This window comes from Macrotis lagotis, chromosome 1 (assembly GCF_037893015.1).
Source record: "Macrotis lagotis isolate mMagLag1 chromosome 1, bilby.v1.9.chrom.fasta, whole genome shotgun sequence".
NCBI lineage: Eukaryota > Metazoa > Chordata > Mammalia > Peramelemorphia > Peramelidae > Macrotis > Macrotis lagotis.
In genome coordinates, this window is record NC_133658.1 from 62839431 (window position 1) to 62900378 (window position 60948).

Genomic DNA, 60948 nt, shown 5'->3' on the forward strand with positions numbered 1-60948 from the left:
CCTTCCATAATGTTTTTAACAGGTTGTCTTCAACTAATGCAGAAGTCATTGACTATTTACCTCAAGGTGAAGTCATTCTGTCCCTAGTTGAAGTTCCAAGTAAAGAAGAGATTTTGAATGCCCTTAGATTCCTTTCATGTGACAAACACCGGGTGCTGATTCTATTTATTCCAGCTAAGATTTACAAGGTGGGGATCCATACAAAAGCTGACTGAAATTTTCTAGGTTATATGGCAAGAAGAAATTATCTCCCCCAAATTCAAATTGCCTCCACAGTCCAGATCTATAAATGCAAAGGGAATAGGTTGCCCTTTGACGGTCACAGGGGTGTTTCTCTTTTAGTCACTGCTTGTAAGATTCTTGCCAGAGTCCTTCTCAATAGGCTGGAAGATGATCATTTACCTAAGAGATGGCTGACAACTCCAGGAAAATTCCAGGAACAGAACAGACATCTGTATACAACATACTGTTACCCTAAGAAGTGAGTTGGAGACTAAACTATGAAATTTGGGAGTGGAGTTTATTTACCTGGGGGTTGCTAGAGGTAAAAACCCAAATCTAAGAATCCCGAGAATAGAATGAGCATGGTTTTAATAATATTTTGAGGGCTGGGGGTATTGTGAGTCAGTAGGGTACAGAAGCTGAAATAGCAGTTAGATATATTTCCTCATCAAACTATTGCACACATGAAAGGAGATAAATAAAAGATGGAAGGGGGTCAGAGTCTTGTGGTACAGGACAGTCATGTACTAGGGAGACTTAGGTTGGGTGGAGTTTACCATCTCACAGCTCCAGCTGCACCTGTGGAGGAGGGAGGCAGTTTTAGGAGGGAGCAGGAATATTGCAGAAACAACAAAAGGATTAGGTTAACAAGAGCATTAGGTAAGTCCCAGATAAAATTTATGGTATATCTTGTGACTCTTAGGGTCTACTGTTTTAGGCCCTGTCAGGATGTTCCCAGACTTAGGGGTGGTAGCCAAACTGTATTTCTGGGGAGTTTCTTGGGACCCAGAAAAGTGTCAAGGACCGCCTTTACACAGTATTAATATTATACTTCAATATGTAGATCTGACCATTGTCTTTGTGAGGGCTTATGGAAAATTAAGTCAAAATTTGGTTGCCTGAAGAAGTTCATTAGAGTTGTATGTCAGTTCTATGATGGGGTGCTTGCCTGGGTTGTGGATAGATGATGCTCTCAAGATTTCCCAGTCACTAATGGAGTAAACCAAGGTTGTATCCTTGCTCCCATGCTTTTTAGCCTGATGTTTTCAGTCAAGATATCAAATGCCTTCACTGAGAATGAAGGTCAGTCACTGCATTGATGGTAAATTCTTCAACTTGGAAAGGCTACAAGCCAAGACCAAAGTGGAGGGAGTGTTGGTGCATGATGTGCATCAATGCAGCCTCTGAAGCTGAGATGCAACAAAGTATCTGCTGCTTGTGTTCATTTTGACCTAACAATGAACACCAAGAAAACACAGGTGTTCCATAAGTTAGCCACATCATCCATGTGTGAAACCATTGATATAGCAAATGGAAATGTTTTGAATATTGTGGACAAGTTCATTACCTTGGCAGTGTCCTTTCCAGGGAGGTAGATATTGATAATGAGGCTGACACATGCATTGCCAGAGCTAGCTCAGTATTTAGGAGACTCTGATAGAAAGTGTGGGAGAGAAGAGGTATTAGATTGACTGCCAAACTCAAGGTCAACAGAGCCATTGAACTGAACTCATTGTTGTAGACCTGTGAAACCTGGATAGTCTACCAGCACCATGTCAGGAAATGGAATTGCTTCTATTTTAAATAGTCTAAGGAAGATTTTGAAGATCACTTGGCAGAAGATATCAGACAATGAGGTCTTTTCTCAAGCTAAAGTGCCAAGCATACATTACTACAGGGCGTACAATTATAATGGGCTGACCACATTGTTAGAATGTCAAACTTATGATTGCCAAAAAGACCATTTTATGGAGAAGTACAGAGGGCAAGTAATCACAAGGGGACTCAAACACCCTGAAGATCTGTCTTAAGAACTTTAGAACTGATTATATAGCATGGGAGACACTGGCACAGACTGCCTCTGTGTCCTCAGAGTACTGTGTTCTATGAGCAAGGCAAAACTGAAGCAGCTCAAAGGAAATATGGGATACATAAGTTTAGAGTAAGCACCCCAGGTGTTCAAATGGACTACTTATGCCCAACCAGTGGTAGAGCATTCCAAGCTCATATTGGACTGATCAGCAAAAGTTAGACACAGTGTATTTTGTCTTTAGCATAGTGATGTCCTTTTGGTTATCTTTGATAACAAAGGACAAGAAGCAATCAGCCAACTAACCCTGAGAAATGGTCTTGGGCTTCTGGTCCTCTTTTATTTGTCCTTTCCCATTCTAGGCACAGGTGGTAGAGTTGCTGGACCTGGAAGCTTGAGCCATGGGAGCCTGGAAATCAGGATCCCAGGCTGGATCTTGCTGTCAGGGCAGAAAGCACACCTTGGTAAGTAAGAGTGCTGAGACAAAAGTCCATAGAGGCTCTGGTCTTGGAACTGGTAGGATATATCTTACATGGAGTGAAGCTGAGAACCAAATTCTCATTCTCAGAGACCAAGGTGATGTAGGGGGAATTATGCTCTTCCTTGTTTGGAGAAAAAATGTTTTTATGTCAATTCTTGTTGTATCTTTGAAGCACATATTTATTTGTAAAAGCTAATCTGGGGGCGGCTAGGTGGCATAGTGGATAAAGCACCGGCCTTAGTGTCAGGAGTACCTGGGTTCAAATCCGGCCTCAGACACTTAATAATTACCTAGCTGTGTGGCTTTGGGCAAGCCACTTAACCCCATTTGCCTTGCAAAAAAAAAAACAAACCTAAAAAAAAAAAGGCTAATCTGACTGTTAAGAAGTGAAAGGAACTGGGATGTTGAAGGACTCCTTAAATTAAGAGAATAGAGTAGTTGGGGATTTCAGTTCAGTTAGGATTTAAATCTGTTTACATCTTCTTTCTAGAACACATTAGACATTAGGCACTCTGCCTTTTGTGTAGAAAAGCACAATGCTAATCTCCTGATCTTTCCTCAGAAATAATATGAAACAGGGGTAGCTAGGTAGCGCAGTGGATAAAGCACTGGCCCTGGAATCAGGAGTACCTGAGTTCAAATCTGGCTTCAGACACTTAATAATTACTTAGCTGTGTGGCCTTGGGCAAGCCACTTAACTCCATTGCCTTGCAAAAAACTAAAAAATAAATAATATGAAACAAATCTCTTAATATAAATCCAATTCACAAAACCCAGAAAGAGAAACTAGGAGAAGATCTACCTCAAGGTTTGTCCTCTGGGATTGTGGGTGAGCTGGGCTCAGAGGGCTGACTCTGCCAGGAGCACAGGACAAATTAGCCTGATCATCAGGGCGGCCTAGATCCTGAAAGCCTAAAAATGGGGCAAGCTTGATAGGGAGCAGAGGCATTGGTTGTGTCACTGAAGGTCTGGAGCTTGCCAGCAGAGCTGGAGGGAGAGTTCCAGTGCTTCATTTCAGCTGAAGTCTCTTCCCAGAACAAACACAATTACAGCCCACCTCTGCCCCAGGCTTGTGAGACCTGCCTCAGCTGTGAATAGGGAGAGCAATTACCTTGCCCTAGGGCAAAATCCACCACTGATCAAAGATAAAAATACCCACTCCAAGTTAAGGGAGAGGGCCTCAAATTAAGGTCACAGACACTCCAAGAAAAAGCAACCAACACAAGCCTTCTGGCCAGCCTACTTGGAGTTACTAAACTCAGTGAGTAAAACCTCTAGGGATCTCAACACCAAACCTCTGTGAACCAGCCCCTTGCCAACATATGGTCTTGGTAAAATGAAGAAAGGCCAGAAGAAAGAGGGTTACCTAGGACCTTTGAGGAGAATATGATCTGGTCTCTAGTACACAAAGACTTCCTTGAAGAAATCGGGAAGGAGTTTAAAAATCAATTGGAAGATTTGGGAGAGACAACACCTTGCAGCAAGAAAACAAATCATTGGAAAAAACAATTGAACAAATGCAAAAAAGAAAATAATCCTCTCAAAACCTCAATTGGTCAAATGGAAAATTCTTTCAAAAATAGAATTGACCAATTGGAAAAGGAGTTGCAAAAGGTAAATGAAGAAAATTCTTCTCTAAAAAAAAAAAGAATGGAGTCTGTGGAAACTAATGACTTCATGAGACAGCAGGAGCCTGTTAAACAAAACCAAAAAATTAAAAAAAATAGAAGGAAATGTAAAAATATCCCATCAGCAAAACTACTGACCTTGAGAATACATCAAGAGGGACAACTTGAGATTATAGGTCTTCCTGAAAACACTGAAGAGAAAAAAAAGCCTGGACTTAATATTATAGAATTTAGTGATGGAAAACTTCCCTGATATCATGGAACCAGAGGGCAAAATTGTTATTGAAAGAATACATCGATCCCCTCCAGAATCCTAAAATGAAAACACCAAGGAATGTTGTTGCCAAATTCTAGAACTATCAGATAAAAGAGAAAAGCTTGCAAGCAGCCAGAAAGAAACAATTTAGATACCAAGGAGGCACAGTAAGGATTACACAGGACCAGGCTGCATCAACATTAAGGGATTGAAGGGCCTGGAATGAGATATTCCAAAGAGCAAGGGAGCTTAGAATACAACCAAGAATCTACTACCCAGCAAAGCTGAGCCTTCTCTTCCAGGGGAAAAGATAGACATTTGATGAAATGGGAGACTTCCAACATATCCAGATGAAAAGACCAGAACTTAATAGAAAATTTAGACATCAAACAGGAGGCTCAAGAGACACATGAAAAGGTTAAAAAAAAGGGGGGTAAAGGAAAAAAAAAACCTGTCTACTATCCAATAAGATGAAACTGGCTATATACCCACCTGAGAGAAAAAGTCTCATAACTCTTGAGAATTGTAACTCTATTAGAGAGAATATACTTAGCCAGAAGTGATGGACACTCATGACTTTTCTGTGACTCAGAATGATTTAAAAATAACACTTCTTTAAAAAGGGGGATAATAAGGAGATGTGAAGAGGGAGGAGACTGAATGGGGTAAATCTCATTACATTAAGAGGTACAAAAGACCTATTGTAATATAGGGGAAGAAAGGAGAAGCTGAGAACCACCTGAATCTTCCTCTCAACAGACTTGGCTTAAAATTAACTTACACAAACACTTAGTTAAGTTAAGAAATATCTTACTTTTCAAGTATTAAAAGGGGGAAAGGGGAGGGAGGAGATGGGGATGGGGAGAAAAAGGGGAACTAACATAAGGAAGGGAGGGAAGAAGGGGAAAAGGGAAAGGGGAAAGAAAGGGGAGGGGGTAGACATAGGAGGGCAAACACACTGAAGGTGGTAGTATTCAGAAGCAAAATATTGGGGGATATGGATAAAGAGAAAAAAGGGGGAAATACAAACAAACAGAGGGAAGATAGCAGGGAGGGCAATAAAGAGTTAGTAATTATAACTTTGAATGTGAATGTGATGAACTCTCCCTTAAAGTGTAAGTGAATAGAAAGATATGATTTCCTCTCTTATCACATTCAACTTAGATCAATGTATACCATGGAAGCATTGTAAAGACTAGCAGTCTGTCTTCTGTGTGGGGTGGGGGAGGGAAGGAAAATTGGGGGAAAAATTGGAAAATTCAAAATAAATAAAATCTTAAAAAAAAAGAAGGTGAGGCTTTAATGATATTGGAGCATTGGGAGAGGGGTGAAGTATAACATACTTGACTTTCAGGCAATGGGGCCATTATCAACCTTTTATTTTATAATTTTCTGAAATTGCCCATCAAAGTATTTTTATCCTCTTTTTGGGCTGGCTGTAAGGGAGAGAATATTCATTCTGTGGAAGAGGAATGGACACATTAGCTTCCTGAGATGCCATTCTGGAGGATAAAGGAGGAAAAAACATTTGGAAAGGAGGTTTTAGGTTTAGCTGAGCCTACTATTATCCCCCTGTAGAGGTTAGTCTAGATCAGGACAAGTGTTTCCCTGATTCCAAAGGTGCCTCATGTGTGCTGGAGCCACAACAGTGACTTAAGGATAAAGGCATGAGATATTGTCCCTGGGAATGATGGAAAAATATCTGGGGGTGGGGAAAATAGATGGTATCCTAGCATGAGTTAGACTAGGTAACACTAGCATATTGATTCTCTATTGAGCCTGCTCTTTTCCAAGGCAAATACATGACTTAACTGTGTCCCTGTTTCTTCCCCTGTAAAAACAAGATGCTTGAGCCCATGGATGTCTGATGCCCAGGGGAAGCCTCTCTCTGTTCTAGAGAGACCAGAAATCTCAGATTAGACAAATACTAGAGGAATGATCAAAGGTTAAGAGAGGTTTGGGAGTTTGATCCAAGGCCAGATCAGAACTAGGCTGTTCACAAAGGTGGAGGATTGTTTCTTATGCAAGCTCTGTAGTTCTTAATTTCTTTGAGAACCAGGAGGAAGGGTAAGAGGGTAAAGTGTCTCCTTCCCTCCCTTTCCAGTCCTTTATTGACCAGAGCATAAGGGTGGAACTAGAGGCCACAGTAAACACAGGCAGAAGGTAACAGGGTTGCAGACAGATTCTAGAAAGGTCTTCTGGAAATCCAGGTGCCTTCAATGGGGGGTCCTAAAACCTTCCAGTGTTCTGGAGACTGGGGCCAACTGGGGACTGGGGCTGGAGTTGGTTAGACAATTTCTGCAAATGCCAGAGCCTCCCCAGATGTTGTTTGCCACCTGTAGGAATCCCTCTGCTGCCCAGGTGAGAGGTTTGTCCCCCTTTTTGCCTCCCTGAGCCCTTTACCTCATCTCTGAGTGTATCCAAAGAGAAGTGCCTTCAACCCAGCCCTAGAGACCCAGGATTGAGATCTGCTACCCTATGGGAGCTGGGGGTGTCAAAAGAGAATTTGGAACATTGAGTTTCTGTGGGATGTCTCCAAGGGAACCTGGGCTTCTCCCCAGACCAGGGATTCCAGATCTGGCTGTCAACTGATGCTTTAGTTGCTCCTGAGTCTCTTGGTACAAATTTTGGCAAAGAGGCAGTCTCTCTCAGCATCCAGTGGGGTGGGGGAGAGATGGTGGGATGTCTGCTATTTAAGGATCTAGTCGGGGAGGGGGGTCTCTGGGACCTTAAACTTAAATTCAACTCCTGAGTACGATCCTGGGAGGGAGCAAGGAGGGGACTCTTTGCTGTCCTCCATTCCCCCATGGGGACAGGAGCTTACCATTACCTGTCTTCCCTCTTTTGCTGCCATAGGACCTTCGAGAGCTGGCAGCTCAGCATTCCAGTCTCCAGATCCTGTGCTTGGGTGAGCCTCCCAACAGAATCTGTTCTCTATCTCCTTGCTTCCCACTCAACCCCTCTTTTCCCAATTGTGGGACCCTACTTCAGTCCCCCTTGGGACTTCCTGGGGTCTTACTTGTTGGCACAGTTTTCGGTCTTATGTTGTCCAGGAGGAAGAGGAAGGAGAACCTTTGGAAGAGGCTAGTAGAATAGGAGGAGTTTAGGGCTGAGCAAAATAAGATTCAGCATAGTGACCTGCTGAAGGTCACACAGCTAGGAAATATAAGAGACCAGTTCTAACTCAGGTCCTCTTTTGTAAAATCTGACTTGTAGCTCATTGCCATCTTACTAGCAGAAGAAGTAAAATTAACAGCATGATGTTCTCTGGGCTTGTCTACTGCACTTAGGCAGTCAATCTCAGGGAATTTATACCCTCTCTGCACCTCTCCACCTTGCTTAGTTAGGATTTAAATCTGTTTACAACTCCTCCTTTCTAGAACACATTAGACATTAGGCACTCTGCCTTTTGGAAAAGGAGCTATTGGCACTTGATAAGTTGGCTAAGCCATGAGACTTACCAGAGTGGCATAGAACTGGGCCTCCTGCCTCTCAATACCTCCCCTGCCAGGTTGACAAGGGATCTACAATTTAGTCATGAAGGATTTGTTTCTTTGGATTTGGAGGACATTGCAATTTAGGTGGTGTCATCTCAATCTCCTGGGAGGCAGAGATATGTGAAGCTCTTATCAGGTGCCATAATTTTTAAAATGCCTCCTTGATCTTTTTCCTCATGGTGAAGGAATGTACCCTTCGAAGTTCTTGTATTGTCACTGTCCATGGTGCTAGGGATTTAGCCTACTCATTCATGTCCTAAGCAGTTGATACATGGAATGTGGTTTGGAGGCACTTTGACTAGAAAGGGAAAGATAATGATAGGGGTCATTCTAATGGTTTCTCTTAAGAATTATGGAATTGATTGTCCAGCATGGTAGACCTTGGCACACGATCTCCTAGTGAGACATGCCTTCATCAGAGAGGGTGCTGTGCTCTATAATCCAGGCAGAAGTGAAGCAGTTCAAAGAAAATGTGAGATGAGAAAGTTTAGAGTGCTCATCCCAGGTGTTGACATGGACTATTTGTACCAGATTTGTGGTAGAGCATTCTGGGCTAGAATTGGTTTGATTAGTCACAGTCAAACACTGTAATTTTTCTCAAAAATAGTGATGTCATTTTGGTCTTCAATAGCAAAGGTCAAGAACCAATCAACTAAGAGGGGAAAGATAAGACATTGACAAAGAATTTACCAACTTCCTCCCTTGGTGGATTCACTCAGGTCTACTGCCCTGTAAACTTCCCCTTCATCTTTTCCTCTTCTTCCTTCCCCAGTGCAGCTGAGAGCATTCTCGTCCTTATCCTCTTTAAATTATCTGCTCTCTTTAATCCGAGTAACCATCATATCCTGCCATATATACTCTCCTGATTCTCCTCATCCCTGTCTGACTCATCTTTCTCAGACTCTGCTAGCTCACCACAAACTTCTTGCCCTTTAATTATGATTATTCCTCAAGGCTCTGTCCTGTGCTCTCTTCTCCTCTGTACTTTCTAGATCACCTCATCAGCATCTTTTGGTTGAATTACAGTTTTTAATTGTCTTTTGTTCTCAAAGAGAATTGAGATGACAACATTATGTCTGGGTCAAGGCATAGTATGTCAAAGTGCACTGATCAGAACAGTACAAGGTTGGAATACTCGACCACAATTTGGGCAGATACTCCACATGAACATTTGGAGTGGAGATATCTCTACATTTATCTATTATGAAGATAACTCATAAATCTGTATAAATCCAGCAACAATCTCTCTTCTGAGATTCAGCCTTTCCTCACTAGTTGCCTATTGGACATTTCAAATTGGGTATCTTGGTAACATATCAGACTCAGTATATCCAAAACAATTCATTCTCTTTCCCCAAATCCACCCTTCTTTCACCCTTTCTCATTTCTATTGAAGGTATCACCATACTTCTATTCTTCCAGGTCCATAAATAACCTCAACAATATCTCAGACTCTTTATTTTCCTTTAATATATATATATATATATATATATATATATATATATATATATATATATATATATATTAGTTGTCAAATCTTGATATTGCTATACCCATACCATTTTTCACATCCAATCCTTGCTCTTCATTCACAAAGGTATCTTATAAATTTAGATTCTCATCATCTCATACCTGGATTATCATAACCTCCAAATTGATCTGTCTATTCACTCCAGTCTTTTCTCCATATTTCTGCCAAAATAATTTCTCTTAAGTGGAGATCTGACCATGTCATTGCCATGCTCAATAAACTGTTCTGGCACCCTATTACCTTTCCTGGCACCCTATTACCTTTGGAAGAAATCACAAATGCCTCTGTTTAGTTTCTAAAGTTCCTTTAAATTTTGCCTATCTTTCTAGGCTCATTTTTGTATCACTCTATCCTTTGTTCTTTGATCCAGCCCAACTGACTTTTTCCCTGTTGGTCATGATTCTAGTTCAGCTCTCATTTCCATATGTTCTCTGGCAATGCTTCCTGTCTGGACCTAATACCTCTTCACCTTCAGCAAACAGAATCATTCTCTACCTTTGTGACTTAGTCAGCTCAAGTACCATAATTTTACAAGGATGGGGAAACTTTTTTCTTCTCAGGGTCAAAACTTAAAATTAGCCTGCTCTATTTTGTCAAAGATTTAATTAATTCACCCCAAAGAGCTTCTATATTTATTGAATTTTGAGAACCACCTGTGGTTGCACCACACCAAATAAAGTCTGTGGGCCAGACATTTTCCACCCAAGTCCTACTGGAAGCCTTTTCTGAATCCTAGCTGGTAGTGACTTCCCTTTTTATTTGACTACTTTATTATGAATACAAGACATCCTCAATTTCTTCTCTTTATATATTTTTTCTCTATATAGAGTCACATACATGTGCATATCTAGATTTGTATATGTGAATATATCCACACAGATACATATATACATACATATTGTGTGTTTTCATATATGCACATATAATCATCTATTTTTATTTCTATCAGTCTATCTACACATACACAAACACACACAATGCAAACATATGTCTATCAGGGGCGGCTAGGTGGTGTAGTGGATAGAGCACCGGCCCTGGAGTCAGGAGTACCTGGGTTCAAATCCGACCTCAGACACTTAGTAATTACCTAGCCATGTGGCCTTGGGCAAGCCACTTAAGCCCATTGCCTTGAAAAATCTAAAAAAAAAAACCCCATATGTCTATCAGGGGCAGCAAGATGGTACAGTGGGCAGAGCACTGGGCTTGGAGTCAGGAGGATCTGAGTTCAAATCTAACCTCAGATACTTACTAGTGGTGACCCTGGGCAAGTCACTTAACCCTGTTTATTTCAGTTTCCTCATCTATAAAATGAGCTGGTGAAAAACCACTGGCAAACCACTCCAAATCACTTTTTTTTTAAAGTTTTTTGCAAGGCAAATGGGGTTAAGTGGCTTGGCCAAGGCCACACAGCTAGGTAATTATTAAATGTCTGAGACCAGATTTGAACCCAGGTACTCCTGACTCCAGGGCTGGTGCTCTCTCCACTGCGCCACCTAGCAGCCCCACCAAACCACTTTTCTTTGTCAAGAAAACCTCAAATAGGGCAACTAGGTGGCATGGTCAATAGAGCTCCGTCACTGGGGTCAGGAGGATCTGAGTTCAAATGCAGCCTCAATCACTTAATACTTAGCTTTGTGATCTTGGGCAAGTCACTTAACCTTGCAAAAATAAAAGAAAAAAAAGAATATCCCAAAGGGGACTCAGACATAACTAACAACAACACATCTGGTTATCTTTTCCATCATGATATTAATTTTTGATAATAGGGATTGTTTCTTTGTTTTTCGTTCCCCAGTACCTAGTATAGAGCTACTACATAGTATAGTATATGAATACCTTTGTGCTTCAATGAATATTTTATTCTGATAGATGGGGAGAGTACTGCTTCTATCCAAGAAGCCTTTGTGTCTGTCAAGAACCAACTGGAGGAGGCAGCTAGGTGGCACAGTGGATAGAGCACCAGCCCTGGAGTCAGGAGTAGCTGAGTTCAAATCTGGCCTCAGACACTTAATAATTACCTAGCTGTGTGGCCTTGGGCAAGCCACTTAACCCCACTGCCTTGCAAAAGGAAAAAAAACTAAAAAAAAACCCCAAGTGGAGGGTTTGGGACTGAACTTACTCATCAACATTGCTGGAAGGGCCTTTAACACTTCAATTTTTTCTGAGTCAGAAGAAAACATGCACCTGTTGTTCCAGATTCATGTTGTCGGAAGCCTAAAGATGAGCCAGGTGAGGCTCTTCTCACTGGGACCCCCAAAGAGTTCCCATCTGGACATGAGTGACCACCTCCATCCACAGTCATGGAGCTGAGGATTTTTGTTATTAGCCTTCTCTTACACTCCCTGCCTCCCTCTCAAGATGTTTCTAAATCTGGCTTCTTCCCACATTTTCGTATTCGTAGGTCTTCCTCTGCACTTAAAGACAGTCATCTTCATGTATTTAAAGGGTTGTCAGAAGGAGAGAGGAATGAGTCTTGTTCTACTTGACTCCAGGGTGAATAATGTTTAGAAATTACATGGAGGCAGATTTTAGCTTATTAGAAGAAAAAGTCTCTAAGAATTAGATCTTGGGAAAAGTTTAGCCCTCAGTTTCCTCACTCACTTTAATTTAAATGGTGCGTGACAGCAGTATCAGATGTTTAGATACCATAGGGCATCTAGGTGGTATAAGAGTGCCCAATATAGTGTCAGGAAGAGGCTAATTTCTAAGTTTTGGCCCTGGGCAAGAAAAGGGCAGAAAAAAGGGTTCCCATCCCTGATGCAGAATATCATACTTGAGCTAAGTTACAAAGGTAGAGAGTGAGTCTTTTAGCTGAAGGTGAAGAGGTATTGGGTCCCAGATAGGATAGAAATGGAACTAGAATCATGACCGACAGAGGAAAAAGTCAGTTGGGCTGGATCAAAGAACAAAGGAAGGAGGATGATACAAAATAAGTCCAGAAAGATAGACTGGGGGCCAAATTGAAAAGGGCTTTAGAAACTATACTGTGTTTGTCCTCAGACACAAGCTAGCTGGGTGGCCCTGGGCAAGTCATTTCACCCTATTTGCCTTAATTTTCTCATCTGTTAAATGAACTGGAGAAGAAAGTGGCAAACCACTCCAGTATCTGGGCCAAGAAAAACCCCAAAAGGTGGGGTCACAAAGAGTTGAACACCCCTGAAAATAGGTACATCAACAAATAGTTGTGACAAGAATGACACCAAATGGTTGTGAAGTCCCCCCCCCCCCCCATCTATCTGGTCTACATAGAAAAACAAGATAAAGATTAATCATTAGTGAACTAATCAGCAAGGCAGAATTACCCACTAGATGGGGATCTTCTCCAGGTATCAGCCAAGTACCTTGATCAGAGGGTATTCTGTATTCTATCTTCATTCAAAGCCATGATAGTCCTTCAACTCTCACAATTTTTTAACTTTTAAACTATTCTTTCTATACTTCTACCCAAAACCCTAGTCTACAGAGCATACTGCTGTTTTCTCCACTTGATATTCACCTAGGGATATGGAAAACATTGAAAATTGTTATGGAATATTAAAATTATGACATCTCAATTTGCTTCTTCCTTACTCTACATTTGGGAAATTTAATGCTTTTGGTTGATGAAGCAGACAATGGACATTTTGTGATCATATAATTTATTTATTTTTTCCATTTTGAATGTTGTTTTATTTTTTCAACTACATGAAAAATTAGTTTTTAGCATTCATCTTTTTTGTAGATTTTGAGTTTCACATTTTTCTACCTTCCCGCCTTCACTCCCCCGGCCCCATGATAGTAAGTAATTGAGATAGGTTATCCTTGTACAATAAGATCATATGCTTTGTTAAGCTAAAGTAAAGTGATTGACTATAAAGAAATTGCTTTGCTGATTGCCTCCTACTGTTTCATTATTAGACTACCATCTCTTTTCTGGAAGAAGAGGAAGAAGTAATTAGGTAGTAAATATCCATAATAATATTGCATCACATTGATATAACTTGTTCAACCATTCTTCAATTAATGAATACTTGCTCTAATTTCCAATTCTTTGTCACCACAAAAAGAGATGCTATAAATATCTTTTTGAACATATGGGTCTTTTTCCTTTCTTTGATCTTTTTGGGATATGAACCTAGTTGTAGTAAGGATGTTTGTCTTTCATTCTGGAAGAAGACCATGACATCAGGGAGGTAATGCCATAACAAGCATATAAATTGGATTTGAGTGGGGGCTACTGCACCAAGTCACCAACCTCACTTTTTTCCTCCAGAAAAAGTGGATCCAGTGGCCAGATATGAATCAGTTTTGGATGTGAGTCAATCAGGATTAAGTTGCCCAAGATCACACAGCTAGTAAGTGGCAAGTGTCTGAACTTGGATTCGAACTCCCATCTTCCTGACTCTTAGACCAGGGCTTTATCCACTGTATTGCCAAGCTGCCCCTACCTGGTAGTAGTATCACTGGATCAAAGAAAATCCATAGTTTAATAGTTTGGGGGGCATAGTTTCAAACTATTTTCCAGAATGTTTAGACCAGTTTGCTGCTCCAACAAGTATTACTATACTCATTTTTCCCATAGCCCCTTCAATTAGTCATTCTTCTTTTTTTCAGCTTTACCAACCCTGGTGGGTGTGAGGTGAACCTTAGTATCTTTTTTGTTTGAATTTCTCAATTTATTAGTAATTTTTAAGAATTTATTAGTAATTTGAGGCATTTTCCCCCATACAACTATTGGTACTTTGGATTTCTGCTTCTGAATACTGCCTATTCATATTTCTTTATCAGTTAGGGAATTGTTTTGATAATCATAAATCTGAACTAATTCTCTCTATAATTCTATCTTAGAAATGAGACCTTCATATTTAAAAAAAAAGCCATTCCCCTGACAAATGGTCAAAGGATATGTAAAAGGCAATTTACAGATGAGGAGATCAAAGCAATCTATAGTCATATGAAAAATTGCTCTAAATCATTACTTATTAGAGAAATGCGAATTAAAGTTTCTCTGAGATACCACCTCACACCTCTCAGACTGGCCAATATGACCAGAAAGGATAATGATTATTGTTGGAAGGGTTGTGGGAAATGTGGGACACTAATACATTGTTGGTGGAGCTGTGAACTCATCCAGCCTTTCTGGAGAGAAATTTGGAACTATGCCCAAAGGACAACAAAAATATGCATACCCATTGATCCAGCAATACCACTACTGAGTCTATACCATGAAGAGATGATGAAAAAGGGTTAAAACATCACTTGTACAAAAATATTCATAGCAGCCCTGTTATGGTGGCAAAGAATTGGAAATCAAGTAAATGGCCTTCAATTGGGGAATGGCTTAGCAAACTGGTATATGTATGTCATGAAACACTATTGTTCTATTAGAAATCAGGAGTACTGGAATTCAGGGAAGTCTGGAGGGATTTGCATGAACTGATGCTGAGTGAGATGAGCAGAACCAGAAAAACACTGTACACCCTAACAACAACATAGGGGCGATAATCAACCTTGATGGACTTGCTCATTCCATCAGTGCAACAATCAGGGACAATTTGGAGCTCTCTGCTATGGAGAATATCATCTGTATCCAGAGAAAGAACTGTGGAGTTTTAACAAAGACTAAGGACTATTACCTTTAATTTAGAAAAAAAAAACCTGATATCTTATTGTCTGATCTTGCTATCTCTTATACTTTATTTTTCTTCCTTAAGGATATGATTTCTTTCTCATCACATTTAATTTGGATCAATATATACCATGGAAACGATGTAAAGACTGACAAAATTGCCTTCTGTTGGGGGTGGGAGGAGGGAAGTAAGATTAGGGGAAAAATTGTAAAACTCAAAATAAATAAAATCTTTAATTTAAAAAAAAAGAAATGAGATCTTTATCAGGGAAATTTACTGCAGAAATGTCTTACTCTTCACTTTTCTTTCTTTCCTTATAAGGCCCTATTTGAGATCCATTCTCCATGATTAGAGATGATTTAGTTTAAGGTGATCTCTCCTTTAATATTTTCTTCTTCCTTATTTCTCTCTCTGCTTTCCTCTTTCCCCTTCTATTTGTCTGTTGAATGATATGTGTTTCTAAATATTGTGTCTCCTCTAGGGCCATTCACAATGCTATGCACACTCTGAATTTCACAAAAAAGATGTTGAATTGAAGTGCAAAGAAAACTGAGACCATGCAGGACCACTATACTTTTAGATTCTGATGATAATGTCTCTACTCTCATGTCTTTCTCCTTCTGCCAGAGATTTCTGCACTTGTTGAAGAAGTCTGCCTAAACAGGTCCTCAGGATGGTCTCAGTCGTAACCAGGCTGCTATTATCAACATGTCTAGTGCTGCAGGCTCCATAACAGAACTTTTGGGCTGGGAACATGGTCACATTTTGTCCTATCGCTGCAGTAAGGTATGGAAGTTGTGTCCTGGGTAGAAGGAAGGAAGGAGGAGTGAAGTGGGTGGTGATAAGGACCCTGGTCCTATAGGGCTTCATTAGTAGGGTTGAGCTGTGACCTCTTCTCCCTTTGCCACACTCCCTTCCACCAGGCTGCCCTGAACATGCTCACCCAGTGTCAAGGTCTGGTCCTTAAGGAAGAAGGCATTCTCTGTATTGCTATTCATCCTGGCTGGGTTCTGGGAGATATGGACAAATCCTCAGGCTATATGGTAAGTATACCTCCTGCTGGCAACTCCCTTGGGCCCAAGCTTGGGACAAAAAAATAGGACCTCTTAGTTTACTTGTGTGGGGAGGGTAAGGAAAATGGTGAGGTAGTTCCTTGGGAGGAAGACACAGGGAGTCCCTTAGGATAGACCTGATCTCTATGATTTGGAAGAGGAAAATAAAAGTAAGTTACATTAGGATCTGCATGGATATTTCTACTGTTTATTTTCAGTATTTGAGGTGATGACCTCTATCAGGTCAAAGGGGGTGTTGATTCACTGGTTTCCTACAACCTTCCAATTGTCCCTCAACCTCTGGGAAGTTAGCCCCTTCCTTTTTTTTTTTTTTTTTTTAAGATTTTTGCAAGGCAAATGGGGTTAAGTGGCTTGCACAAGGCCACACAGCTGGGTAATTATTAAGTGTCTGAGACTGGATTTGAACCCAGGTACTCCTGACTCCAGAGCCGGTGCTTTATCCACTGTGCCACCTAACCACCCCTAAAGTTATCCCCTTCTTTCTGAATCACTTATTTCCTGTTCCATCCTCATTGCATTCAGATGCTAGCCTAGTAGGTTCGCTCGCCTCCTGATTCCTTTTTAAGCTGCTGTGTCTTCCACAGTCTACTTTGAAGAAAGAAGAATCAGTTTGAGGCATACTGAATGTCTTTTCTTCCCTTTCAGAGGGTTTCTACATTTGGGAGGGAAAGACGTTGCCTTGGTGAAGTTACAGCAAGCTGGGAGGCAGAGATAGAGATCTAACTTTGGTTATCTTTCTTGGATGTCCATCAGCAGCTGTGGATTCACTATCTCATCTTCATTCATCACTTCCGTGAGCTCTAGTTTCCAATAAACTTGTTCAACTGTCTCACTAAAGTTTTCTTCTTCTTTCTAATTATAACTCCATGTGGTGTTGACAGTCTAGACTTAAGAAAGTGATGGGAGATATGAAAAATGCAGATTAAACTTAAAAGTGCTATGTGTACATCCCCCCCCCCCAAAAACCAGTGTTACATATTTACTAGCACACCCTTTATTGTAGCCCAAAGCTACAAAAAGAAACTATCTTGGATATCTTGAGGGAAAGCTTCCTGGTGGGGAAGGGATGAGTAATCATGGTCATTCTGACTCTTCTCTGGTGGTTTTTTTTTTGGCAAGGCAATGGGTTTAAGTGACTTGCCCAAGGTCACACAGCTAGGTAATTATTGTGTCTGAGGCTGGAGTTGAATTCAGGTCCTCCTGACTCCAGGGCCAGTGCTTTATCCACTGCACAACTTAGCTGCCCTTTCTCTTATGACTTCTGACTTTCAGAGGTCTTTAGGGTCCCCAATATAGAACCTAGAAGAACTTCAATCAATTAATTAGAATTTATTAAGTGCCCATTATATGACAGACACTGTACTAAGTACCACGGAAATGGTTGCTGTTCTTCCTACTCAAAGAGGACCAAAATGACTTCATTATGTTAGAGTCAAGTTATGGTGAGTCTGATTATGGCTAATCAGACCAATATGATCTTGGAATTTTCTACCACAGACTGGGCATAAATTGTCCAGTGAACACCTGGGATGAATTCTCTAAACCTGTGTATCTTGAGTTTCCTTTTGAGTTGCTTTTATTGTAATTTGCTCATAGAGTACAGCACACTCTCTGATGAGGATGGTCCTATGCCACTGTCTACCATATTGTACAGTCAATTCCAAAGTTCTTAAGAGAGACCTTTAGAGTGTCTTTGTATTTCTGTGAGTGCTTGCCCAGGTTGAGTTTCCCATAAAATAGTCATTTAGGCAAACATACATTTGGCATTTGAAAAATGTGGCCAACACATTGGAGTTGCACTCTCTATAGCAGAGTTTGAATGCTTGGTAGTTTAGTTTGAGAAATGACCTCAGTGTCTGGTATCTTCTGCCAACTGATCTTTAGCATCTTCCTAAGATGATTTAAATAGTGGTGATTCAGTTTCCTGGCATGGTCCTGGTTTCACAGGAATGCAACAATGAGGTCAGCACAATGGCTCTGTAGACCCTCAGTTTGGTAGTCAGTTTAATACCTCTTCTTTCCCACACTTTCCCTCAGAGCCTCGCCAATACTGAACTAGCTTTAGCTATGTATGTGTCCACCTCATTATCAATATATACTTTCCTGGAAAGTACCATTGATTACAACTTTGCTGAAGTTTTGAGTACTGTGGACAAACTCACTTACCTTGGCAGTGTCCTTTCCCAGGAGGCACATATTGACAGTTAGGTTGATACACATATTCCAAGAGCTAGCTGAGTATTTGGGAGGCTCTGAAAGAAAGTATGGAAGAGAAGAGGTATTAGACTGTCTACCAAACTGAAGGTCTACAGAGCCATTGTGCTGACTTCATTGTTACCAGTGCCATGTCAGGAAACTGAATCGCTTCCATTTAAATTGTCTTAAGAAGATTCTGAAGATCGCCTGGCAGGAGAAGATACCAGACACTGAGGTGCTTTCTCAGGCTAAACTGCCAAGCATTCCAACATTACCACAGAGAGTGCAACTGCGAAGGGCTGGACACATTATTATGCCAGATGCATGCTTGTCAAAAAAGACTGTTTTATGGAGAACCCACACAGGGCAAGCACTCACAAAGGGGGTCAGAAGAAGTGGTACTGAGAGACCCTGAAGGTCTCTTTGAAGAATTTTGGTATTGATTATGCAGCATAGGAGACATTGGCATAGGGCCTCCCAGCATGGCATGTCCTCATCAGTGTGGGTGCTGGGCTCTATAATACAGGTTGAATTGAAGCAACTCAAAGAAAATGTGACATACATAAGTTTAGAATTCCACCCCAGGTGTTCACATGACTATTTGTGTCCAATCTATGGTAGAGCACTCTGAGCTTATATAGGTCTGATCAGTCAGATACACTGGAATTTGTCTCAAATATAGTAATGTCACTTTGGTCTTCTTAGATAAAGCAGGACAAGAACCATTTGCTGTAAACAATGGTTCTACATATGAATGCTGTGGTACTGTCTGATGGAGCACCTGTGTTTTCTTGGTGTTAATTGTTAGGTCAAAATCAGTATAAGCAGCAGAGAATTGATCCATACTTCGTTGCCTCTCAGCTTCAGAGATTGCAATGAGGGCACAATCATCTGCAAACAGAAAATCACTCACCAATACTCCCTATATTTTGGTCTTGGCTTGTAGTCTTTCAAGTTGAAGAATTTACCATCAGTGTGGTAAAATGTGCTGACCTTGAGTTTGTCATCATTGAAGTTATTTGATATTATGACTGAAAAATGCTAAAAAACATGGGAGCAAGTACATAGTTTTGTTTTACTCCATTGTTGACTGGGAAAGTGTGAACACATCATCAACTATCTAGAACCTGGGCAAAGAAATTGTCATGAATTGACAGACAATACTGAAAAACTTCTCTATGCAATCAAATTTTGAATTTTCTATCTACTCTCTCCACTGACAGTATTAAAGTTTGGGGTCAGATCTATATACAGGCTTCTATTCTGCTCCCGGCATTTCTCCTGGAGTTGTTGGGCAGCACAATATGGACCATTCCTTGGGCATTTCTGAAACTAGTGTCTCTCAGGTGGATGTTCTTCATAGCTTTTAAACTTATTAAGGAATACTATGGCAAGGATCTTTCCAGCAATGATTAAGACAAAAACATTTCTGTGATTGTCACAGAATAATCTATTCCTTTTACCTTTATAGAGATGAACAATGTAGGCTTCCTTGAATTCCTATGGGATAACTTTTTCATGCCATATAACCTGGAAAATTTCAGTCAGTTTTTTTTTAGGTTTTTGCAAGGCAAATGGGGTTAAGTGGCTTGCCCAAGGCCACACAGCTAAGCAATTATTAAGTGTCTGAGGCCAGATTTGAACTCAGGTACTCCTGACTCTCAGGCCGGTGCTCTATCCATTGTGCAACCTAGCCTCCCCTTCAGTCAGTTTTTGCATGAACAATGGACCCTACTCCTTGTAAATATTAACTGAAATAGAACCAGTATGTTTCTTTGCCACATGAAAGGAACCTAATGGCATTCAAAACTCTTCTTCCGTTTGAACATCAGTTAGGGAAGGATTGATTTCAACCTGATGGAAGCAGTCAGTGACTTCAATGTTAATTGATGATGGTCTGTTGAGAATAGTATGGAAGTGTTAAACCCATCCCTAGGATCAGGTCCCTATCACTAATCAATATGGCTCTTTACACTAATTAGTTGAGATGCACCATATATCTTTGATCCATAAATAGTCTTTAGCATCCTAAAAGCCCTTTGGATTGTTACTATGATCATAAAACTGAATTTCATCTACCTTCTTTCTGAGTCGAGTCCTGTATCTCCCTAAGTTTCACTTGTATTTTATTTTTGACGTAATTAAATATTGCCTTCTTAGTGGATGAACTCAGAAATGAATGAACTATCCTGTTGGTAAACTCTGTGGAGTTCTAGTTTTTCCACTTTTCCACTTATATTTCTTTTTTTTTCTTTTGCAAGGCAAATGGGGTTAAGTGGCTGCCCAAGGCCACACAGCTAGGCAATTATTAAGTGTCTGAGCTCAGATTTGAACCCAGGTACTCCTGACTCCAGGGCCGGTGCTCTATCCACTGCGCCACCTAGCTGCCCCCCACTTATATTTCTACATCATTTTCATTAAACCAGGTTTGATGTTTGTAAGTGTTCTGACCCAGATGAGCAAATGTAGTGCTGTACACCAAATCTCTAAAAGCAGCCCACTCCTTTCCCTTCAAGTTGGTAACGAACTGTTTCCATTCAGAGAATTGCTCTAATATCTTTATATCAGTTTTGGTGATTACTTTACCTTGAGGTTGCTGCTTTAGTTGAATTTGACTATTTAGCTAGGAGAGGACAAGTTTATGATTCATCCAGCACTCTGTACACACATTGCCTTTGTCATTCTCAGATGTCTGTCTCTTCTCATTACAATCACACAGTCTTTTAAATGCCAGTGTTTAGGGTGGCTAGGTGGCCCAATGGATAGAGCACCGGCCCTGGAGTCAGGAGTACCTGGGTTCAAATCCGACCTCAGACACTTAATAATCGCCTAGCTGTGTGGCCTTGGGCAAGCCACTTAACCCCATTTGCCTTGCAAAAACCTAAAAATAATTAAATGCCAGTGTTTACTATGAGGGTATTTCTATGAAGTTTTATTGTGTTTATGACGAGCACTTGAGACATACAGGTCTTCATTAATAGGTGGCTATTACTGTTGCCACTTTTAGCTCCATTCCTCTCAAGGACTCCTTGCCATGTCTGGTAATCTGAGCCTACTCTAGGATTAAAGTCACCCTGAATTATAAACTTGTTCGGCATTGGCACATTGTTGATAAGCATCTCCAGGTTTGTAATAAATGATTAAGTTTCATTTCTCTATCAAAAAAAAGTCTTACATCTCAGGTAGGACATCTATCTGAGTCCCATTGTGGTTTCAGAAAGGATCAAGGAAGGGTTGATGTGGTGCTGCCCCACAACTCCAGGAGAAATGCCAGGAGCAGAATAGAGGCCTGTATATAACATTTGTAAATCTGACCAAGGCCTTTAATACTGTTGGTGAAGAGGGCTGATGGAAAATTATGTTATGAGAAACTGAGGAAAATATGTCTTACCAATAAATGAATCTAGTGGTTGGAGTAAACTATAAAGTGGATTGATGTGTAACAGAATAAGGGAAGGTCATTAAAAAAGAGTTGCATTTACAAGATAAAGAGTAAACTAATTTCACTGAGGGGAGGGGTGGGAAGGGAAGATGGAAGGAAATTTTGTAACTTAAAAATATACATACACATATGGATGAATGTTAAAAAAAACAAAATAAATGAACTTTTTGGGAAAAAAGTAAACTAATTTACAACTAGCTGTAAGCAAAAGGAAACTCTCTCTACAGATAAGGAGTCAGGTAAACTTACAAAAAAAATGCAGGAAACCATAAAAATGTAATAAGGATTTTTAGGAGAATAAGTAAACCGACAGAAACCAAATATAAATTTTTCTTTATTTTTGTTTTATGACTTTACAACCCCAAATGAAGGTTTAGCTGGTTAGATTGTAGGAAAGGGGGAGGAAGTTGATTTGGTAAAAGATGAGTGACCCTTGTTGGGGTGAGGGGAGGATTAGGTGTTTTGGATAGAGTGATAACCTCTGTATTATCCAGCCAATGAGGAAAGGGGAGGAACTTGCATTTGGAATATGGGTTGAAAAATGAAGTCTGCATGCTCCAAAGTTGTGCTTATTTTTTGATAGTCACTCACTCTTGCAAGAATGTAAACAAACTTCCTGACTTTACCAGAGAATCTGTGGTCTCCTATGTAGGAAATTTTTGTTGTGTTTTCTAACAGTTGGGGAATGTGTCTGAGACTGGATTTGAACCCAGGTACTCCTGGCTCCAAGGCCAGTGCTTTATCCACTATGCCACCTAGCTGTCCTACCAAACAGTTTTGATGACTGATGCTTTATAATATAATTTTAGATCAGGTAGGGCTAAGCCCCCTTCTTTTGCATACAGTATATTTTCCATTGCATCTACTCATGCAAATTTTTTTATTGAGAGCATCCTGTTCATCATTGCCCATAAAAATCATATATCACAATTTGCTCAGCCATTCCCCAACTTCTGGGCATCCCTTCAATCTCCATTATTGATTATATTAATAAACTCATTTGAAAACTGTTCATATCTCTTGATCACTTATCAATTGGGGAATGACCCTTATTTTTTTTTATATAAATTTGACTCAGTTCTCTATGTTTAAGAAATGAAGTCTTTATCAGAGAAACTTGTTTCAATATTTTCCCCACATTTACTATTGCTAACTGTATTCATCTTCATTCCTAATCGCCCTGTATTCCTCTCATTTATTCTATTCTCTCTCTCCTCTCACCCTGTCTCTCTTAAAAATGTTTTGCATCGGGGTGGCTAGGTGGTGCAGTAAAGCACCGGCCCTGGAGTCAGGAGTACCTGAGTTCAAATCCAGCCTCAGACACTTAATAATTACCTAGCTGTGTGGCCTTGGGCAAGTCACTTAACCCCATTGCCTTGCAAAAAACTAAAAAAAAAGATAGATTTCTAAACTCAATTGAGTGTGTATGTTATTCCCTCTCTGAGTCAATTCCGATGAGAGTAAGATTCACTTACACTCCCTTACCTTCCCCTTCTTTTACTCCACTGCAAAAGTTTTTTCTTGCCTCTTTTAGTTGAAATAACTTACTCTATTCTACCTCTCATTTCCTTTTCTCCCAGTACAATCCTTTCTTGCCCATTAACTCTAATTAATTTATTATCCTTTCAAAATCAGCTCGCTCTTGTGCCTTGTCCATATATGCTCCTTCTAACTACCCTAATAAATGAGAAAGTTCATATGAGTCATCAGTATCTTCTTCCTTTGCAGGGACTATAAGCATTTCAACATCATTGAATCCTTTATAATTTGCCTTTCCTGTTTATCTTTTTTATGCTTCACTTGAGTCTTGTATTTGAAGATCAAATTTTCTATTCAGCTCTAGTCATTTCATCAGGAAAGTTTGAAAGTCCCTATTTCAATGAATGTCCATCTTTTCCCCTGAAAGAGTATGTTCAGTTTTCTTGGGTAGTTGATTCTTGGTTGTAATACAAGCTCTTTTGCCTTTAAGAATATTATGTTCCAAGCTCTATGATCCCTTAAGGTAGAAGCTGTTGTCTTAGAAAGATTCTGAAGATTACCTGGCAGGAGAAGATACCAGACACTGAGATCTTTTCTTTCTAACATTACTATAGAGAGTGCAACTACAAAGAACTGGACACATTACTAGAATGCCAAATGTTCACTTTCCAAAAAAACTATTTTATGGACAGGACATAAGTGCTCACAAGGGGCCCAGAGGAAATGATACTGAGATACCCTGAAGGCCTCATTGAAGAACTTTAGAATTGATTGTATAGCATGAGAGACACTGACATGGGACCACCCAGCATGGCAAGCTTTCATCAATGAGGGTACTGTACTCTATGAGGAAGGCAGAACTGAAGCAGCTCAAAGGAAAGGAGACATTCATAAGTTTAGAGTACCTACACCATGTATTCACATAGACTATTTGTACCTGACTTGTGGAAGAGCATTCTGAGCTCATATTGGTCTGATCAGCCACAGTTGGACACATTTTAATTTGTCTCAAACATAGTGATGTCATTGTGATCTTCTTCGATAATGAAGGACAAGAACCAACCAACCAATAAGTTCTTTGCCTTCCAGAATATCATATTCCAATCCCCATGATCCCTTAATGTAGAAACTACTAAATCTTGCATTATACTGACTGTAGCTCCATGATATTTGACTTGTTTCTTTCTGGTTGCTTGCAATAGTTTCTCTTTGACTTGGGAGTTCTGAATTTGACCACAGTATTTCTGGTAGTTTTCATTTTGATATCTCTTTCAGAGGGTGATCAGCAGATTCTTTCCATTTCTATTTTAACCTCTGCTTCTAGAGAATCAGGGCAATTTTCCTGAATAAATTCTTGGAAAATGACATCTAGGATCTTTTTTTAATCATGACTTTCAGGTGGTTGAATAATTTTAAAATGATCTTTTCTGGGTCTGTTTTCCAGATCAGTTGTTTTTCCTATGAGATATTTCACATTTTCTTCTAGTTTTTCATTTTTTTTTGGTTTTGATTTCTTTTGTTTCTTGATTTCTCACAAAGTTATCAGCTTCCCTTAGTGTCATTCAATATTTCAAGGAATTACTTTCTTCAGAGAGCTTTTGTATCTCACTTTTCATTTGAACAATTTTGCTTTTAAGGCATTCTTCTCATTAGCCTTTTGGGCCACCTTTTCCATTTGGTCTAGTCTGGCTTTGAAGATATTATTTTTTTCATTTTTTTTGTATTTCCTTAACTATGCTGCTGACTCAATTTTCATGATTTTCCCAAATCACTCTCATTTCTCTTCCCAATTTTTCCTTTACCTCCCTTACTTGATTTTCAAAATCTTTTTTGTACTCTTCCATGAGACCAATTCATATTTTTCTTGGAGTCTTTGGATGCAGAAACTTTGATTTTATTATCCTCTTCTGAGTGTGTTTTTTGATCCTCCATATGATTAAAGTAATTGTCTATGGTAAGATTTTTTTCTTCTGTTGTTTGCTCATTTTCCTAGGCAATGACTTGATTTTAGCCCTTTGTTAAAGTAGAGGATATACTGTCTCAAACTTTTAAAGGCTTTTGCAACTGTTTTTAGAGATATCTTGGTATTGAAAAATACCAAGTTTTCAATTCCTCCAAGGTCTTATGAGAGGATAAGCATTCTTTTGGCCTTTGCTCTGGTTTGTAGTGATCCCAGTCACTTCTTTCTGTCCTGGGTCCCTGCTCTATTAAGGAAATAAATTCTGCTGACCTACTCCTTTTCCTGAATCTGGGGCCCAGACTATAACCCAAATCTGAGTATTGGCAAAGCAACAGAGTCCTGCCTCAGGGATAGCAAGGAGACCTCTGCAATATCTCCCAACCCATCCATGGATTGAGTGCTCTGGCAGTGGCTCCTGAGACCTGGGGTAGGGTTTGTTCTGCTGTGGACTGTGCTGGACTGTGCTCCTCTCTCACCCCTGGTATGGCAGAGTTTTCCTGCTGAGTTTCCTAGATGTCCTTGATAATCCCTGGGTTGAGATGTCTGGAAGCCAACACTGTTTCCATGGACCCAGGCATTCTGTGTTCTGTTCCTGGATGGTTGGAGCCAGTTCCCTTCAATTTGATCCTGGCTATGCTGCAGGTCCTTTCTATTTTTTTTTTTGCAAGGCAATGGGGTCACATAGCTAGGTAATTTTTAATTGTCTGAGTCTGGATTTGAACTCAAGCTCTCCTGACTCAGGTCCTCCTGACTCCAGGGCTGGTGCTCTATCCACTGTGCTACATAGCTGCCTTTAGAGGTCCTTTCCAACCCTGGTGTAACAGACCTTCCCATGTATCTTCCAAGTTGTCTTGGATGGAAAATTGTTTCACTCAGTCTTTTTATGGGTTCTATTACTCTAGAATTTAGTTAGATGCATTATTTAAAGGTATTTGGAATGGTTTGGGAGAGAGCTCATGTGAATCCCTGCCCTTACTCTTCCATCTTGGCTCTGCCTTCATGAATCAAACTTTAAAGAAACATCTGTCTAAATTAATGTTAGAGACTATGTGTTTACCCACTGCATTATTAAGAATTAGAACTACCCTGAGAAAAGATTTAGTGTTATCTCCTTCTGAAATGTTATTTATTTTTCCTTACTTAGGAGGGACTGGGGACATTGCAATCATGGAAACAGACAGTTTTTTTTTGAAGGAAAAATGTGCTGGTTTTGACCTCTTCTTTACCCAGTATTAGGAGGTAGACATTATTAGGCCAGACTTCACTATTAGAGTTCACTATACACAAGATACATTCAGGAGACTGGATCCTGGTCAAATCATGGGAAGACATTAAACTACAGCTCAAGTGGGAAAGATCCTACCAGGTGCTTCTAGTCCCCGAGACTGCAGTCTTTACTGCAGAGAAAGGTTGGACTCATTATAACTATAATTTAGGGACCTGTAAGAAACCCAGACAAGACAGATTTGACACCTACAAGAGGGATTTGGGAAGTAAAATCCACCTCGGATCCTCCGAAGTTCATCTTCATCAGACAAATAATGTGAAATAACTAATGGATTTGGGTGATGTATTTTCTTTTGTATACAGTTTATTATAATAGTACTGAACACCTTCTTTAGATTTAGTGAAAGAATATTTTGAAACTATTTCCCTTCTGGAAAAGCACCAAGAGAACAATGTATACATTAACAGCTACATTATGAGTTGATAATCTATGATGGCTACAACTCCTTTCAAGCAGTTCAGAGAGCTAGGACAATCCTGAGAGACCTGTTATAGACAATACCATCCACATCCAGATGAAAACAAAACCCCAAATGAAACAAAAAATTACAGAATCTGAATGAATAAATACTATGTTCACTTAAAAAAAAACCTTTCTTATGTTTTTCCTTCATATCCTTAGTCATAATTCCTCATATACAAAATGACTAGTATATAAATGAATATACTTGTATAATGTTCACTAGACTATTTGCCACTGAGGGGAAGGAGGGGGAAAGGAGGCTGGAAGAAAAGTGACTCTTCAGAGTCATCAGAATCCAATGGCAAAACAAAATCAGTCATAGAAAAAGTCTCATGGATAGAGGAGAGGATCATAAAATAATCCATGACATCTTTATATGTGTAATCTGATTAGTTGACCACCAAAAGTTTATGACTCTTGGCAGAACCAGAAAAACACTATGTGCCTTAACAGCAACATGGGGACAATGATCAACTTTGATGGATTTGCTCATTCCATTATTGCAACAATCAGGGACAGTTTTGGGCTGTCTGCAATGGAGAATACACCTTCCGTATCCAGAGAAAGAACTGTGGAGTTTGAACAAAGACCAAGGACTATTACCTTTAATTTAGGGAAAAAACCTGATATCTTATTGTTTGATCTGGCTATCTCTTTTACTTTATGTTTCTTCCTTAAGAATATGATTTCTCTCTCATTACATTCAATTTGGATCAATGTATACCATGGAAACAATGTAAAGACTGGCAAATTGCCTTCTGTGGGGGGTTGGGGGAGGGAAGTAAGATCAGGGGAAAAATTGTAAAATTCAAAATAAATAAAACCTTTATAAAAAAATTTTATGACTCTTGGTGTGTTTGCTATAAATATTCTTTCCTCATTTTGCTTTGGGTAGTCATCTGTAATGATACCTGATATCTATAGGTTTCTGCATAAATCTTAGAGAATAAACTTCATGTATTACATTAGAACTTCTATTATTTTCTTGTAACCCAAAATAATTAAGTTTTGACAATTGTGATCTTCAGCAGGATTATTGCTGTGCTCTTTCAGAGAGAACTGAGATCCTTACCTTAAAATAGGCAGAAGCCTTTCTAATTCTGGTTTCTCAGGGTCTAGGCCTCAAAGTTTTTCATAGCCCAGTTAGGAGATGGGAAAAGACAGTTCATGCCTGGTTTTTTTTTTTGATCCTGCTTCCTGATTGAGAGCTGGGTTTTCTCACTATAGAACTTATGAAGACCATTCAATATATCTATACCTGGACAATGACCTCTTACCCAATCATCATTACATATTCCTGGGATTCAGTTTCCTTGGATTTTTTGATCCTTAAGGATCTTTATTGTCCCATCTCTCTCTCTTTTTTTGGAGTGCTCTGTCTCTTCTACCCTTTGAAAATATCTTTTATTGAAGGTGCCCCCACTTTCTTTCCTCTCACTCTCTTATTAACTCCTTACAATTTGGTCCATTATTTAACATTCCACCAAAACTGTTTTCCAAAGTCACTAATGATCCTTTGGTTGCCAAATTCAACAATCTTGTTTTTGTTGTTGAGTTGTATACAACTCTTTATGATCCCATTTGGGATTTTCTTGACAAAGATGATAAAGTGGTTTGCTATTTCCTTCTCCAACTCATTTGACAGATGAAAACTAAGGTAAATTGAGTGAAGTGATTTGCCCAAGATCATACAGGAAGGTGGTATCTAAGGTGAAATTTAAACTCAGGTCCTTCTGACTCCAAAGTTGGTGTTCTGTCCACTGCCTCAAGGCCTCATCTCAGTATTCAAAAAGTGTGTATTAGATATTTGAGGTATAGATACCCTCAGGGAGTTTTAAGTCATTATAAATCTCTATTGTAAAATTTATATTCTTTTTTTTTTTTTGCAAGGCAAATGGGGTTAAGTGGCTTGCCCAAGGCCACACAACTAGGTAATTATTAAGTGTTTGAGCCCAGATTTGAACCCAGGTACTCCTGACTCCAGTGACGGTGCTTTATCCACTGTGCCACCTAGCCGCCCCTGTGAAATTTATATTCTTGAGAAGAAATCTTTATTTCTTTCTAAACACCCTAGACCTCCTTGTGTTTACAACTTTAATATACTCTTTATTACTCCTACAAGAAATGACACTATCAAATATCTCATTAGTGACTTCTGTGATAGTGTTTGTGAAAGGATTATTTAAAATTTATCATTTTTCATTCAAAAAACCTACAGGATGAGAGTTTTATAAATTGATGTATGATAAAAACTTAATGAATTATCCTAGTGTTTATTAATAGGGAACTACATTTAGGTAAATAACATTTTAGATACTTTAACTTTGAATCATAATTAAACAGTTTAGAACTGAAAGGAAGCTGAGCTAAGCCAAATTACTTGGAAGTAAATGTTGGACTACGTTTCAAATGCCCTCAACAAAATAGATCTCTCAAGGACTTCTTGATTTATCATTCACTGGCATGGGAAGATATGATTAAATAAATATAAATTTAATCCAACCTTCTAAAAAGTAATGAATGATTTCCTTTGGCACTGAATGTATCATAGAAAAAAATGTTTTGCCAGATAGCCACAGCTAAGTGTTGACCTTGATGCAGGGAGTTATGGACATGGGAGATATGATTGGAAACAAATTTTGTAATCTTTTACAATTCTGTCAGTGCTGTGAAGACACTTCCTTTTGGAATTCAATCTAACCTTGGCCATGTTTTCATTGAGGGTCAAGCTTATGCAGGCATGACAATCATCTTCCACAGAAAATGGCTGTGTTGGATATAAAGGTTACCCACTTTGGAACAAGAAATACTAGTATGTGGTTTGCCTATTAGAGAATACCTGGAGCCAGATGCTGGACCACTCCCCAAGCACCACCCTTGTTCAGTCCACTACAGAAACATATTTAAGTGCAGAAGCCTAAAAGAGAAGTTTCTTCTCTCTTCTTTCTGCTAGGAGGATGGGATTTCTTTCTTTTTCTGTCTAAGCTAGAGCCACATGCTCCTAGCCCAGGCCCACTGGAGAACCATGGACCTCTCTTCTATGTGACTGGACTGGTTTGAGTCTAAGCCAACTCTTATGGTTGTTTCTCCTTTCCCTCTTACACTCAGCTAAGCCAGGTCCCCTGGCTGCCTCCCTTTTCACTCTCTCACCTTCAAGTACTTCACCTAATGCTTTGTTTTTCAACCTGTCTTCAAGCAGCTAACTGTCTCTCCAGGAGACAAGTTTTAATCTGTAAACTTGGAAAATTTGTAAAATAAATCCTGAGCGATTTCAACTCCAGGGCCAGATGTGAATTCATTCACTTTCACTAGCTTTCAAATCTTTATTGGTGACACCCATGTCACCAGCAACAACCTAACTACTGTTAAGTACCTCATAAAGTCACCTTACTGATAGTTAGATTATGGAGAGACAATTTTGAATATACTGAGATGTTGCCAAGTTGTCCCCAAATAATCATATAATGTCACTTTTCCCAGTCTTACTGGAACACCATGGAGCCTTGATGATATGGGAGAGAAACCATATCCATAAGGCCAAAGACTCCCACAGAATCCAGACATTACCAGAAGTCCTCTTTCCTATCTATCAGGCCAATTAGTGAATCAGTTCTGGAAAAGGCAATGAGAAGGATGTCTTTGTATAACACTCTCCTACTAAAATAAACATAATGTGCAAGTCATGTCATCTTGTATATTTATTTACATATAATTTATTTCCAATTAAATGTTAAGATAATTTTCAGCATTCATTTTTCATAAAATATTTGAGTTTCATCATGCTAAACATATTGACATACTAATTAAGTTGTGAAAGAGGAACCAGGGAAAAGCCGTGAAAAAAAATTTAAAAAAGTGAAAATAGAATGCTTTGATCTGCATTCAGACTCCATAGTTTTTTTCCCCTGAATGTGAATGGGTTTTTTTCATCCCAAATCTTTTGGAAATGTCTTTGATCACTATGTTGCTGAGAAGAGCTATGTGTATCATAGTTGATTATCATACAATGATCTGGTACTGTGTACAATTTTCTCCTAGTTTTGCTCACTTTACTCAGTTTCAGTTCATCTAAGTCTTTCCATTGCATTCATATACCACAATTTTTCAGCCATGAACATCCCATTAAAGTTCAATTCTTTGCTGCCAAAAAAAGAGCTGCTAAAACTATTTTGTATGGGTAGATCTTTACCAGCCCTTCTCTTCTCCTTAACCAATAGACAAGAATGCATTTTAAACACCCTCCTTGTCCTCAGGTCTTATTCACCCATAGTAATGACGTCATCCAGTAAGCCTTGGTGGATGGTATCTTTTTCCCTTCTTAGACCCTATTATCCAGAGGGATGATCTTGGGTTTCTGGTCTTCTTTTATTTGTCCTTTTTCATTCTATGCACAGGTGGTAGAATTGCTGGACCTGGAAGCTTGAGCCATGGAGATCTGGGAGTCAGGCTGGATGTTGCTGTCAGAGTAGAAAGTAGGCCCTTGGAAGGGAGAGTGCTGAGACAAAATCCTTGGGGACTTTGGCCTTGGAACTGGCAAGACTATTTTATATAGGAATGGAGTGAAGTTGAAAGTCTAATTCCCCTACCCAGAGATAAAGGTGATGTAAGGAAATTATGCTCCCCCCTCCCTTGAAAAAGAATATTTTTACATTTGTTCTTGTTATACCTTTTTAGTACATATTCCTTTTAAAAGCTAATTTGATTGTCAAGAGGTTAAAGATAACTGGGGTGTGCAGTATTCCCTAAAATTAGGGAAACAGAGCTGGAGATGTGAGCCAATGACAGAGCCTAGACAACCCAACCCTTTAATGATACTGGGGCACTAGGAGAGGGGTGAAGTATAACATACCTGACTCTCAGGCAATGGGGGACAGAATACATGTTGTCAGTCTTTTATTTTTATAATTTTCTGAAATTCCCTAGGAAAGTATTTTCACTCCCCTATTTAGGTTGGCCATAGAGAGAGAACTTTCTTACTGGAAAAGAGGAATGGGCATAACATTAACTTCCTGAGATGCCAGACTGGAGGATAAGGGAGGAAAAAATATTTGGAAAAGAGGTTTTAGGTTCAGTTGAGGCTACTATTATCCCCCTGCAGAGTTTAGTTCAGATTAGAAAAGTGTCTCCCTGATTCTAACATGCCTCATGTGTTACTTGCACTTTAATGCTGGAACCTTGGAAGTGAGAAAATTTAATAAGCACATCAAACTTACATTCCTAATAAAAAGTTTGATTTCTTTCTGTTGTAAGAAATGATCTGTTATCTCCCTATATGTTAATTATAAACTCAGGAAGACATGATTAGGAAGCCAGAAAACTTAACTGGCCTCATTTTAAATCCAGAAAGAGATAATAATTAATTCTTATTTAGACCAGATAACACTGTATAAATAATCATGCAATTTAATATGGTGCAACTCAATTGGATGTGAAGCAATCAGGGTTAAGTTCCTTACCCAAAGTCACATAGCTAATTAGTGTCAAAGTCTGAGGTCAGACTGAACTCAGATCCTCCTGACTCCAGGACTGGTGCTCTATCCTGTACACTTAGTACACCCTGACTGCCTCTTATTCAGGGCCATCTTCAGTCTTCTTGATTCATATCTGGCCACTGGATCCAGATGACTTCAGAGGAGAAAGTGAGGCTGCTGACTTTGTCCAGTATCCCCCTATCTCAAATCCAATTCATGTACTTGCCATGGCATCATCTCCCTGATGTCATGGCCTTCTTTGAGAACAAAGGACAAACTTCATCATTATCATCATTATGTAACCTAACAGACAAATCTTTTTTTTTTTAGATTTTTTTCAAGGCAATGGGGTTAAGTGGTTTGCCCAAGGCCACACAGCTAGGTAATTATTAAGTGTCTGAGGCCGGATTTGAACCCAGGTACTCCTGACTCCAAGGCTGGTGCTCTATTCTCTGTACCACCTAGCCGCCCCTTAACAGACAGATCTTGAAGAATGTCAATGATTTCCCTTATATTTTGTTTATGGATAAATATTCCCCTCCCTCCCCCATCCCCCAGTTAGGGTGGTTATCTTGTATAGATGGCTTTCACCTATAGGGTTTCTGAGTAAATCTTAGAGAATAAATTTCATGTATAACTTGTATTTTCTATCATTTTATTAACCCTAAATTTTAAGGTTTATAACAGTGACTTGAGGATAAAGTATGAACTCTTGTCCCTGGGGATGATGAAAAGTATTCGTAGCAAGTGATCTAGACTAGGTGATTCAACCATGCTGACCTTGGTTGCAATACTTTCTCTTTCCCAAGGCAAATACATGACTTAACTGTGCTCTGCTTCTTGCCTTGTAAAAACAAGATGCTTGAATCCCTAGAAGCCTGATGTCCAGTAAAAATTTCTCTGTTTTATCAGGTTTAGCTTGGAGAGACTGAAATTGCAGTTCAGACAAACTCCATGAAATAGAAAAAAAAAAGGTTTAGAACTGATAGGAAGATTGGTTCAAGGCCAGATAAATTCTACAAAAGGGGAGGATCATTTCTGGTGCAAGCTCTGTCATGTTTAATTTCCTTAGGGGCCAGGAGAAGGAATAGAAGGTGAAGTCTCTCCTCCCTCCTTTTCCAGTCCTTTACTGACTAGAGCATAAGGGTGGAACTAGAGGTCACAGCTAAACCTAGAGAGAAGATAACCTGGTTGCAGACAGACTTTTTTTCTTTTTTTGCAGAGACTTAAAGAAAGGTCTTCTGGAAAGCCAGGAGCCTTCAATGGGGGTTCTAGAGCCTTCCAGCGTCCTGGTGACTGGGGCCAACCGGGGGCTGGGGCTGGAGTTGGTCAGACAATTTCTGCAAATGCCAAAGCCTCCCCAGATGTTGTTTGCTACCTGCAGGAATCCCTCTGTTGCCCAGGTGAGAGGGTTGTCCCCCTCCCCAACTCCCTGACCCCTCCACCTCATCCCTGAGTGTCCCCAAAGAGAAGTGCCTTCAGCCCAGACCTAGAGACCCAGGATTGAGACCTGCTACCCTATGGGAACTGGGGGCGTCAAAGGAGAGATTTGGGGCATTGAGTTTCTGTGGGATGTCTCCAAGGGAACCTGGGCTTCTCCCCAGAACAGGGTTTCCAGACCTGTCTGTTAACTGATTTCCTTAGTTGCTCAGGAGTTTCTGGGTATGAATTTTGGACAAGAGGCAGTCTCTCTCAACATCCGGGGGGGTGGGGGAGAGATGGTGGGATGTCTGCTCTCTCAGGGTCTAGTGGGAGAGGGGCATCTTTGGGGCCTTGAGCCCCCTGGGAGGGAACAAGGAGGGGAATCTTTGCTGTCCCCATCCCCCCATTGGAGCATACCATTACCTGTCTTCCCTCTTTTGCTGCCATAGGACCTTCGAGAACTCGCGGCTCAGCATTCCAATCTCCGGATCCTGCGCTTGGGTGAGCCTCCCAACAGACTCAGTTTCTCTCCCTTCTCCCCTCCCACCCAACCCCTCTTTTCCCAGTTGTGGGGCTCTGCCTCAGTTCCCCCTGGGACTTCCTGTGGTCCTTCTTATTGGGACAGGTCTTCAGCTCTATGTTACCCAGGGGGAAGAGGAAGGAGAACCTGTGGAAGAGGCTAGTAGAATAGTAGGGGTTTAGAGCTGGGCAAAATGAGACTCAGAACAGAGACTTGATGAAGGTCACACAGCTAGGAAATATCAGAGACCAATTCTAACTCAGGTCTTCTTTTGTAAAATCTGATTTATAGCTCATTACCATGCTTCTCCATCTTACTAGCAGAAGGAGTAAATTCATTCATTCATTAACTATTTCTTTAATTACTTATTAGTTTTTGCAAGGCAGTGGGGTTAAGTGACTTGTGCAGAGTTACACAGCTAGATAATTATAAAGTGTCTGTGGACAGATTTGAACTGAGTTTCTTCTGACTTCAAGGCTGGTACTCTATCCATTGTGCCACCTAGCTGCCCTTAAAGGAGTACATTTAACAGAAATGAGACAGTATAGTCCAAAGGCATATCTTTTGAGTTTGTCTACCTTGCTGTATGTGTGTGAGGATGGTTTACACACTCTCTGTGTCTCCCCACCTTGCTTAAATTTAAATCTGTCTATAACTCCTTGTTTCTAGAACAGAGAGACATTAGACATTAGGCACTCTGTATTTTGTGTAAAGGAGCTATTGGAACTTTCAGATATATCATGTGCTAAGCAGGCTAAGCTATAGAACTTATCAGATAGGCATAGAACAGAGCCTCCTGCCTTCCAATATCTCCCCTGCTAGGTTGCCAATTTAGTCGAGAAGGATTTGTTTAGGGACAGCTAGTTGGTGCAATGGATAGAACACCAGCCCTGGAGTCAGGAGAATCTGAGTTCAAATCCAGCCTCAGATATTTAATGATTACCTAGATGTGTGACTCTGGGAAAGTCACATCACCCTAATGCCTTGCAAAAACCAAAAAGAAAAAAAAAAGAAACAACAAAACAAGAAGGATGTGCTTCTTTGGATTTGGAGGGAATTGCAGTCTAGACAGCGTCTCAATGTGTAAAAATCCTCCTGGGAGGCAGAGACACATGAAGGTCATATCAGGCAGCATCATTTCTCCAGTGTCTCCCTGATCTTTTGGAAGAATGGATCCCTAGAAGTTTTTCTATTAAGATGCTGTCCTTGGTGCTGGGGATTTAGGTGACATGCATATCACAGGCAGCTGACACATGGAATGTGGTCAAGAGACACTTTGACTAAAGACACTAAAGGCAGTGACAAAGATTTTGGCAATTTCCCCCCTTAGGGGTCTCACTCAGGGCAGCTGTTCCCCTCAAACCTCCTCTTCCTCTTCTTCCCTCTGTCCCAGTGTAACTGAGCTCCTTCTCAGTCCTTATCCTCTTCAATCTATCTGTTCTCTTTGAGCCTGGTAATCATCTTGTCCTTCCATGTAGACTCTCTTTGTTTTCCTCCTACCTCTCTGATCCGTTGTTCTCAAACTCTGATGGCTCATCACATACATCTTGACCTCTAATTGTGATTATTCCCAAGACTCTGTCTTGTTTCCTCTTCCTACACTCTATATGACCTCATCAGCACTCTTTGGTTTAATTAGAGTTTCTTATTAATTTTCATCTTATTTTTATTGCCCTTTGTCTTCAGAAAGGACTGAGATAACAGCACTATGTCTGGGTCAAGGCATAGTGTTTCCACCTATGGTTGTTCAGAATAATAAACAAGGTCCAAGACTTTCCCACAGTTTAATAGTCCACATGAACATTTGGAGTGGAGATATCTCTTCATTTGTGGAATTATCATCTAGTATGAAGATAACTCATAGAACTATAAATCCAGCATCAACCTCTCTTCTGAGATTCAGTCTCTCCTCACCAATTGCCTACAAAATTTCCAACTGACTCAATATATCCAGAACAACTTATTATCTCCCCCCAAACTCACCCTTCTTCCACTTTTTCTCATTTCTGTTGATGGCATCACCATACATCCAATCTTTCTGCTTCAGAAATAACCTCAGTGCTATCCCCAACTCTTTACTTTACATATCCATTTTGTTGTCAGATCTTGTTGTTGCTATACCCTCTGCATTTCTTACATCCAGTCCTTTTTCTCCATTCACATAGCTACCTTCTAAATTCAGGTACTCATCATCTCCTTCCTGGGTTATCTTAACTTCCAAATTGACCTGTCTGCCTCAAGTATATTTTCATTCCCGATTATTCTCCACACTTCTGCCACAATAATTTTTGTGAAGTGGAAATCTGATTATGTCATTCCCCTTCTCAATAAATTGCACTGGATCCCTATTACTTCTAGGAAAAAATCACAAAGGTCTCCGTTTAGTTTCAAAACCTTTTCTAATTTTGCCAGTTTATCCTTTTGGTGTCATTTTGCATCATTCTCCTTCCTTTGTTCTTTGATCCAGGCGAACTGATTTTTTTTTCTCTGTTGGTCATGATTCTAGTCCAGCTTTTATTTCCATGCTTGTACACAAGCAGTGCCTCTTATCTGGGATCCATTACCACTTACCCTTCAAGTAATAGAGTCACTCCCCACCTCTCTGCCTTGGTCATCTCAAGTTCTATCTTTTACATGAAGTCTTTTCTAATTCCCCTGAGTTAGTAGTGCCTTCCCTTTTTATTTGACTACTTTTCTATGAATACAAAATGCCTTCTATTACTTCTCTTTGTATTTATATAAAAACACATATTTACACACACCTGTACACATGTAGACTTAGATATGTGAATGCATGTAGCTACACAAATATAAATACATGAATATACATTTATGTGGTTCATTTACATATATACACATGAACATCTGTCTAATAGTTATCTGTAGAAAAGTCTATCTATACACAACACACACAGAGACATAAATATATCTAGGGTAGTTAGGTGGTGCAGTGGGTAGAGCCTAAAGTCAGAAATACCTGAGTTCTAATCTGACCTCTGATACTTACTAGCTTGGGTCACCCTTTTTTACCTCAGTTTCCTCATCTATAAAATAAACTGGAGAAGAAAATGGCAAATTCCTTTTGTATCTTTGTCAAGAAAACCCCAAATGGACTCACAAAGAGTCAGATATAACTGATAGACTAAACAATAACAATGTGTCTTATCAAACTCTTCCATTACAACGTGAATTTTTGAAAATAGGAATGGTTTCATTCTTTGTTTTTGGTTCCCCAGTGCCTAGTATAGAGCCTGGCATGAATACTTTTATGCTTCAATGAATATTTTGTCTTGATAGATGTGGAGAGTAAGGCTTCTATCCAAGAAGCCTTTGTGTCTGTCAAGGACCAACTGAAGGGCTTGGGACTCAATTTACTCATCAACAACGCTGGAAGGGTCTTTAGCTCTTCAGTGTTTTCTGAATCAGAAGAAAACATGCACCTGCTATACCAGATTCATGTCATTGGGAGCCTAAAGATGAGTCAGGTGAGGCTCTTCTCATTGGGATCCCCAAAAGTGCATCCCTTCCCATCTGGGCATAAGTGACCACATCCATCCACTGTTGCAGAGCATTAACCTCCTCTCATACTCCCTGCCTCCCTTTTAAGATGTTGCTCAATCTATTTCCCACATTTTTAAATTAATGGATCTTTTTCTGCACTTAAAGTAAGTCATCTTCATGTATTAAAGGGTGTAAAGTGAGAGAGAGGAATGAGACTGTTTCTGCTTGATTCCAGGGTGAATGTTTGGAAATGACAGGGAGGCAGACTTCAGTTCATTAGTGGAGAACTACCTAAGAACTAGATCTTGGGAAAAGGTAGCCTCACCCTCGGTTTCCTCATTCACTTCAATTTAAGCATGGGTAGCCCCAGTATTAGGAGTATAATTGCCATAGGGCATCTAGGTGGTAGAGTGGTTAGAGGTCCCAATCTGGTGTCAGGAAGAGGGGTCTTCCCAAATTCAACTCTGTCCTCAAAAACTTAGTAGTTGTGTAGCCCTGGGCAAGTCACTTTACCTTGTTTGAATCAGTTTTCTCATCTTTTAAATGAGGTGGAAAAGGTAGTGACAAATCACTGTTCTTTGAAAACCCCAAAAGGGGGTCACAAAGAGTTGGATGCCACTGAAAACCTAATAAGAAAACAACAAATAGTTGTGATAACAGCCCCCATCTATCTAATCAATATAGAAAAACAAACTATAGATTCATCATTAGGTAAATAATCAGCAAGGCAGTATTTACACCTCAGGAATGATCACCTCCAGTTATCAGCCAAGTGACTTGAACAGAGTGTATGCACTCTGTCTTTCCCCAAAACCATGATAGATCTGCCTCTCTCACCAGGGATACTGCTCTACAAACTCTTAACTTTTAGTCTTTTCTTCTTTCTGTACCTCTATCAAGCCCTACAGAAGATGCTGGAATTCACTCAATTTGCTAATTCATCTATGGGTATGGAAAACATGGAAAATCGTAAGGAAATGTTAAAGTTATGGAAATGTCAGTTTATTTCTCCCTCACTGTAGATTTGGCAAATTTCCTGCTCTTGACAGATGAATTTTATCTATATGACCCAGACAGTGAACTTTTTAGTGAGCATAGGGTTTTTTTAAACCAAAGTAAAGTGGTTGACTATAAAGAAATTTGCTTTGATTGGTTATCTCCTACTGGTTCATTAGACTACCCACTTTCTTCTGGACGCTGGTCGAATGGGGAGAAGTAATTATGTACTGAATATCCATCAGTTTCTACAAACAATTAGCAGAAAGAAGGGAGAGAGCTAGGGATTGGTATCTCTTTCCTAGGCTGACCTTTAGAGCAGCTGAAGTTTCAGAGCAGCTGCCAATTTGGCCTCTCCTAGAAGAATGATTTTATATCGTAACTTTGATTTATTTGGTCATTTTCTTCATCATGTGTCATATTCCATCACATTTATTTAGTACAATTTGTTCAGCCATTCCATAGCTAATGAACACTCCTCTAATTTCCAGCACTTTGTCACCACAAAAAGAGCTGCTATAAATACTTTTGTACATATGGTTCCTTTTCTGTTCTTTGATCTCTTTGGGACATGAACCTGAAAGAAGCATCATTGGGTCAAAGGAAAGCCACTGTTTAATAGATTTTTGGGCATAGTTTCAGATTGTTTTCAAGAATGGTTAGATCATTTGGTACTCCAGCAATAGGTATTAGCATACTCATTTTTTCCACAGCCCCTTTAATATTAGTCTTTTCCCTCTTTTTGGTCAATTTTGCCAAAATTGGAGTCTCTTTTGTTTCAATTTCTCAAATTGTTAATGCTTTGTAGTATTTTCTCATTGAATTATAGCTATTGGTATCTTGGATTTCTGCTTCTGAATGATGCCTATTCATATCCTTCAATCATTTATCTTTTGGGTTGTGAGTTTTATACTCATAAAAATGAACAAATTCTGTCTGTATTTCTTTCTTAAAAATGAGGAAATTTGCTGCCCAGATTTTTTATCTATTTATCTATTGTCTTCTAAATTTACTTGTATTACTTTTGCTTGTGTAAAAACTTTTTGAATTATTGCAATCAAAATTGGTTATTTTACTTTCTGTCATCCTCTCTGTAATTTGTTATGATTTTACTTCTACCTTTAAACCTGAATGATAGTTTCTTCCTTCTCCTTTTAATTTGTTTGTGGCATTATCTTTTCTGTCTCAGTCACATATCCATTTGGAAATTATCATGTTATGCTTTATGGGATGCTAGTCTGTATCTAGTTTCTGCCAAAGTGCTTTCCAGTTGTCCCAGAAGTTTTCGTCAATTAGTGAGTTCTTACCCAAAATCTCTGATCACTTGTTTTTTCAAATAGGAGACTACTGTGATCATTTATTTTTGTATATATATATATATATATATACATATATATATGTATATATATATATATATATATTTTTTTTTTTACCTGATCTATTCCTCTGATGAGTTTCTTTATTTTAAATCAGTATCAAATTGTTTTGATAACTATGGCTTTGCAGTATAGTTTGAGAGCTGATGCTGCTTCTCTCAATTCCTTTCTAAAATTTACTTCCTTTGAAATTTTTGGACTTCTGTTCTTCCAAATCAATTTTGTTATTATTTTAAAATTAGCTTTATAAAGAAATCCTTTTATAGTTTGATTGGTGTGGCACTGAATAAGTTAATTAATTTAGGTGACATTGCTGCTTTAATTTATATGGGCTTAGCATCTCTATAAGCAATTTCTCCAACTATTACTGTCTTTATTTTTGTGAAGAATGCTTTATAATTATATTCATGTAGTTTTGTGTATATCTTGGGTAAGTAGATTTCCAATGTTTTATTTTTATGTAATAATTTTAAATCAAATTTCTCTTTCAAATGATTTATGTGGGGGCAGTGCTCTATCCACTGCACCACCTAGCTGCCCCCACATAAATCATATTTTAATGGGGGTAGCTAGCTGGCTTAGTGGATAGAGCACCAGTCCTGGAGTCAGGAGTACCTGAGTTCAAATCCGACCTCAGACACTTAATAATTATCTAGCTGTGTAGCCTTGGGCAAGCCAGCCACTTAACCCCATTGCCTTGCAAATGATTTATGAGGTTTTGTTTTGTGTCCCACAACTTTGTTTAAGTTGTTTATTGTTTCAATTTGCTTTTTAGTTTTCATTTTAAGGTCCTCTAAGTAAGTAAGTCTTCATATAATCTTCAAAAAGCAACAATTATTTTTCCTCTTTGCCTATGTTTATTCCCTCATTTTTTTTTTTTTTTGGTTTTCTTGTTGAATTCTGTTTTCTAATCAATTTTGATATCAACTTCCATTTTGTTGGTTAGTTTATTCCATTCACATTTACATTTATCATAGTAAATTATGGATTTCCTGCAATCCTATTCTCATAATTTTCCTTTTCTTTCTTTCTCACTTCCTTTGTTTTTTTTTTAAAGGTTGCAAAGAAAGGATTATACTTAGCACTAGAGTTCTAGATTTAAAGCAATTTGCTTCTGCTCTCCTAACACTTTCCTCTTTCTGTGGCCAAAAGCCTTATTATAGTTTCTTAACTTTTCTTTCCTCATAAGCCCCTCTTTGAGACCTACTCTCCCACAGTTAGGGTTTATTTTGCTTAGGTCTGATCTTTCTTTCATTCTCTCCTTCCTCCTTATTTTTTTCTCCACTTTCCACCCCCCCCCCCACCCCCCCCCCGTTAGTCTGTTGAATGTTATGTATTTCTAAACCTTGTGTGTCCTCCAGGACCATTTCATAAAACACAAATTTTATTTTTTTTTTTAGGTTTTTTTTTTTGGCAAGGTAAATGGGGTTAAGTGGCTTGCCCAAGGCCACACAGCTAGGTAATTATTAGGTGTCTGGGACCGGATTTGAACCCAGGTACTCCTGACTGCAAGACTGGTGCCTTATCCACTACGCCACCTAGCCGCCCCACAAAACACAAATTTTAAACTGTATTAAATTTGAAATAAACCGAGGCCATGCCAGACCACTATCCTTTTAGATTTCTGATGATAATAAATGTCTCTACTTCCCTGTTTTTCTTCAACTCTGCCAGACATTCCTGCCCTTGTTGAAGAAGGCTGCCCAAACAGGTCCTCAGGATGGTCTCAGTTGTAACCGGGCTGCTGTTATCAACGTGTCTAGTGCTGCAGGCTCCATAACAACACTTTTGGGCTGGGAATATGGTCACATTTTGTCCTATCGCTGCAGTAAGGTATAGAAGTTGTGTCCTGGCTAGAAGGAAGGAAAAAGGAATGAAGTGGGTGGTGATAGGGATCCTGGTCCTACAGGGCTTCATTAGTAGGGTTGAGCTGTGACCTCTTCTCCCTTTGCTACATTCCCTTCCACCAGGCTGCCCTGAACATGCTCACCCAGTGCCAAGGTCTGGTCCTTAAGGAAGAAGGCATTCTCTGTATTGCTATTCACCCTGGCTGGGTTCAGGGAGAAATGGGCAGCTCTTCAGGCTATATGGTAAGTATACTTCCTGCTGGCAACTCCTTCAGCTTGGGCCCAAGCATGGGACAGAAAATAGACCGTCTTAGCTAACTTGTGTGAGAAGGAAACTGTAGGGTAATGAAAATGATGAGGAAGGAAGGAAGGAAGGAAGGAAGGAAGGAAGGAAGGGAGTCAGTTAGATTAAGTGAGTCAGTTAGATTAGACCTGATCTCCATGACTTGGAAGAGGAAAATAAATCTAAGTTGCATTAGGATCTGAATGGTGTGTTCGTTTTAATTGGAACTATTTCATCCTCCTTGCCCCTTCCTTCCAATTCTATCCATGCAGACATATCCATATCTGTTTCAGGTTCCAGGGGATGTTCATTCACTGACTTCCTACTTGACCAGCAACCTTCCAAATGTCCCTCAGCTTCTGGGAAGTTAGCCCTTCTTTTTTAAATTTTTACCAAACAGTGGAGTTAAGTGACTTGCCCAAGGTCACTTAGCTAGATAATTGTTATGTGTCTGAAACCACATTTGAACTCAAGTCCTCCTAACTCCAGGGCCAGTGCTCTATCCACTGCACCACCTAGCTGCCCCAGCACCTTCTTTCTGAGTCAATTATTTCCTGCTACATCCTCATTTTATCCAGATGCTAGACTAGTAGGTTCCCGATCCTCTTGATCCCTCCTAAGCTTCAGTGTCTTTCACAGCCTACTTTGAAGAAAGAAGAATCAGTTCAAGGCATGCTGAACGTCTTTTCTACACTTTCAGAGGAGAATTCAGGTGGTTTCTACAGTTGGGAGGGAAAGGTATTACCTTGGTGAATTTAATGCAAGTTGGGAGGTGTGGTAAAGTTATCTTTCCTGCTTTTCCATTGGCAGCCTAGGTTTGACCACCTCATCTTGGTTCATGATTTCCCAAGTTTCCAATAAACTTGTTTAACTGCCTCATTAAACTGTTTTGTTTTTTCTATGTGTAGCTAATGGGCAGCTAAGTGGTGCAGTGGCTAGATGAGTCAGGAGTTCGAATGTGAGCTGAGATACTTGACACTTACAAACTGTGTGACCTTTATCAAGTCACTCAACCTGAATGCCTCACATCCAGGCCATCTCCAGTTGTCCTGATTCATGTCTGGTCACTGGACCCAGATGACTCTGGAGGAGAAAGTGAGTCTGGTGACAAAGCACAGCATCCCCCTCACTCAAATTCAATTCACGTCATAGCATCTCTTCCCTGATGACATGGACTTTTTTCAAAAATGAAGGACAAACATTATTAGGGGTGGTGTTAATGGCCTAGACTTAAGAAAGTGATTTATGTGTACATTTTCCCTCTGGAAAATCAGTTGTTAAACATTTACTAGCACATTCCTTATGGTAGTCAAAAACTGTGAAAAGAAACTAGCACTGACCCTGGAGTCAGGAGGATCTGAGTTCAAATCTGATCTCAGACACTTAATAATCACCTAGTTATGTATTTTTAACTACATTGCCTTGTAAAAACCTAAAGAAATAAAAATAAAAATTAAAGAAACTATCCCTTGAGGGAAGATCTCCTGATGGAAAAGGGATGGGTAACCATGGCCATTTCCAGATTCTTCTCTGGTGTTTTGTGTAAAGTTCCTAAGATTTCTGACTACTGAAGTACAATATCAATGTGAAATTCCTATTGTTAAGGTCCGAGAAAAGTCCCCAATTACAGAGCAGAGGCCCTTGACATGATGGAGATGCAATAGCAAGGGTTTATTAAACTAGCTCGAGCTAGGGTTCCATCCTAGGTCAGGGCTAGGATCCTGGAACCCCGAGTAAAGTGAGGAGAGACCTTATATATGGTTTGGTAGGGGAGTTTCAAGCATTTGCCTGCAGATTGTCTTGAGATGGTTTGGCGTGGCCTTATTGGATGCAGGTCCTCCGAGAAGCCCCCCTGCTGCATGGTCCCAGGGCTAACCAGGCAGAATCCTCAGGAGCTGATCTGGCACGAACTCAGCTAGCTGACCAAGCAGGAACTTAGGGGAAGAATTTAGGCAACAGTTCATAGGTTTCGACATTCAGGGTCTTACAGGCATTCAGGCTAAGGTTCACAGATTTCTACACTCAGGGTCTTACAGGCATTCAGGCTAAAGTTCACAGGTTTCGAAACTCAGGGTCTTGCATTCCCTCCTCTTCTTGGTCAATCCAGGAGCACTCATGCTCCTCAAAGGGATGCACAGAACCCCCAGGGAGACCATTGTAAGAGTGCCTGAGTACCATTAGTTGGATAGTGTTAAACCTGTTCCTAATGACAGCAAGCACTCAGTTTAATATGCAGGGCCCAAAGGTTAGGAGGAGCAAAAGCAGTATCAGGGGGTCAATCAGAGTAGAGGTCAATGTGGTGAGCCACGGGGATTGGTTGAACCATGCTTCAGACCATCCTTCTTGCTGTTCTCTTTCTTTCCTACGTTTGGCCAATCCCTCCCTTTCTTTAGCCATTGACTCTCTGACCACTCCAGTATGGTCAGTAACACTCTTCTCCCAGTGCAGCACAATCCCCCCTGCTGTAGGAAAATCAAGTCTAAGCCTCTCCTGTTCTGTAAAACTACTTCCGAAAGAGAGGTAAGGGATTTCTCCAGGTGTGAGATTGATTCCTCTATTCTGCTAATATCCTCATCTACCGCTGCTCTGAGGGAGTCGAAACCTTTCTGGTGGAGGGTAAGAGAGGAAATCCCTGTGCCCGCTCCTACCAAATAGGGTGGCTATGGTTAGGGCGGTGAGGGGCTCCCTTCTTGGCAAGGGTGGGCATTCTCATTATCAAGGGGAGGTTACAAAAACAGATCCCTTGACAATACAATGTAAACATTGGTGAGAAATGGTAGAGATGAACTGGTCCAGTGTCTCTGCTCTCTTCTCTTCTCTCCTGGAGACCTCTGATGTCCTTCTGCATCTTCTGAATCGGTTCCAAAAAGTTCTCTCCAGCTCAGGTGACTAGTTGAAACTTTGTCTTCTGGTAAAGGATTTGCTTAACATTTTACTTAGATCAAAACACATGTTTTCTTCACAAGACAATGAGATTTTGGAGCTTATTGCAATTTACATTTTGCCTTATTGCCATATTGATGCACATACTTAAATTTTAACACAGTAAACTTTTACTATATGAGCGAACTCCCAATGAGAATTGTCATACTGTCTTAAGCTTGTAACATACATTCAACAATCATCTTAGTTCAGAGTACCCAGCATATGGTTTAAAAATAAAACAATCTTAGCCTTTGCTCTTATTACAGTAATGGCTCAAACATCCTTAAGCAAAAATGAAATTTTTCAAAATATTCTCAAATATACCATTGATTTTCCTTTTCCTGATATACTTATCTGACTCACATTCCTTTCCTTAAGCTAGACCTTAGAACTATAATTATCCTAAGGATTTCCTATTCTTCTTCTTACCTAAATATCCCTTCTAAAAATTAAAGAAATTTAATTCCTATCATAACATGTAGCTGTTAGCAGGTGTCAGAGCCACACACCTAACCTATCTCTGGCTATTAGATCCAATTCACCTAAAATGTCTTTTTCTAGTTTGTTTAGTAATTAACCATAAAGATCCAGGACAATAAAGGAAAAATTCCTTTCTAGATATAAGTATTGAATGTCAGTGTCCAGGCAGAGGTCACATGGGTAAGTCAAATGTCTTAGGCCAGATTTATTCTTCCAGGTGAGATATTATCCAAATGTCATTTTGGGGAAATCAAGTCAAAGGGGTCCAACCTCAGCCTTACTGAGAAGTCGCCCCTTTGGCCACCCATCCCAGTCACCTGACATCTTGGCTCCCTTGGCTGCAAGAACATGACATTTACCCAGTGGTATCTGACATAAGAGAAAATCAATTAAAAGTCCCGTGATCTAAAATGGTTGTTTTACCTAGTTAGAACTTCCAGTGAATACAATTTACTAAATTCCAATTATAATCTTAATGGAGTCCCAATTAATGAAAACCCTTACCTAAAGCTTGGATTATCTTTCCTGGGTCTTTGTCTAACATCTGGTATTCTAATTATGACTGGCCCTAGAGGCCTGTCTCCTACCTCTTACATTCAGACATCCCTTTGTCTGAAATCATGCAAGGCAATTGGGGTTAAGTGACTTGGCCAAGGTTGCACAGCTAGACAATCACCAAGTATCTGAGGCCTGACCTAAACCCAGGTCTCCTGACTCCAGGGCCAGTGCTCTAAGCACTGTGCCACCTAGCCGCCCTTAACACACAAATTACTAGATTGTACAAAGTAATTCCTCCATTATCACATTATTCATGAACCCACAGATCTATCCCAGAAAGTGTCATACTTTTTCATATTTTCCTTATTGCTCTTCAAAGCAATCACAATAATCCCAGGCTTTAACGATACAGTATTTTAAAAAAAACATTTTCACAAGAGATAGCTAAATATTGCAAATATTATCTCTTTGCAGTTACAAAAGAACATCACATAACTGATAAAAACATCTTATTCATCAATGTTACCTTACAATAGGGCCCACAATTGCAACTTGTTCAGAGCCCCCATCAGCTGTCTGCAATTACCAAGAGAGACGTTCACATTCTCGACTTCTTTAAACATACATTGTTAATATACATTAAACATTAAGATTCTTAAACATCTCATTTCCCTTAGAACAAAAGTGAAATTCTCAGAATCCAATCTCATACATATGACACATTTAAACCCCAATGTCATTACATTTCAACTAACTTTCTAACAGCTTAGTTCGATAAAAACTTTAGAGTACCTTATACAGAGAATCCAGCACTCACATTCCAAAAGCTCTACCCAAAATAAAAACACTGTTAGCATTATTAAACTCAACATTAAAGCCAATTAGAGCTTTTCCCCAAAAAGACATCAGTAAACATCCCTGATAACCTAGGTGTTTCTCTTCTTAGTAACCCAATACCAGTTTTCTTAACCCAAAGGTGTTACAATAGAGTTCTAAAATCCCAAACTCACAATAGTGTTACAATAGTGTCACAATAGTGTCACAATAGTGTTAAAACAGTTTTTAATCCCAAACTAATTTAACAATCTAGGTTATTTAATTCCTCCCATTCTGTACAAATTTTGTCAGAATATTACAACACTAGTATTCTTCTTTCAGAACCCTCAGAATGCTTTCCAAAACTCTAGTTCACAAACTTTAGAAACAATGAGAGTCATCACTCAGGCCACATGGCCAGCAGATAGTCATCAAACGTGATTTCCTTTCAATAAAGAAGTCTCTTAACCCCTGGATCTTAGATAATTAATTTTTTTTTCCAATCACAACATCCCACCTGTGGAGGGTTCTTTCCCTCTAAGGCTTAAGTAGGTAAGGATTTTTCCAGTTCCCCACCATCCTCCTGCTACCCTCCCCCCCTTTTTTTTTTCAGACTGCTTCAGGGGGAAGGGAAGCCAGGTCTAGGAATGTTCATTACCTTCCCTGCTTATTGTATTCCCCCCTTTTGATCTAGCGAAGGAATCTTCCAAGGGGGAACAGAAGGGACCTGGTGACAGGGGTGAGGGATGGGGTGTGGAAATTCAGGGGCTGAGGGCTCTAAATTTAACAATACAGTAATATGTATAACTTCCTCTTTAACAGATAATAAACTACACTGATCTCACATATCAATATTCCCTTTCATAAACATGAGGTGAAAAACAAAGCCTTCCACAAATTTTCTGGGCCAAAAGAACCTTGAGAACTATAACCCATTGGCAAGGTATTCTCTAGTTGGTTTTTTCCATAACAAAATCTTTACAAATGTGAGAGGTGAAACTTCAATTCATTTGTTATTACAAAACAATTTTAAAATCTCAAAAAGTGTAGTTTAAATTGTTCTTATACAAAGCTTACTAATTGTACACAGCATATTTCAATTGCATGTATGTTCTCTTTATTCCCTAAACCTTTAAAATACAAAGAATTCTTAAGACTAATTGTTGCTAAAAAAAATCCCTTCTTATGACTACAAGATTTTCTTCATGTTTCTCTTAAATTCCAAAAGTTACATTCAAATTAGTTTTAAATCATTTTCTTTCCAAAAGCCTAAAAAAGTTTGCAAATTCTTATCTTCATTAGTGCAATTCTAACTTCTCAATGCTCTCACTTATAAGAGCTTTCTATCTTCACTGACCAACATTTCTTAATATTAGAACATTCTATGTTCTGGGAATGAGATTCCCCACAATTTGAGATATCAAAGTGATATGCACTAATTCTTTACCTTTACTGTTTATCATTACTCACTCACTCCAGATTCTTCCCAAATACATAATCCACATTCCAATCAGTGTAAAATATTAACTTCCTCTTGTTTAGTTATTCTAAAGTTGACTCACAAGTCTGTCCTGACTCCTATGACTCTGGAGGGGCCATAAAACATCAGAATCCAAACTCAAACATATTCTTTACAAACCCCTTAATTCAATTTACAATTATCTTTAGATTAGCACATTATAGGATCATTAATAAAATTAACATTTACCTAGTAATCGCTTTCATAGCAAACTTTTCACTTTATGGGGCTTATTACTTTTCTTATCAATTCATTGCCAAACATTGCAAAAAGTACCAATTTAATGCAATTTTAAATCACCCCAATCTCAGATAAACACATATCTCCCTATAGACCTACAATTCTATACTGTCTTCTTTTCCCATAATGATTTGTACACCTTTTCCCAAAGTTCCCACAATCCGTCTTTGGTGTACAAAGTCAACCCTGCTCAAACCTTCTGTCTACATACTTTTACCACTTTCCTTACTTAACAAATGGTTCAAAAGAAACCCCAGTTGTCTCTAAGTCTGGATTTTCTTTCCCAGTACTTTCAGAATCTCTTACTCAAACTATACAACTCACATTTTCCACTATTCCTTTACATTAGCTCCCCCTGACCTCAAGTCACACCATTCCGAACTAGAGTCACATAGTTCATACTACAGCTATGATTCCCCTCCCACAAGGCACCTTCCATTCCAAGGTTTTAATATGTAACATTTCTTGAATACAACTGCTAAAATTCTGGAGAAGGCAGTCATTCAAAAATCCCCTAGCCCAAATAGAACATTCCCTGCCCCACCCCCTTCTTCAAATAGAGTAAACTGAATATTATAGAGAGAGAGAGGCCATCCTAGATTCTTTCTGGGGGGGGGGGGGTGATCTTCTATTCTTCAACCCTTACATGTCCCATAATTTTCTGTAATAACTAAACTCCTAAACCTCTAATGATAGCATATCATTCTGGAAAAAAGACTATTTAGTTTCCCCTATACAGGCATCTTGGTAACCACATTAGTCTGACAGGACCCAAGTGCTTGACCCTGGGGGTCACAGATATGCCAAGAATTTGTCTAAGATTCACAAAGCACACTTGTTAGCCCTAATTATCTTGCTGTTTCTGTAAAATTCCTGCTTCTTCCCAGGACTGCCTCCCCTTCCCCCAGATGTGAATGGCACCATAAGATAGTAAATTCTACTCCCTCAAACCTGTGGGAAGTCCATGAATATGTGACTTTCCTGAGATATTCATCTCAGGAAACATGTTTAGACAAAACACAAAGATCCTGACCCTTTCCCACTCTGTCTAGTCCCATATCTATACTGAGCCACATGTTTGCATATGTTTGTAGTAGTATGACAAGACAATATATCTAATTACTGTCTTTGCTTCTTTATCCTACCACCTCCCAAAACACTATAAAAAACCCTATCCCCTGAACACTCAGGGACTGTCTGATTTGGATCCTCTTCATCCCCAGGCAGTCCTGGGGGAATAAAGTTCTCCAAACTTATCAAATTTTGGTCTCTGTCTGGCTCTTTGGCTTCAGCACTACCAGGGGCCCCTTGCCTGTGGCAAAGGCATAGGGTCACAAGATCTATAGCCAGAAAAACTTCAATCAATCAATCAATCAACATTAAGTGCCTATTATGTGACAGACACTGTGTCAAGTGCCTTGGACACAAAAACAAGTAGAAGTTTCTTGCTCTCAAGGAGTTTACAATGTAATGAGTTCAGAAGTTATTCAGTTCAATATCTTCATTTAACATACAAGGTTACACTTATTTCCCTTGATTTATATCTGCCCTGATGGGCTAGGCTCCCAAAAGGATAAAAGCTCTCAGGTTTTAGGCATGATTCTAACTCTGGAATCATATAACATCTCTGTCTGTGCAAGCCTCACTGGGCTTGTTTCTCAGTGGCCATTGTAATCTTTATCATCTTTATCTTCAGTTGCAATTCTCAACGGGGTTACTCCTGTATTCTTTCAGATGGAGCTGAGATCTTTACTTTAAAATAGGCAGAAGCCTTTCCAATTCTGGTCCCTCAGGGTCTAGACCTCAAAGTTTCCCATAACCAGTTAGAAGATGGAAGAAGACAGTTCATGTCTTTTCCTTTTGACTATTTTTCCTGACTGAGGGCTGGGTTTCCTCAGTGAGAAATCTCACTGTAATTTATGATGACCATCCAGTGATCTCCAAACTTATCATATTCTGGTCTCCATCTCACTCTTTGGGTTCAGCAGTTCCCTCTGACCTTAGGTATCTCTCAGTATTCTGTCCTAGTCCTCTTCTCTTCTTCTTCTATTCTATTTCACTTGATGATAGCATCAACTTCCTTGGATTTAATCAGCATCTCTATGCTGATAATTCTCAAATCTATCTATTCTACCTTATGCTATCCACTGTCTTCTAATCTTGCCTCTCCAATTGCCTTTCACACACCTTGAACCGGATATTCATAAATATTTTAAACTCAATAGTCATTTCATTTGTAGCTGACTCTCTATGATCCTATTTGGGGTTTTCTTGGCAAAGACACTAGAGAGATTTGCCATTTTCTTCTCCAATTCATTTTATAGATGAGGCAACTAAGGCAAAAAGGGTGGAGTGATTTGCTTAGGGTTACTTTTTAGTGTTTGATGCCAGATTTGAACTGAGGCAGATGAGTTTTTTTGAGAATGAAGAACAAACATCATTAGTCCTGGTACTCTATCCACTGTACCATCTAGTTGCCACATCCAGGGCCATCTCCAGTTGTCTTGATTCAAATCTGGCCACTGAACCTAGATGGCTCCAGAGGAGAAAGTGAGGCAGTAACTTAGCACAGCACCCCCTCACTCAAATTCAGTTCACTTGATTGTCATGACATCACCCCCTTATGTCATGGTCTTCTTAGAGAGGGAAGGACAAACATCATCATTATAAACTCAACATCTCCAAAACAGAACTTATCTTTTCCCCATCTACCTTCCTTAGAAGGATGGGCCTTACAGGGAGATATCATCCTTCCAGTCCCTCAGGTCCAAAAACTAGGAGGCGTCCTGGATTCCTCACTATCTCTACACCCTCACCTCATCCAATCTGTTGACAAGACTTGCTGATTCTACTTCTGCAGTATTTTAAAAATCCGGCCTCCCTCCCTCCCTCTTTTTCTTCTCACGCAGCTACCATTTTGGTATAGGTTTTCATCATCTCAAACCTGGACTATTGTAGAAGCTGTTAGTGGTTCAGCCTACCTCAAATCTCTCTACACTTCTTTCCACCCCTTCATTCATCCATCAACTCAGCCATTCTAAATTGCAGATTTGATTGTGTCATACCCCTTTCTACTCCATAAATTCCATAAGCTTCCGATTGCTGCCAGGATTGAATACAAAATGCTCCATTTGGCATTGTTAGAATGACCCTGTTGTTGTTAACTTGTACCTGACTCTTAGTGACCCCATTTGGATTTATCTTAGCAAAGATACTTGAGTGGTTTTCTATTTCTCTCTCAAGTTCATTTGACAGATGATCTCTTTTTAAAGATTTCTTTGGGTTATAGACCTAGTAGTGATTTTGCTGGAACAAAGGGTATTCACAAATTTGTTCTCTTTTGGGCTTAGTTCCAAATTTCTCTTCAGAATAGATGAATCAGCTTACGACTCTGCCAACAATGTATTAGTGTTATCAATGGCTTGTCATTATAAATACTTAATCCAGAGTGATTAAAATTACTTTTATTAATTCCAACTCTGCCAACAATGTATTAGTGTTATCAATGGCTTGTCATTATAAATACTTAATCCAGAGTGATTAAAATGACTTTTATTAATACATCTTTGTAAAAAAGGATCTTCTCTCTTAATGAAAGAAGGCCTTGAATTACAACTCCGAGTTTTATATGCAATTTGAAAGGTTTGTTCTTTTCCTTTATACCAATCATCTGTCAGGGTCACAATCTAATTGATACATTCCCCCATATGTTACTATACTAATGAGCAGAGGGGAGTGAGCAGTAATATGCATTAATCTCCTTGAGCAGGCAAAATTGTAAAGAACAATGACCCTAGGTCAACTGGGAACTTGATGGGGCAGGCCTGATCTAATCTCAGGTCTGATCAGGTTGGAGACAATCCCTTTGTTTTACACTCATACCTGCCCATAGGCACCAACACAGGCAGACCTCAGTCTTTGTAATGTAAACTAACAATCTCTCCTCACATTCTTGTGGAAACCAAACACCCCACATTCTTCACAATTAGTGACCCCAAAATCGATAATCTGTAAAGTTTCTGTTCATATTTCATCTTACCAAATTTAACCCATCAATTTTCTGATGGGTTAAATTATCCTGTTAGCCAAGTGCTATTAGTTTTGCAACATCTATATATTAGTCATCTGTGCTTACATTCAAATTATTTTTGAAAAATATAGATGACTATGCCCTTGGACAGATTCCTAGAACATTGGCCATGGCCAAGGACAGAGTCCTAGAATATGTTTTTATTCAGTTATTTCAATGATGTCCAACTCTTTGTGACCCATTTTTTAATTTTTCTTGGTAATGATACTGAAATGATTTGCCATTTCGGTCTCTAGCTTATTTTACAGATGAAGAAACTGAGGCAAACAGGATTTAGTTATTTGCCCAGGGTCATACTGTCTCCTTGATTTAAAGCCCAATGCTCTATCTACTTCATCACTCAACTGACCTTATAAATTCTGGCCTTGGGTTAGAAACAGGAAGTTGGCGCAGATTATCCTGAAGTCCACTTTCTTCCTTGCCATTCTATCAGTCAGTGATTCATTGTAGTTTTTCTTTTGTCCTTCACTAAAGGGATAAACTACCTTTGAGTATTTAATTTCATCCAATAATAAACTTAAACTACAAATGGATTTCCTCAATCAGGTTCCTCATTACCTCCGGAAGGAAAGCACTGTCAATGATGAACCTGTGATGGGCCTTGTGATATCACTGGTTCATCTTTTGCAGTATGTGCCTTAAGCCCTCTAGCAGGTCACAAATCAATTTATTACAAGACATTTTCCCTAAGCATCCAGGACAGGGGAAGGCAACCTCCCAGTAACAAGACTCTTCCTGTACCATTTTGCCACATAGAATCCTCACCTGATGCTTTTATTTGTAATACTGAAAATACCATCAGCTATGCAGTCCAAGGACCAAATTAAGAAAGATAGGGCAGGAATCTGAGGCTAATTGTTTTCAAAACTACTTTTAAGTAGCTCTTACAATAGAAGAGAGATTTGTATCCTTTTCATGGTTTAAGGCAACAACAGATGCTTCCTTCTTGTCCAAACAATTATACTGACTTCTTAAACTTGTTAAGACTTTGTCTTGATCAGTCCCCATGTTAGCATAGTAGTGAGAAAAGAGAAACTAGAAGTGGAGGTGGAAGCCTAGGAAGGTTGCTGGGACCATCTTGAATTGCCCATGTGAATTGTATTTAAATTGCTTTGGGAAACAGCTGAAGAGTGTTAGTTGGTTATGCTGGAACTTTCTTGAAGAAAGTAAAATAATGAAAAGATGGCTTATGTGCATTACATTAAGCAAGTCTATGGGGATGAGAATGTGAACGTGCATGCTTTATCTGAATCCAAGTCATGCAGAAGTTTTCCAAGGAAGAATTAGATGTTGGGATGTACTACAAATTTGATACGAGGCGACAATGTGATGATAAAAGGAAGAAAACAAGTGTGTCAAGAGACCCATAGCATGAAGTCCAGATGCATGTCTCATTGTACTCATTTCTGACCATTGTATTTTAGGAAGGATATCATAAACTGGAAAGTGTCCAAAAGAGAGCAACCAGGATGATAAAGAGCTTCCAGTTCATGCCATATGAAGATTGTTTGATGGAACTATGAGTATTTAGGCAGGAAAAAAAGATTTGAGGAGCTGGGTATAAGAATAAGCCATCTTCAAATATTTGAAGGGCTATTATATAGAAGGATTAACTTGGCTCCAGAAAAAAAAAAGTTGGAGAAAGGAACAGAAGTTGCAAAGAACTATTTAAGGTTGGATATAAATCCAAGTAAACTGAAAAAGGATTTATAATTCATTTACTATGATATGCAGTCAGTGGGATTGTCAAGGCAAGTCCTCTAATCATATATCAATTAATTAATCAATCAATCAACTAGTATTTATACTTATTATATGTACAAGGCTCTGTACTACAGTACGGGAAGACATAGTAGTAAGTATCATATGTACTGGGTGGCTAGGTGGCACAGTGAAATAGAATGCTCTTCCTGAGTATAAATTGGAGCTCAGAGACTTACTAGCAATGTGACCCTGGACAAGTCACCCACCCTAATTGTCTCAGTTTCCTCATCTGCAATATGAACTGGAGACAGAAATACCAAACCACTTCAGTATCTTTTTCAAGAAGACTTTGTCATGAGGCAAATTCACCAAAGGTATACTAAAGAGAATTTCTCTGAGGTGGATAACATTTTATTGGTTGGGCTTGATCCTATCAACAAAATGGATCAAAGCTTCAGAGATTATTTTCTTTTTATAATATTAGAACAAAGAACAGAACAGAGTAGATGATTTCATAGTGGTGAGGACTGTGAAGAATATGTGGGTTTTGGGTTTTACAAGAATATGAATGGAGAAATTGTGAGTTTATATTACAAAGACTGGGCTCTGCCTATATTTTTGCCTATGGGCAGGTAGCCTCAATCTGATCAAAAACTAAGGTTAGGCCCAGTTCATCCCCATATTTTTAAGTTAACCTAGGGTCTTGACCTTCTTCTTTCCATGCTTAAGGAGATGTATGGGGACCAATGTATTAATTACATTGTGATCCTAGATTATGATTGGCAGGAAGGGGCAGGAACAAAGCCTTACAAACTGCATAAAATGTCTTCTGTTTCTGGGATTTCTTACCCTTCTCCCACCTAGAGAGAGGTTTGCCATTTATTGAGACATTTTAATAAAAACCATTTTAGTCACTCTGGATTAAGTGAACCATTCATTCATGAACCATTTATAACAAGGACAACATATAGAAAATCATTCATCTGTAGCACTCTCATTGTAATAAACCCAAAATTGTTTTCCAATATACAATAATTATATTCAATCAAACAGTTAACAATAGTGAATAAGTATAGAGTGTTTATCATATACTGATCTTGTGTTAAGCCCTTTGCAACCATTACATCATTTGTTATCTTCACAACAAACTCTGGAAGATAGGTAGCATTTTCATCTCCTGTAGAGATGAATAAACTAAGGAAAACAGAAATGAAGTTACCCACCTAAAAATCAGTTGTCAAGTTTACAGAAAACAGATTTTTAACTTATGTTTCAGAGCCATGATCTTTCAACATTTTGCCTTAATATCAAACAGCATTATAACTTTAAGTTTAGGACAAATTTTATCCCAGCAAATCTGATTTACAATCACAAAATCAAAATCACAATTTTCTCAGAGGCCATGTATTCCTAGTACTTTATATCACAGGATTCATTCTTCTCAGATACTCTACTGCCAAAGAATTAAAGAGGCATTCCTGTATTCTCAGCCCCCTCTGTAGGGTCCAAGAGAATTTTATATTCCTTACACAATAACTAAGATAAACTTTTCTAATGTTTCTAATGTTCTAAGTTGAAGAAAGTATAATAATGGGAAGATAGTATGGGTATATTGGATTGAACAATCTATGTGAATGAGGATGTGCCCATGAGTCATATGCCCTTTCTGAATTCAAGGAAAAATTAGATGTTGGGATGGACTACAAGTTTAATATGAGTCAACAATGTGATGGTGAAATGAAGTAAGTAAATATGTTAAGAAAGACATAGTGTCCACAGGTCCAGAGAAACAACAGTGCCACTGTACTCTTCATAGGCCACTGTATTTTAGGAAGGACATCATAAACTGGAAAGTGTCCAGAAGAGAGCAAACAGGATAATAAAGAACTTCCAATTCATGCCATATGAAAATTGCTTAAAGGAATGAGGATAGAAGTTTCAAATCCTATCTCCATATAATTTTTATGTTGCAAATTTAATGCCTGTCCTTCCAAAGAAGACCATGAATCAGCGAGATGATGCCATGACAAGCATGTGAATTGAATTTGAGTGAGGGGATACTGTGTTAAGTCACCAATCTCACTTTCTCCTTCAGAACCATTTGGGTCCAGCAGCCAGATATGGATCAGGATGACTGGAGGTGACCCTGGATGCAAAGCATTCAAGGTTAAGTGACTTGCCCAAAATCACACAGCTAAAAAATGGCAAGTGTCTGGGGCTGGATTTGAACTCCTGAACTCCTGACTCCAAAGCCATAAAGAACAATTGCATAAAATTTCTCTTGGCCTTCATATTTTTTTTTTTAGATTTTTGCAAGGCAATGGGGTTAAGTGGCTTGCCCAAGGCCACACAGCTAGGTAATTATTAAGTGTCTGAGGCCAGATTTGAACCAGGTACTCCTGACTCCAAGGCCGGTGCTCTATTCACTGTACCACCTAGCCGCCCCTATCATAAGTTTTTGAGAGTTGTCTTGGGTCCCAGCACTACTGTACTACTATACATTGTTTAAAAAAACCAATGACTCATTAAAGACTTTTACTCCTAAATTACATAGTTAATTTCAATTCAGATTGCTTTTTCATTAATTTATCTATAATTCTGTTGAATTATTGTTAATTTGTTACAATTCTGTTTTTCCCTGAGAAATAAAAGCACCAAAAATCCATTAATTTTTTTTTCAGATTTTTCAAGGCAATGGGGTTAAGCGGCTTGCCCAAGGCCACACAGCTAGGTAATTAGTAAATGTCTGAGACCGGATTTGAACCCAGGTACTCCTGACTCCAGGGCTGGTACCACCTAGCTGCCCCCCAAAATCCATGAAAATATTAGTCATTATAAAAATTCTTTAACAGCTTGCAAAAACCTGGTCTATATGAATAACAATTAAGTTCTGTTATATTGTTCACTGAAGCAACATAAAATACTCCCTCCCCCCAACCTGGGAGGCAATTGGGGCTAAGTGACTTGTTCAGGGTCTCATGGCTAGAAAGTGTGTGAAGACAAATTTGAACTCAGGTCTTCCTAACTCTAGGACTGGTACTCTGTCCACAGCACCACTTAGTTGTCCCTAAGTATTTTTATAAATAAATTTCACTTTCATCCATGTTGCTTAAATGAACTTTTATTTTTTCTAGGGAGGAAGCAAGACAGTTCTTAAAATTCAAGCTGTAAAATGCTTTAAAAATCAACCCAAAGAGACTTCCCTATCCTGATTGGTACTAATTTTATTTTGTAAAATTCCCAAATATCTAGTGAGATGTTCTAATAAAACTCATTTATGTTTTAGTTGCTGCCTGATTTACAAACATTTTTCTCTTTTTTTGTGAACCAGGAGTTAATAACAGACAGAAGTTTTAAAGTGTCAGACATATTTAAAATGTTAGCTGCAGCCTAATTTTTTTCTTCTTTAAAATTTCACTGATACCATCTTCCTAATGAGCAAAATGATCTTCCTGTCTTAGTTGTAAATTAATAAATCTGTCATCAGCAGACAGAGTGATAAGATACCTGAATGTTATTTTCCCTGCAACTTTTACAATTATGTTCTCAATTTCCTCAAAACCAATCCCAAGGATGTTAACCTGAAACTCACTAGAATATTACAGCATTCACAGAGAGCATTCAAAACATATTTTTTAAAGTCACTGGGGAACTTAGATTTTAATCACAAACTCAGTTTCTAACTAGCTTACATTGTCACAAAATTATATGGTCTGGGGGAATAGATTCCCTTTCTCCTTATCTGTTTTTCTCTCTATACTCCCAAAACTTAACCATAGTTCCAGGATGTAAAGAGAGAGAGCTTTCTGAAGACTTAGAGACTGAGACACACACACACACACACACACAACTTGGTGAAAGAGTTTTTCTTTCTAAACCTTGTATGCACAATTTTCTAAAAACAATCTTTTTTTTTGTTGGTTTTTACAAGGCAATGGGGGGTTAAGTGACTTGCCCAAGGTCGCACAGCTAGGTACTTATTAAGTGTCTGAGGTCAAATTTGAACTCAGGTCCTCCTGATTCCAGGGCCGGTGCTCTAGCCACTGCACTACCTAACTGTCCCTAAAAACAATCTTGAAAAAACTCCCTGAAATTCTTCAAAGTAAGGGACTATCTAGCTACTTGGTCTAGACAAATATGTAGGGGATACACATAGACACAGAAAAATAGGCAATCACAGGCAACCCATTATACAGCTGTCACATAGTGGCTATAGTGTTTCCTCACAGACTGTAATGTGAGACTTCAGTTATAGCCTCAACTAGTAATATAGAATAACAGGAACATACTTAAACATCTAGGAATGTTGCTATTCTCAATTCGTTCACTAGATGTCTCTAAAGACCATGCTGTTCTATACACCTCAGGCTGCTTAGCCTATGGGAGAGCAAGAGAGAAAAAAACTCCCCTCAGGAATCTTTAGAAAACAATTTGATCTATATATTTTTGCATATTTCTTTAGGACCCCGACGAGAGAACCAGATAATAATATTTCACTAAGACCCTCAATCCCTTAAGCAAGAAATTCCCACAGCCTCAAAGCAGTTTCTGGCTTATGGTAGGACAATAGGATATCATTTTTCTTTCAAATTGGAAGAACATGATTTTTTGGAGGTCTTCTCTGAAGGCAAAGCCAAATAACAATTAAGTTTGAAGTATACTATTCATTTACTTTACAAAAGGGTCATTTATTACAAGCATTTTTATCATGAGACCCATTATATTCTTTGCCAATGATTTAAGAGTGGTTGCACACATTAGATCAGAACCATGCATACACATGGGCTCACATACATTCCTTCAAAGGACATCTAATCCTTTTTTGGAGAGATATTCTTCAAGGGAGTAAATTCCTTATAAAGGATAGTCCAGGAAATCTACCTTGATTTTATATATTGCCAATTCTTTTTTTCAAATCAATAAACTGCAACTATCAATGTGAATGATACATTCAACATAAACACAAAACAAAAATATACAAACTTATTCCCAAATTATCACACTGAATACAAAATAGTATTCCAATTAGACATGGACTAACAAAAAGCTGCAGCTTTTCCCAACAAAGGGACTCAAATTTGGAGTCAAAACTATGGAATTTGAGAAGCTCTCTTCCAGGTGAAAAAAATCTCACCAGAGAGCTATCAAGAAGTGAGTGGGAGGGCTCCTAAAGGGACTTAAGGGGGATAAACATCTCTCCCCCATTCCCATCACTATCATCAAACTGTCTCAAGTAAAATTCAACCTAGGTAGATGAGGCAAGATTCTCCCAGAAGGATAGCATTTTTATTAGTAGGGCACAAATATATTAACAATAGATCTTTGACTGCCTCAGTTACTGGGCCAAAAAACCTGAGATGATTATGAGATAATTTTTATAAGGTTAGAACAAAGAAGAGAGAAGGCAGGAGACATTATGAGTGGAAGACAGCTACATAGCTGAGATGTGGAAAACAATATGGTTAATTGGAAGATAGGCATGAGGGACTAGCAGCAACTCCCTTCTTCCCTATTGTAACTAAGAAATACTTGTTGTTTGAGTCTACCTGAAAGGTCAAAAGATATTGGACCAGACTTCTTTGGATAGCAAACTGGACATCCTTGAAGCTTAGTGATATAAAGATATTAGACTGGATTTCCTGGTATCCAACCATATTTCCCAAGGATAGCAGATTTCCTTGAAGCAAAAATACAACAATGATTATCCAGAGAATTGAATTTCTTAAATTCACTCATCACAGGCCAGTTGAGTATCTGAACTAAGTTCAGAGAGAGAGTACCAAGACTTAGGCAGTTATAGGACAAAACCAATTAGCTATAATTGATCAATAAGCAATAATTAAAAGTGGTATTATAACTGAAACAACAGTGATGGAAGGAATAATAGGTAAAAAAAATAAGAACTATAGGGCAGCTAGGTGGTACAGTGGATAGAGCACCGGCCCAGGAATCAGGAGTACCTGAGTTCAAATTCGACCTCAGACACTTAATAATTACCTAGCTGTGTGGCCTTGGGCAAGCCACTTAACCCCATTGCCTTGCAAAAAAACCTTAAAAAAAAAAAAGAAAAAAAAGAACTATAGAGGAGAGACTTTGAAAAGGTAAGAGAGGAAGGAAATAAGCTTTTATCAAGTGCTTACCATCTGCCAGGCACTCTTAAGTGCTTTATAGATATTATCTCATTTGAAAGAAAGTTAAGAATTTGGCATATGAGATAGAAAGGTTTACTCAGGTAATAGACTCCTGGAAAATTAGAACAGACAAAAGAGAAATTAATGTTTCTATGAAACAATAAGAAATATTAAAACAAAGTTCAAAGACTGAAA

General features: G+C 39.1%; 1 protein-coding gene and 1 pseudogene across 1 annotated transcript; both read left to right on the top strand.

Moving 5' to 3' along the window:
- The first annotated feature begins 1247 nt into the window (after positions 1-1247).
- On the top strand, positions 1248-16900 carry LOC141507026 (uncharacterized; annotated as a pseudogene).
- A 16558-nt stretch (positions 16901-33458) lies between these two features.
- On the top strand, positions 33459-43217 carry LOC141513450 (C-signal-like). The gene is made up of 7 exons (XM_074223259.1): positions 33459-33499; positions 33628-33808; positions 34277-34328; positions 37645-37832; positions 41895-42053; positions 42191-42310; positions 42990-43217. Exons 2-7 carry the CDS (start codon positions 33668-33670, stop codon positions 43101-43103), a joined length of 774 nt encoding a protein of 257 aa, XP_074079360.1. The 5' UTR covers positions 33459-33499; positions 33628-33667; the 3' UTR covers positions 43104-43217.
- Positions 43218-60948: the final 17731 nt, after the last annotated feature.

What these genes read in the sequence shown, in the direction of transcription:
- LOC141513450 (XM_074223259.1), top strand. Translation starts at nt 33,668, where the DNA reads ATGGGGGTTCTAGAGCCTTCCAGCGTCCTGGTGACTGGGGCCAACCGG. An exon ending in GGAGCCTAAAGATGAGTCAG is followed by an intron (nt 37,833 to 41,894) that starts GTGAGGCTCTTC and finishes CAACTCTGCCAG; the next exon opens with ACATTCCTGCCCTTGTTGAA. An exon ending in GCAGCTCTTCAGGCTATATG is followed by an intron (nt 42,311 to 42,989) that starts GTAAGTATACTT and finishes TGTCTTTCACAG; the next exon opens with CCTACTTTGAAGAAAGAAGA.